The sequence below is a fragment of the Phaethon aethereus genome (assembly GCF_964289735.1).
Source record: "Phaethon aethereus genome assembly, chromosome: 1".
Taxonomy (NCBI): domain Eukaryota; kingdom Metazoa; phylum Chordata; class Aves; order Phaethontiformes; family Phaethontidae; genus Phaethon; species Phaethon aethereus.
Window position 1 is genome coordinate 210,633,396 of NC_138575.1, and position 71,522 is coordinate 210,704,917.

Here is a 71,522-nt window from a genome sequence, read left to right on the forward strand (position 1 = left end):
TTTCTCTATGCTTTCCTGGCTGTTCCATGTCTGCTATTGCCCCCCGGCAATGACGGGTTACTGGGCAATAGGGGCCTTTGATCTGACACATTTTGTCTATTTTTCTGTTCCTGTTAATTACAGAGGAATGATTGGGAACCGATGGGAGTAGGGATGGTGGTGGGCCATGCTGAAAGGAGAAGTCACTGTGCTGAGAGGAGACGACCAGTGGGTTCTCGAAGGATCACGTGAAACTAATCTGGTTTAACACTGTCCCACGTCACGATGAGAGCAACTGTTTCTAAAAGATGTACACACAGTAAATGTTGTTGGTCCAAGGAAAGAGCAGAACTTTTCATAGAAAGCTGGGAGACCTTCAGCGCTGGTGTAGTTAGAAGTGGGGTGTAATCCAGTGGTGTGAAATGTAAGAGTTATAGGCTTGGCTATTCATTGCTCATAACTTTTAATAAGAGCAGCTCCTTGGAAGGAGCAGGGAGAAGGATGTCAGTGTGCGGGAGGACCATCAGCTTTCTGTCACCCTGCAGGGAAGTGTTGTTGGGAAGGTGGGAAGCTGGGAAGGATGGACCCTAATTAAATAGGCACAGAGGTGAGCTGGCCGGGTGCTGGGAGGAAGAGAGTGCTGATTTTGCAGAAGCAGACCAAAACGTTTGGGTTTTTTTTTAATCCGTCAGAAACAAAGGCTGAGAGGGGATAAGATCTGTGTCTATAAATACATCGATGGCAAGAGCCAGTGTGGAGAAATTATCTCAAGAGTAGATGGATGTAAAATGGGCATAAATACATTTAGGCTGGAAAATTGAAGTGTCCGGAGGTGTGAGGTTCTGGAAGAGTTTGTTCTAGGTCTGGTGCTGTCAAAGAAAGAACCTACTTTAAGACAGAAAAATGTGTGAACGTCATTAAATTATGTGGTGCTTACAATAGCACTAACCTAGGCTCAGGGAGTTGAGGTCATACCCCCCACCAAAAAAAAGACACACTTTCATTCACTTTATTGTTCTGTGTGGGTGAGTAAGAAAGTAGCCCAAAAGTGAACCAAAAATAGTCTAATGTCAGGTCTCATAAGCCTGTGTAAGCTAAAATATGTGTCACCATGAGTCATGAAGGTGCATGGAGATGCTGTTACCGTTCTGTAGAAATCAAGAGGCCTTTCAAGGACGTCTCAACTATTTTGAGGAAAGTCAGCCTGGTTCAATCTATTCTGAACATAGGAAAGTGAAAGTTGTACCTTTGCTTGGAAAACACCCTGGGTTTTCCACAGTGCAGCATCTTTTTTTTGTTGACTTGCATAGTGTGGTTGGCTTTGGAAATCTGATCAACAAACATGGCTGTCACAGAGAATCTGTAAAATCAAATTATGTCTTCTATAGTTTGACCCCTCTTAACAATAGTCTCCTCACGCTGTAGTTGTCTTCATTTATGGTTGCCTAGGTGGCTATAAAACTCTGATGTGCCTCTTCCTAAAGGAGTTCTCAAAGTGATTTGCAAAGTCTGTCATGAAAACTCAGCTCTGTTTGTATTGGTTCTAATTTTAGTAACTTTCTGTTGTGTAAAACATAGTGTCTGCCTTCCCTGTTTGTGTCTTCCAGTCCCCCGGAGCACTGCCGTGGTGAAACCAGCCCGGGTCACTCCTCCACTAATCCCACGTGCACAGCTCAGGGAGAAAAATGGGTCTTCGAGGGTCCAAAATGTAAAGCTATAAACCAAGAGCAACAAACCCAACCTTTTAGAGCAGTTAAGATTGTCAGCAACAGGCCCTTCAGCTTCATCATTTGTTCTTACTTTTTCTGGAAAGATTTGGCTTAAAAAAACCCCAACTTAAAGAACATGATTATTTCCTGTGAAATAAATGCAGTGCAAATCCAGAGATGACTGTGGTTAAATAATTTGTATCTTTTCAGAGTCTGACCTTTTCAAATAATTGTTCTCCCACCCTCCATGTAATTATTGGCTTCGTTGCCTGGAATTGGACTATTTGCACTATTAATAATTATTAATTATTTGCACTAATAATTGCACTATTGCTCTGTGCACATTTATGCTGCTCTTGAGGGTTCCTGGGTTCTTCCACTTTTACCTTAAAAGCTAGTGTAAAAAATTTTCCGAGTACTTTTCTAGTCTTATGTCCTGAAAATGAGAAGGCAGAACTATTAAATTTTCATTAGACCTGTAATGAGAGTGGCATAAGTGAAATGAACCTCTGATGAAGGATGCTGTTTTGCAATGAAAAGTTGTAAGAGGTGGCCATGTAGGAACCATGCTCATTTAGAATAGTCACTTTTATTTAAAAAAAAAAACAACAAACCAAAAGCAAAAACAGTCTTCCCTGAATTACAGGGAGGGAGTGGAGGCAAGAAACGAAAGTAAGTGGGGGAAGAGGATTTTCTTCAAAAGAAACTTTGAGGTTTAGTGTTGGGAGAGGGTTAGCCAAGCATGGAGGCTGTCCTCTGTTAAGACTTACTGCTGCTGGTAGGAGTGGTGCGTTGCATTAGCCAAATCACAGGCTGCGGTCTGGAGATGTGGAGTCTGGGAGCATTTGCTTTAAATTTATGCATATTACTTAATTAGTGCTTCAAATTTCACATCTCTTTAAATGGCGGTGTTTTGAAATCTGAAAAAAAATAATATGGTTCGTTAAGCATCCTTGGTTTTTCCTCTCTCCCACACTGGCGAGGGAGCTGTTAATACTCGTTTAGTTCTTTATTTGAACCTTTTTTTCTGGCTAGGGAGATTTGAGCAAGAGAAGATAGTGGTATAATTCTCCCCTGGCTTTGCATAGCTAGGGGAGTTGGTCTGGAGATTCTATTATCAGATTTCCATTTCCAGGGCTGGAGAATAAGAAGGGATCACAAGCATAGTTTGCTTGGTCAGGCTGAATATTGGCTTTTGTCTAAGTGGGTCAGGATAGACTGGGGGAAAAAGGGCTATTTTCCGTAGAAAAGAAATTGGAATTGTCAAGAGGGAGACCTCAGTTAATGAGAAATTGCACATCATCAGCTTTGGATAAACCTGTATGGAAATAATTTATGCTGTTTAATTTCTCTGTTCTTTGCAGGTGTTCCTGTTTGTATGCAGAGGTCCTTCCCATTGTTGTCTCTGCAAGCCAGCCTGGTAGTCTGTGCGCTTTAAGTAGAAACTATAGGGAGCGTAATGCAGATGACTCAAATATCTTGTGAAATTCCATTACAGGGAGGTAGAGATATTCTCTGCAGACATTTTTTTTCTGACTGTTTATCTATCAGTCAGTCCATTGAATGCACTGGGGACAGTGCAGGAAATTTTACGAGGTTCTTGGTGTGCCACCCTGGGCAAACTAGTGTTACTGATAATAGGGGAGGCTATGATCAAAAGGTATTAATTTTAAATGTCTCAACCACTAGTTTCAAATTTTTATTATAGGATGCTTCTTGCATATCAGACATTGGATAACTACCTGTTGGGGCAAAATACCAGTGTAGATTGTAGTTAATATTGCGTGTTTAGGACGCCGAGAAACTATTTCATTCTTGGTATAGACCATATCAGCCATTGCTTTATTCAAATATCTTTATTCTCGCATCTTATTTAAATTGAAAGTAAGATATTTTGAAGCACAGGCTTTTTTCTTTTAGGGCATAGTGCTTGTGACAGTCGGGGACTTAAGTTAGGGAGGGGCTGAACAGAGTATAAGTTGTGGTGTTCAGGGTGGGAGATGGAAGTTGGTGCTCTTAATCTAGAAAGGCGTCTTAAATTTTCTTTCCTGAACGTCCCTGGTTATTGGTTATCCGAATTAGAGTAAGATAAATAAACAGATACAACCTCCTGATTAAACATCTTTTTTTTTTTTTTTTTTTTTTTTTCTTGTTAGTGACCCTCATATTTCTGTCAAGGTAAGCATCTTGTTTTGTTAGACTGGCGATGGATTTCTAATGGATTCTGAGCTCAGCACCCAACCTAGTGAACTTGGTAACAGTGTGGGGCTACCTGCAGTCCCCTTCTTCAGGGGATCAGATGGGAGAAAATAATAATGGAGAGGAATATGAAGTATTCCTGGCTTCACGTGTTGTGAATAGGCTGGAACTGAAGGGGTAAGTCTGCATCACACATGAAGTAAGTTCCTCATGGACTTGCTCCATATTGTGTGATCAGTGTGTGGACCACCCTTTCAGTAGTGGTTTAAGTCTTCCAATGTACACAAATGTTAGGTTAACATGTATGAAAGCCAGGAGAAATCGCATTCTTGTGAATTATGTGGAGCCGTAAGTCTCTATTTATCTCTTCAAGCACGAAGACATTTGGAAGAAAAGTAAAAGGTGACTTTAAAATCGGGTTTTCATCTACTCCGAATGAGCAATAAACTTGTAAACGCAACCAGTATGTCTCAATTGCTGCACTTCAGAATCAAAATGCATAACCGTGTATCTGTTTAAAGTGTATTAAATTTGAACTTAGTTTTGACATGAAACTGGAGAGAATTGCAAAGTCTTTTAGAGTCAATTAATACTTTAAAGGATCAATTAAATTCTTCCTTAGAGGGGAGGAATGATTACAAGGATGACTCCTTACTTAAAATTTCACACAAAAATGAACACTAAATATGACTTGTAGGTTACTTGGGAATTAAGAGTTTGTGCTTCTAAGCAATTCCACACAACCTCAGTAAAATGGTTATGTTGATGATAGCAGTACTAGCTGTCTTAGTGTAAGCCATTCTTAGAGCAGTACAGAGCTGCTTACTCAAAATCATCTTTTATCTTTCTCTGGGCTGTTTATTACTGCATGGGATTTGTTCTGGCTGATACCAACAAGACAATTGAAAGCAAGCATATGTTCTCTCCTCTGTATGAATTGTGCAGTTAAAAACTATTTAATAAGGCTATCTTAACAGCATTGAACCTAATTTAATAGCACGTGCTTGTAAATATGTTTAATATCTCCTGAATTAGCATGTGGTGAAGGGAATATAGTTACATTATTGGCTAAATGTATCTGGAGGGGTTTTGGCCATATGGTTCTAAATCTGTTTTAATGTAATTATCCCTATTAACTGAAAAAATAAAAAATATTCCCTCTGAGTTGATTGACATTCTTCTCAGTAAAGCACCCTCGTTGCTGATTAGAGGTGTGGAAATAGTAATTTGTTCTAGCATTTAGAAATTTGATTAGACCTGTAATGAAATGGAGCGCCTACACGCTGTCTAAATATTCTACCTGACACCAGTTGGATCTCATCCAGCGTGGAAGAACACTTGAAATGTTGCTTTACTACAATATGTTTTGTGTCTTGAAGTCAATTGTGCTGCCTGCATGCAAATACCCACTGGCTGCTCAGTGAAGGCAGAGTGAACCTTGACCCTCCCCGGAAATCAGCATCAGGATTTGATTATTCCGCTGAGCACTCATTGCCTTCCTGCAATAACTGACTTAGAGTTAGAAAATTAAGGCAACTGTTAATATGGAAGCACCCTAACTACTAACTGCTTAAGCTGGGCGTCAGAGTGGCTGCACACATACGTTATACATAGTATGAAGTGTATATGAGGTAGAAGCATGCTGTTAGAGTTCACAAGTTGTCAGTGTTCTGGTGTAGTAGTAAGTTCATAACAACACACTATAAATGAAAATTGGAAGTTGAAGTACCAGATTTCTCCCTGTTATGAGCTGGCTTATTCTGTTCCCTCCAAAGGCTGATTGAAACCCGTTGGGTGCCATGGCAGCTGTTATAGCACCCATGTTTTAAGTCCTCTTTAACTTGGTGCTGCAAGTTTTGCTTAAGTGCACTACTGCTAGAAAACTCTGAATCGGGACTTGTTGTTGGCATCCTGCACTGGAAACTTCCAGTCTCTAGTGGTAGGAAGCACATTAAAACAACACTTCAGGTGCATGGTGTCCATTGGTCAGCAGTTCATTTTGACTGGTTAGCTTCTCCCTCTGAAATACAGAAGATAATCTCTAATGAATCTGAACAAGAATGAGATACAGCCTTTTGTCATCTTCCTTGTGGTTTTTTTAATTGTTTCTCCGCCATATTTAATATTTTTACATTTTGCAGTCTCCACATTTAAACAAATACAGTGGAAGTGTTGAAACAGAAGAACTCCAACTGGTTTATGCTGTCTTAATACTTCAGGAGACTTCAGAAATTTTTTTAATCCTCTGTTCCTTCCAGAAAACCCAAACAAACTGTTCAATTACATTAGTAGTTTAAGTTTTGCATTACTGGGGAAAGATTGGATGAGGCAGTAACATCAGGGATCATGCAGGTAGAACCGGCTTTGAGATAAGTGACTTTTTTTCCCAGCCATTTAAAACTTCTTGTCTCGCTTCAACGCTGGTACTCACAAGTAGTTAGAAGAAAAGGTGTCTTGGTTGAAAAGGTCAGCTGTAGCATAATTAAAGGCTGAAGGAGCCTGCAGCCAGCGTTGTAGTTCTTCAGGGGAGAAGGAGCTTGGTGCTTGTTACACCTGAGCAGAGGACAAGTGGAAAGAGAGCAGTCTGCACCGAGGGAGGCTATGCTGGAGCCGTTTTTCACACATGGCTTATAAAAGGAAAATGGGAATGGAGGTGGAAGGAAGGTCTCCCTCTATGCTCCTGCTCTTTAGGAGACCTACGCAAAAGGTATTAGATAAAGCTGTAGCTACTTGACCTATTTATCCAACGGAAACTTGCAGTACAAGCAAAAGCAGTTTGACTATCCAGCGCTGTTGCTCTTTTGTATGGGACACTCCTTTGGGTTAAGCTGTGCTTCATGAATACTTCCAGGCAGCATCCAGCCATCCAACATGAGTAATTTGTCTTGTTTGAGAAGCTAGGTCTATGGCATTGGTTCTCGTTTCCCAGAAAAGTTGGAATACCTGTTGCATGGTCTAACTTCTGTCCGTACAGAGCTAAGCTGCATGTGAATAAAGGCCATGAATGTGTCTCTTAGGAGCTGGGCTTACTCTGACGCAAAGGTCTTAGTTTGGGTTTGGTGACTTCTTTCAGAAAAAAGGCAAGTAGAGTGGAATGCAATGGAGGGTCTCATTAGGCAATGCGTATTAATCACTCTTCCATAACTATAGAAGAGGTTATTCCGGCAGGGTATAAAATAAGTGGTTTTATTATTTCTGTAGTACTTAGTGGTGATTTTTTGTACAGTCATTAAGGCACTAAAATGTAGCCAAAAGTCCTCTTAGTAAAAGCATAGGCAGTAATCTGAGGAAACAGAGCCTGTTAGCTCTGAGGTTGGAGGTAAATCTGAAGTTCTGCCCATCTGCTGGCCTGGATGGCTGAAGAGAGCAGGAACAGCTAATCTGTCTCTGGACATGTCTCTATTTACATGCAATAAATCTTCTATAACAGTCTTAATTTTTTAAAATTAGCATCTCTTTTAAGCTCTGTCGGGAAAATACATTTGTACCTTAGGTCTTTGCTGCCACCAGCTCAGCCACGTTAAGTCAGTGTGTTTTGGAGATTGTATCTCAGTAGTGACTCACTTTGGTAAGGTGTAGCTTAAGATGCAAAATGTTCTTTAAAAAAAAAAAAGAAGAAGAAAGAGGAAAAAATTGCCTGACTGCAAGTATTGTTACGGTCATTCCAGCAAGTCGGTGGCTTTTGGATGTTCTAGAGAGATGAAGCCTTTTCTCTGTGGGTCTCCTGCCCAAACCTCTCCCAGACTAATCAAACATAAAACAGTTAGCATGTCAACTCCTTGCTTATTGCAAAACAGTCTCAGGCCTCTGCAAACAAGACTCCTTGGAGAAATAATTCACCTTAATTGGTGACTATTTTAGGATTTCCTATCTGGTGAAGAATCAAAAGTATTCACCCACGGTTTTCGATCTGTGGCCCTAGCACCCATAAGATTTTTCTGGACTCCTTGCAAGGAGACTGTGTAAGAAAACTTCTTTCAGTAAGCTCATATGTATGGTGTAGATACCACTTCCTTTGGAAAAATGCTTACAAGTCAACTAATCAAAAAAGGCTTAAACTCCTGGCTTAGACAGCTAGGCGCTTGCTCTTGGAAATTGTACCTTTAGGCTAGAGGTAAAGCGTGTTAGTCAGGGAGATTTTATTTTTTGTCTGGCAGGTTCTTTCTGTTTGAGTCATCAACCAAAGAAAGATGTCAAAAAAAGGTGCTTCTCTTAAAGCAGGAGGACATTGCTCCTTTTGGACATCCGGAGGGACTATCCCTTTCCAGACAGAGCTGTGAGAACAACATCAGCATTCCTTACATTATCTGAACTGTAACAAAGGTGCTCCGTGGTCATCAATTGTACATGAGCATTCGTCTGAGAAACTCGTGCCATGGGGGCTTCTCATTTTTTAAAAAGCTTTTCAATTGATTGACTTTTAAAATTTTAAGAAACATTGACCACAAGTTCTGTTTGCTATAAACTAGAAACCTTATGTCAGCCTCAAGTTCTAATATTTTCATGTCAGCTTGAATTTTAACGTGAATAGCTCAGCTAAAGTTCTTAATTGTGAGGTAGCATAGCCAATGTCTGCTTATATTCTTCCAGGTAGATACCAACAATCTAAACAAACATCGTCTGCCCATCAAGTGAGTAGGGAGGGTACATATTTATATTGTCTTCATGTTTTAACTCTTCAGGGTTTTCTTCCTTAACCTTTTTCAGATCTGAATTGATGTAACTTCTGATGAGGCACATTCAGAAAAGGGGAAAAAATGTTAGCTTCCTAAAAACAGTGTTAGTAAATAATTGAAGTGTAATGTATGCAAGATTATGAAGTAAATGGTATGATACACCTGTGTTGAACAGATAGTGTAGAAATGTGCTAACCCAGGCATTAAGGAGCTCCATAATGTGGGCTGCATTTTTTAGACTGGGTTAGCACAATGCTTGTTTCTACAACAGTCCAGTTTAGTTGAAATGTCTCTTTGTTCGGGTGATGCCAATTCATAGAATCATAGAATAGTTTGAGTTGGAAGGGACCTTTAAAGGCCATCTAGTCCAACCCCCCTGAGTGACCAGGGACATCTTCAACTAGATCAGGTTGCTCAGAGCCCCGTCCAACCTGACCTGGAATGGTTCCAGGGATGGGGCATCTACCACTTCTCTGGGCAACCTGTGCCAGTGGTTCATCACCCTCAATGGGAAAAATTTCTTCCTTAGATCTAGACGAAATCTGCACTCTTTTAGTTTAAAACCCGTACCCCTTGTCCTATCGCAACAGGACCTGACAAACAGTCTGTCCCCATCTTTCTTATAAGCCCCCTTTAAGTACTGGAAGGCTGCAAGAAGGTCTTCCCAGAGCCTTCTCTGCTCCAGGCTGAACAACCCCAACTCTCTCAGCCTGTTCTTAGAGGAGAGGTGTTCTATCCCTCTGATTGTTTTTGTTGCCTCCTCTGGACCCGCTCCAACAGGGGCCGAAAATATATTTCATTTTTAACAGCATTTATGGAATAAATAGTATTCTTGAACCAATCTGCTGCAGATACGTATTATAACAGCATTAGAGCAGGTATAGTGGGTCAGATTGAAACTCAGTGTCCTGTCTCTGATAGTGGCCAAGGGAAGTCCTCTAAGGAGGAGAACACAAAATGGACCAGGTTCGTTGTGACACTGCCTCGGCACTGTCTCCCAGTCTCCAAGTATTTGCAACTTGAAAACTTCTTGAGCTGGAGGTGGTTTCTCCCTATCTAATAACTGTTCTTGCATTTCTCTTCCATGAGCTCGAACAATTCCATTTTAAACACATGCCAACTTCAGGTGTCCACAGCATCTTGCGGCAAGGGTTTCCACAGCTTAGTTGCACATTGTGGAAGAGGTCAAGTAGCTCTGCTTGAGCTTGTCACCTGCTGGTTGGTTCCTAATCCTTTTACTGGAGGTGGTAAAAGCACACTGTGCATGGACTGTGACAGCCAGGAGGCAATCAATTAAAATATCTTGACATGCTTGTGACGGCAAGCTCAGCAGTTCAGAGTAGCTTTCGAAGACTCAAGCTACTGTGTTTCACAATCCTATGTGGAAAAGATGGCAGAACGCTAGCTGGTGGGGGCTCCAGTACTGAGCTGAGCACATTTCCCTCTTTTATCTGGGTGAGAGGATTTGTTTTTCTGAATTTTGGCAAGTTGCTTCCATGACTCTTAAGATAGTTCCTGCACACAGATTTAAAATAACTGCTACGATCATTTTGTACATAAAATGTGTGGGAAAAGCAGTTTGAAAACCCATGCTTCTGCCATCTGTTTGACTTTCCTATGTCTCAGAATAGAATTTGGTTTTATATAGTGCCTGGTAAGTGAAAGGTGCTTGGGAGCATGTTTCTGTAGCAGCGTATTCTGAGACACTCTTTATTTGCTCAGTAGTAGTTTTTATTGAGCTGAAAACACTACAAAGACACAGACTTATCCAGAGGGAGTCTCAGCAGGGACGTGGCGAGTTTATTTCTGGAGCGTGGGGCTTCTGCAATCTTACCTTTTCCTTGAGATGTAGCAAAGAAACCCTTGTGATACGCTCCAGGTAACAAAATGCTCCTGTGCAGCGGGTGCACTGCTTTTCTGCTAAAATTCAAACTTTCCGTTTGAACATCGATGGATGTCACCAGTTTGCTGAACAGGGGAGCAGGCAGAGGACATCACCTCCTGCATTTTAAGAGAACAGCTACAAGAAGCGAGAGCCGTAACCAAGCAGTGATGTTTCATGGTGAAATATTTGGTGGAAAGTAGTGGAAGTGCCTGGGAGGCAGGACTGCATGGTCTGAGATCCCATAACTGCAGGTCAAACAGCTTTTCACATTGGAAAGATCCTCCACTGGTGGCCAGTGCAGCATGGTGCAGCCATGTTGCTTCTGATAGCCTGTCATGCAAGTAGTTGAAGCTGGGAAGGAAACAATTTTAGTGAGCTGGTGCAGAGGTCAGAGCCCAACTTCCTCCCCTGCAACTACGGGGGGATTGAGATGCTAATCAGAGGAGGTTATTGTTATTATTTTTTCCATTAAAGTACAAAGATAGGACTCTATACTTGCTGTGAACAGATCTCTTTATGATGCTATTCAGTCTGAACTGTCTAGCCCAGCAGTGGCTGAATTAACGTTTGTCTGGTTTCTCAAGCAGGTTGTACAGCTGAGCTCCATGCACCTGCCTGACTTAGGAACTGTTAACCAAGGACTTCTTTAAAACTATTATTAGCTAAGGACTTCTTTAAAGCTAGCAGTTCCGCTAGCAATTGTGGTGCAGAGATAACCTTAACAGTCTTACCCTTGGTAAAAATCTAAATCTTCAATGTTTTAAGGCACACTGCGCCTGAATCGTGTCTCTCTCTGCTCTTCGTCATAATGAATGTGATGGCAGTGCCAAAGAGAGGTGAGAGAATGCAGCCTTGATGCCAGTCCCTGGTTACACAATTCTCCCAGTCTGCTTTTATAGTAACCTGCAGTTAAATGCATTTTCCTTCCTATAAAACGTTGGTGAGCATGATCTTTGCTGGAATACTGTAGCACTTGAGGATGTTCCAGCATGAATTGCAATGGAGTCTGTTAAAGGTTTTCTTTAAAATATATTGTTGGAGTATTTTGCTGTATACTGCTCATATTAATTTAATATTTTGAACATTTAGCATATTTGAAATACTTAAATAAAAAATAAGCCACTTTCTTCACAGTGAAGGATGCCATTATGCATTTACAGTATGGATGAATACTATTCAATTTTGCTTGCTTACAAGGCATGTATTTTCAGACAATAATTCTATTAAAAATTCGGTAGAGCATTCTTGAGAGGCAGTTCTGCCAGATACATGACGAATTTACGTAACCCTAGGGGTCTTTTGCTCTTTTTTTTTAATATCCACCAGTTATGCCTCTCCAATTGGCAATATGCCCAATAAATCAAATGCGTGTGTGTTTATGAATTGAAGTATTTAACCATTCAACTACTGTATTGTAAAGAGGCTATGCTATCAGTAGTTAATTTAAGTATTAATTCAGACCTGTCAAAGCAGCTGCTGTTTTATCTGTACTTTCTATCAAATGTTTGTTCTACCTGTTGGCAGTGGTTTGCTGCATGGATCGAATGGAGAAGTCAATAATGGTCTCTCTGTAGGAGGACAGAGACCACATAAGTGACCACAGCTGCTGCCCTTACCCGTGCTGAGCATGCAGCCTCCAAAGCACATGGGACCCTGCTAGCAGAGAGAAACCAGGCTTGGTTAGACGGGCTGTGCTCGGGCAGGACGAGGCAGTCCTCCACATGGGAGGCAGTGGATTAAAGGATATGCCGTGCAGCTTCAGAGATGCTTCATTAGCAAGCAGCATTACTGTCCTGGCTGATGATGAGGCAGATTAACTCAATGCAGTTTTGCCAATTTAGTGGCTAAAGGCTATGTTCCCCAAAAGAGAGAATACTGGTCTGTCTCAGTATGTCAGACTTGGACTAAATCTGAAGGTGGAAGTGGGCCAAGGTACAGATAAAACAAGTCCCAGCTTAAACCGCTGAAGTTTTGCACTGTAACTCTTGCCCTTGATATCTGATGGTGTTGAAACATAGAAAATGCTCTTCTGCCGTGCTCCTAGGATTTTGAGTCATCTTGATGACCACAAGATCTCCTGTCCTGAGCACATTTCTTGGGGAGCGTACAAACTCCAGTGTTACCATTGAATGTGCAGGGAGAGAAGGAGGTGAGGTTCTCCATGGACTGATAAGAGGGAAGCTTTGTTTCTCACTTTTTTTTTCTTTTGCTTCTATTTTTATGAAGGCTGAAGTAGACCAGAAAACCATTTGTTGTCTGCTGGCGGTACACATCTTGGAATCATAGAATCTTTTAGGTTGGAAAAGACCTTTAAGATCAAGTCCAACCATTAACCTCGCACTGCCAAGTTCACCACTAAACCATGTCCCTAAGTACCACATCTACAAGTCTTTTAAATACCTCCAGGGTTGGTGACTCAACCACTTCCCTGGGCAGCCTCTTGGTTGCTTGACAGCTTTTTCAGTGAAGACATTTTTCCTAATATCCGATCTAAACCTCCCCTGGCTCAACTTGAGGCTGTTTCCTTTTGTCCTATCGCTAGTTACTTGGGAAGAGAGACTGACACCCACCTCACTACAACCTCCTTTCAGGTAGTTGTAGAGAGTGATAAGGTCTCCCCTGAGCCTCCTTTCCTCCAGACTGAACAACCCCAGTTCCCTCAGCCGCTCCTCGTAAGACTTGTGCTCTAGACCCTTCACCATCTTCATTGCCATTCTTTGGACGCTCCAGTCTTGTCTAGCTTCAGACCACTAAGTTTGACCTGCTTAGCCGTGGATTCCTCTGAGTCTATGGAGGAAAATGAGGCCTTTGCATGGCACAATTGATCTCATCCCCAGTTAGACATCACTTTTCTTTTGTAACCAGGGTCCAGCTGGCTAACTGTGATTTGAGTGTCTGTGTTTGTTGAGTTTCACCCTCTGTATCTGTTAAGGTTAGGGGCATGGATAAGAACTCGAATACTGAGGTTTGGTCAGGAAGGTGATTCTGCTCCTCTGTTCCACTCTGGGGAGACCCCACCTGCAGTGCTGCATCCAGCTCTGGAGCCCTCAGCACAGGGAAGACATGGACCTGTTGGAGCAGGTCCAGAGGAAGCCACAAAAATGCTCAGAGGCCTGGAACAGCTCTGCTGTGAAGACAGGCTGAGATAGTTGGAGTTGTTCAGCCTGGAGAAGAGAAGGCTCTGGGGAGACCTTATTGCAGCCTGCCAGGACTTAAAGGGGGCCTGCAGGAAAGATGGGGACAGACTTTTTAGCAGGGCCTGTTCCATGATTCTATGATTCTGTGTAATCAGATGGAAGTAAATCTCTAGCAACAAGGAAGTAGCAACAAAGCTGTTTGTCTCTCATACTTTTCATGTGTTAATAATCAATGTTTAGTTTTGACTGTTGGCACCTTTAATTGAGCAAATCTCATGAAGATCTCTCCATCTTTCCAGTCAGGAGCCTCAGCCTTACTTTCCCGTTTAGACATACTCTGTACTTCAGTTAGTTACATCAACATTATACTTGATATATTCAGGTCTACCCTGACAAAATGCAAAACACAATTCAGGCTTCTTAAATAAAGAAGTGTTTTGCAGTGTACCAATTACTCTGATGTTTGATTTGCAGTCCTTGCCTGTCTGCTCCCAGTTGCAGTTGGAGGTTGGTTTTGGTTAATAGAAATTGTCTCCAGGGTAGAGAGAGTGATACAACAGAAGCAGGACTAAAAGAGGATGTAGGTGTAGACTTTCTTTATGAAAAAGGAGGTAGGCTCTTCTGCCATTAACTGCGTGTTCATTTCCGAGTTTTTCTGCTGTAGGATGAGTGTACAGGTTATCTTTCAAAGATGGAGCGACTGCTGTTGGACTTCTGCTGCCTGGCCTTCTGTCTTGGGTTGGGTAGAAATTGCTGCCCTTTGGTTTCTAATTAGTGTGGATTGTGTTCTTAATAGCTGGTGGAGGGATGGGAACTTGGGATAGGCTTCCTTTTATTGTGTGAAATCCAAAAGGGCTGTAACCTGTTAGCAAAGCAAAAGCTCCCCATCAATTGTACTGCACTGGCTCTCTTCCCAGCTCCTTGCACCACTTCATCAACTGTTAGGCACAAAGATGCCAAATTGTTCGTGTTAAAAGTGACTGTTTTAAGTATTTTGAAATGCTGTTCCATAAAAAAGATTTCCTACTGTTTGACTTCCTCTGCTAATTTTCATCTTTATCGCTTAGTTTGCATTTTTGGAGTTGTACAGTCTGTTAAGAGGAAGAAACCATTGCAAAATCACTTGAAATACCCTTAACAAATGACTGTAGGCTAGGACTTTTACATTGTGAACTCTTAACATTTTGACATTTTTCTGAACATCTCTTACTGCTTCTGGAGATACGTCCTGGGTTTAATTATAGGAATGGGTCAGTCATAACAAGGAGTTCCGTTCTGTCAGCAAATAAAGTGTTGTGCATCATTCAGATTATTCCTCTTCACATTTTCTCTTTTGTCTTTCGGCTTTTCTTTCTCTACAGAAACTGTTCTGAAAAACAGGACAGCAAAGTTTATCCTTTTAATGTGTATCCAAATTTTTGAAGTTGCAACACAAACTTAATTTGAGATGAATTGCAGATATATTCTGAAGCCGTAAAGCTCCTGATTTTATTACATTAGATGCCACAAATAGAATTTTTCTTTAAAAAATGATATGTCAGTAAATTTCAAAATTTGACCACTTTGATGAATATACGTTTTTTGTTCTTCTCAATCAGAACCTCCCAGGAGTACTGACATGTGAAGGCAAGTAAACTGTGTCTATTTGGTTGTCCTTTTACTCAGCAAAACTATGTTTTGCTTTAAATATTATATTAATTCTCTAGAATTTATGAAAAGTATTGAAGTTTCCACCTAAAATTAATTGGATGCATCTTCTGCTGCATTTCTACAACTGCTCTTCCCCTGACAAAGTCAGGTGAATAAATTAAAATGCAACTTGGCATACTGTAGAAATAAATAAAATCCCTCTTGTATCCTAAGGAAGGGTTTGAATAATAGTAGAAGCTAAGTGTTCAGATAAGTTTTATTTTTTAATTTTTTTCCTGCTTGCTTCTGTTTTTGGACAGTCCAGTATAATTGTAAAATTGTGTTAGGCATTAATGAAGCCCAGAGCATTTGGCTGTGACCACAGCAAACGGAGGTGGACCCTGCTCGGGGATCCAAGAACCAGAAGTGGAAATGTGTTCAGTAAGCAATAACAGGGGTAGCAGAAGCCAGTTTGTAGGTAGGGTTTTAACCAGCAGTAGCAAATAATACTGCCTGTGCCATGTGAACTGAATCAGAAGGCATTTGTGTGTGTCAGACTGAAAACAAAAAGTGGGCTCTCTAGCATCAAGTCCATGAGATTGAACTGACGTATTTTGAAGAATGGGACTAAATTGATCCCTTTGAGGAGATTCAGCCCCAGACAAGGAGTCCTAAACCCAGTTCTCCACTCCCACCCTCAATGTCCAGACACCCCGTGCAGCCAGCAAAGCCCAGCAGGTAACCTGGCTCACCGGTCACCGGGTTTGAGGGTAACCCAAACTCCACTCCAGGTGCTGTGACCAGTGCCACAGTGCCCAGTACCTGCATTGAGTACTCTTTGGGGTGCTTAAGGGTATCCAGAGCATCCATAGGGACTGGTGGACACTCTACGTACCTATGGGAAGCCCATTCACTTGTGGGGCGGTGGTTGGGTGCCAAGCAGGAGACTCCAGGGAGTCTTAAATGGCGTTCAACTCCTGTATTTAATGACAGTGCCCCTTGCTCTTGCTTTCTACTGGAGAAGGAGTTTAGGCACCTCATAGAAGTGGAGACGTCTCCATGTAGGTGTCCCAGTGACAGGCTTGACTCCCCATTATTGCCGCAGATGATAATGTGTGCTATAAAGAGATAGACCACTGAACTTAATAATAAAGATCCTTAGAAATGCAAAATTGCTTGTTTATATAATATAATTGATTATAATGTAAGAAAAGGTGTAGTAAATAAGAAATACATAACGCATCACCCTCCCCCCAAAAAAAACTTCCTGCTTGCTTAGGAAGAAGAGATTCTTCCTCAGAAGCTAATTTTGGGGTGCCCTTAGGATTTATATTTGATCTAGTGCAGCTTATTATCCTGTTTTCTTTATCTCTGAGTCCCTTTGTGGGTGTTTCCCAGACGCTTGCAGCGGTCTAGGAGTTCACAGGGATGTGAGCAGCAGCATTGCCATGGCTCGCAAAATTCCCTCTTGAGGTGCAAAATGTTTCTTCCCCGTGATTTTTTTTCTCCCCAGTTGCAACATGGCCACCTTGATGTTAAGTTCAGGATGAACTAGCTTTTATGTGCCACGTGCATGAGAAGCTCCCATACAACCACATCAGTGCGACCACTTGCTTCTTGCCTGTGCTTTCTGCGTTCACGGGTATTCAAAAGTACTTCCCAAACCAGCTGTTCCATCAACCCCGCCAGCTAGTGGCTTCGTTCTCAAATAAAACAGCTTTCTTTTACAGCTTACTAAAAATAGTCATTTCTATAAAGCCTGAGGACGCGGTGACTCATGTGATAGCGAAGAGGAAGAAAGGTTATTTCTTTTGCTTTAGGCTTTGGGAGGAAAGCCACCATGCTGCCTCAGCACCAGCCGGGCTCGTGCTTGCTCCTGCGTGGGCTTCGTGGCCACGTTGCCAGCTGAGTGCCTCTGGCATCGCTTCCTTCGCCACAGCAGCCCAGCAGCTATTTGAGATGCAGGTGCCATGTCCTGGTGCCCAGAGCCTCTTGGCTCCGGAGGGAAGGTGTGTAGTCACTGCCACGACTGAAAATAAACCCGTGCGACGGCGTGTCGCAGCTTTTGGCTCTGAGGGATTGGGCAGACCTCGCTCAAGGATGAAGGTGTTTCTTGCAAATTACAGATGTGCAAAATGGGAAATGGTTCCACTTCATCACTGTTAAAATCCCTGATATTTAGCTCCTGACACCATTCCAGGTGCAGCTTAAGGAGAAAAAGCAAGTCACAGATAAAGCTTGCTCAGGCCTGTTTGTTCATGAATTCCTGCAGCAGCTCTGCTTTGGTCTGCAGAGGTCTCGTTCCGCTGTCTGACGCCGCAGCATGCTACTGCAAAACGTACTTCTAAGCTCTGCCTTGCAGTGGCCCCTCTCTCAGTCACCTGCCCAGGCTCCATTTTCTCTGCTTATCTTTGAAGCTCTTCATCATCTTTCTTTTTCTGAAGAAGCACCCCCAAAAAAGGCTCTAGTTTTAATGTAAGTGGAATTGGCTGCAAACCTTTTAAGATAACTTATTCATACTCTGGCAATGCATTTCTGGAGGAACGTGAAGCAGAAAATGGCTGGTATACATGCATATAGCATTTGGTTGCTGAGCAACCTGTTTCTTGCTTCATCCACTTAGCATAAGAATCCAGCTTCAAATAAGTTATTAGGGACCTTGGCTGACTTAGCGATAGCTAACGTAACCTGCAAAGACTAGTTAGACAGGAAAACAAACCCGCTTTCTTGGGAAACAAGCAGCTTTACAAGAACTTTCACCGTAAAGGACCATATATCTGCAGTTTTGCTTTGTAATTCCCATACATAGTTTTTCATATTTGGGTGCTTGGGTAGACCTTAAATCACTGCTCTAGCTAAAGCGTGCCCAGAAGCAGTGGTTCTTATCTGCAATATGACAAAGCCAGCGTTATCTTTCTTAATGCTTGTAAACTTCCCATGTTTTTATTAATAGCATCCCGAGAACTTGTGCAACTAGATGATGCTTGCTCCTTTTCTTCTGACAAGCTTGTTTTAACCAGTTTTAATAAAATAAAAGCTTTGGCATGAAGGCAGAGTAATCTTCCATGTTGGTGGAAGGGAAGAGTATATACTTCTAATACAGAAAAAAACAGCTCCCTGAAAACGTGCCGTGATTAGACTCACCAGCTTTAATTATTATATTTGAGGTTTTGGTTTTTTGTTCTTGCTTTGGTTGTCTGTTTTTTCCACACTTGTGCTTTTTGGAACTCCCAACACCCAAAAGGAGCTGGATTTTTGTCTTTCCTGTAGTATATTTAACACACCTTGGTTTTTGTGTCTGACTATAGCCTTGGCTTTCTGTTGTCGTTCACAGGAATTAATTGGAGATACTTGCCTACGCTCTTCCACCCAAGTACCATTTCCTCCTTTCCTTCTCAGCAGCAGCTTATCTGCAGGGTCAAAGGAGTAATATCAGTCACGTTGAGTGGGGAAACACAGGAACAGAGCCCACATCCCGCTAGAATCATATGCATTTTTGTGCCCTCGTTTGGCCCTGAGGACCAGCTTTGCAGAGCCTGAAGAAGCAGGGTAGAGGTCAGAGAGCAAGATGGAGAAGGCAGTGGTTCAGGTCTGGTTTAGACCTGTGCTCCAGCGAGAGCTGACAGTTTGCAGCTATCCGAGTTGTCTTGCTCATGCAAGCTGCTTCCTCCAGATTATTCAGTATGAGTCTGTCATCTGCTGGAGGGTAGGAGGGCTCTGCAGAGGGATCTGGACAGGCTGGATCGATGGGCAGAGGCCAACTGTATGAGGTTTAATAAGGCCAAGTGCAGGGTCCTGCACTTTGGCCACAACAACCCCATGCAACGCTACAGGCTTGGGGAGGAGTGGCTGGAGAGCTGCCCGGCGGAAAGGGACCTGGGGGTGCTGGTTGACAGCCGGTTGAACATGAGCCGGCAGTGTGCCCAGGTGGCCAAGAAGTCCAACAGCATCCTGGCCTGTATCAGCAATAGTGTGGCCAGCAGGAGTAGGGAAGTGATCGTGCCCCTGTACTCGGCACTGGTGAGGCCGCACCTCGAATCCTGTGTTCAGTTTTGGGCGCCTCACTACAAGAAGGATGTTGAGGTGCTGGAGCGTGTCCAGAGGAGGGCAACGAAGCTGGTGAGGGGTCTGGAGCACAAGTCTTATGAGGAGCGGCTGAGGGAACTGGGGTTGTTTAGTCTGGAGAAGAGGAGGCTGAGAGGAGACCTTATCGCTCTCTACAACTCCCTGAAAGGGGCTTGTGGTGACGAGGGTGTTGGTCTCTTCTCCCAAGTAACTAGTGATAGGACAAGAGGAAATGGCCTCAAGTTGCACCAGAGGAGGTTTAGATTGGATATTAGGAAGAATTTCTTTACTGAGGGAGTGGTCAAGCATTGGAACAAGGCTGCCCAGGGAGGTGGTGGAGTCGCCATCTCTGGAAGTGTTCAAAAAACGTGTGGATTTGGCGCTTCAGGACATGGTTTAGGGGACATGGTGGCGCTGGATTAATGGTGGGACTTGATGATCTTGAAAGTCCTTTCCAACCTAATGATTCTGTGATTCTGTGAAATGAAGGTTTTAAACTAATATCCAGATAAACTTCATAAAACAAGTAAAAATGCAACCTTAATAGTAATCTTGGAAAGCATTTATTTTTTTAATGTTGCCAGAAATGACTGGCTCCTAGCAAAATTGCGTATTTAAAGCTAGAAGACATCTTCCTATGCCTTGTGTAGCTGTGCGAGGAAGGGGTTGCATGTGCAGATACCCGGTCTCTCTACACCCTTTCTTCTTACTTTAGACTGTACATTTGATTCAGAAGAAGTATTTTATCGGATTTTGGGCCTGCGACAGCAGGCAGCGGTTGCAGTAAGTTGTCTCCTGGATGCTGGGCTTCACACAGTAGATCCAGCTTATTTCTGCATCTTTTAGCAGCTAATTATTCCAAAGTCACAAAGCTAATTGTACAGCGAGAGTTTGCTTTGGAACATCTTTCATGAATAATCACTGCTGATTTTTGCATGTTTTTTCATAATTTAATTTAGAAAGGACAGGATGTTTTTAAGGAACAGGACAATAGTTGTGCAGCTCCAGTGGCTTCATTTTCCTGTGTGGAAATCGGTGGCACGCTCCTTCTGGGACCGGCGCTGCTGTTCGTGCACATGGCGGTTAAGCTTAAGCCCCCCTGATAGAAGTGTTTAAGGGTCATTTGTTATGGAGAACCTCAGACTTTATGTTAGGGGCACAAAATATTTAGTATGCAAATCCAATACAGCTGTTGATGAATAACTTAAGAGTCACCAACGCTGCGGTGCAGTTAGGGTCTTGAGAAAGTGTACAGCCATAGTTTCCAGATAGGTGGAGTATAACCATAAAGAGGAAAAGAAGAAAAGACAAGAAGCAACGGCTTTAAATTACAGAATCACAGAATCATTAAGGTTGGAAAAGACCTTTAAGATCAAGTCCAACCATCAACCCAACACCACCAAGCCCACTAAACCATGTCCCGAAGTGACACGTCTACGTGTTTTTTGAACACTTCCACTGATGGTGACTCCACCACCCCCCTGGGCAGCCTGTTCCAATGCTTGACCACTCTCTCAGTGAAGACATTTTTCCTAATATCTAGTCCAAACCTCCCCTGGTGCTACTTGAGGCCATTTCCTCTCGTCCTATCACTAAATTCCTGCAAGGGAAATTAAGGTTAGACATGAGGAAAACTTATTAATAAAACTAAAGGTCTGAAGAACTAAATGACCTGGAGAGATGGAGGAACCTCCAGAAGGGTCTTTGAGAGGAGGTTTGACCAATGTTGGTCAGGAATGGCATAGACAGTGCTGGTCCTGCCCCTGGTGAACCAGAGGAGCAGGCAGCCTCTCCTAGGTCCCCTTCACCCCTCTGGCTGTCAGCAGCCACGCTGTGAAAGCCTCCACAGTTTATCTTAGTTCAGTTTCTTATCCCCAATAAATCAAAAAAGTCCTCTGGCTCTTGTTACTCTATCAGCCTGTCCTGTACTAAATATATCATCCTCAAAGGGCGTTTCATGACTTCTAGCTGGGGTTTGTTGACCAAGGCTTGTACTGCGTGTGGTGTTCTCCTGCGGGCTCAGCAGCTGAGCAAGGCGGCCGTTTCATCGGGTTTCTAGAACAAGTCTTTAATTGGGTCTTGCTGGCTTGCGTGGACTGTGCTGTTCGTGCCAATATTTGGCACACAAAGTGCTTACACTGTTCTCAACACTGAGGATCCCACTAGATGCTGATATTGAAGAAAACAGCGTCTTGCTTATAATTTCCTGAGCATGGCTTTTTTTCTCTCCGCTTTCCGAACTTCCATTCAATCCAGTGAATGGCTAATTTTAGCATTGTGCCAGATGTTTTATTGCTGTTGTCTGTGTATCTTCAAGCTGGTTTATAAACCAATCGGGATTACATTTTTTGTTTTTTTCTGTCATATCCCTTGCCAAAATTCGTGCCGTTCATTCATGCAAAGTGCAGGGCGTGCAAAGCTGATCTAGCCAACGTGGTGTGATGGCTTCACCTCCTCAGTGGGCTGTAAAACACCCAGATGACCGTGAAAAAAGAACTTAATCCAGGCCTTGAAGATCTCATGTTGTGAGATAAAGTGAATTAATATGATATTCCTGATGCTGACTGAATTATGTGTCTGTTTTGCAGGAAAAAAGAGTACAAGTCTCCCCGCCACTGACAAGAGGACCAAGTGCCTTTATACCAGAGAACGAAGTAAGTTTGTGGTTAGCTGGGCCAGGCGGGTGGTAGCTTTTAAAATGGAAATACTGAAGGATGGTTTTATGATCCTGCTTGTCCCATGGTACCTGGATGAGCTCCTTTGCTAGCAAAAGTGATGGTTTCTCCAGAGCAGGCTCCAGTGGGTAAGAACCGCCCTGCCCTTTCACACAAGTGGTGCCGTTTGACATCTTTTCGGTCACCAGCACTCCTGGAGACAACCATGAGTGCCAGCTCTGCTCTTCTCGTGGGGGGTGATCACTTACTTATTACTCTTAATGCCAGGCCTAAGGGGAGGTATTTCCAGTATTGCAGCGGTATGTTTATATAGCACTCAGAGCAGTGTCTAACCTTCAGTTTGAGAGAACCTGAAAATATGACTAACTCCTTAGACTGTAACTCTGGTTTTTGAGAAGATTTATCGTTGAAAGGTACGGTTTGACGTCAAACTCAAGATTTCTACCCACAATTTAATGTTCAACTTAAGCCTTTATTTGCACCTTGCTGCAGTAAGTAGAAACTTTGCTATGGTGGTGTTCTCCTGTGATCTTAATCTTCACAGAATATTAGTTACTGATCAATTAAATATTTGTGATGGCCGGCTATAAAACCAGGACCCTTTTTTTTGTTTTGTCTTAAATAGTTGCTAAAGGCAGATAATTCACATGCAAGAGGGGCCAAAAAGGCATTTGGAAAGAGGAGATAGCTGCTGTTCTCTGAGTCTCTCTCCATTTATACACCAGGGAGGTTTGAATCTAAAAACAAACAGAGACAATGTAAACGCTGGCAACAAGAAAACGTAATGAAGCAAAAAGGAAGAGAATTCAAAAAGAATTTTAGACTTTAGACTTGAGAAGAGGGAAGCAGAATGAGTTCCAGCCAGCCAAGCTTGAGAAGACGACTTCCCCTTTCATATGAAATAGGAGAAGAAACTGAGATGCCAAACTTCATAATGACTTCATTTTTCTCATAAAGTCAGTAAGTGTATAAAAAGTAGAAAAATAAATGTAATTAAAATGATAACATTTTGGGAGAATAGTTAAAGAATTTATTTCACAGCCGATGCACTTGGTAAAGGTGCTAGCCAAGGGTGCAGGAGGAGTTGCTGAGTAGCTCTCAGAAAGGAGTAACTCCAGCGGTTACCCAGCAGAAGGGAACCTCCACCTGTATGGGTAAAACAGCTATTCAGTATCATGAACAGATGTTAAATATTGTTTGTTAAGCAAACGGCTATGTTTTCCCCCTGTTCCTGGGCATGAAATAATACAGTGGATAGGAAGGATGTAGTTAGAGATTAGTAACATACTGCATGTCTCACAAATCTTGATAATAACACTGCTTGTGTCAAAGCCTGCTTTATTGTCATAATGGAAGGAATATGGACAGAGCAATAACACCTTAATTGTAAAGATTCCTGTTAAAGTGCCGTAAGGCTTTACAAGCAGAATAAAAAAACATGTTTGTGGATCTGTGGATGGTAATAAATCAGGAGGAAGTACGTATATAGTATGAAGAGGATAGTGATATAGGTGGAGATAAATCTCAGAAGCAATAATGTGGCATATTGCTATGCCTAACACAGCAGCAGTGCAGTCCTACAGGATTATATTTCAATTTTGTCAGCAAAATTTCTTCTCCATAACTTGTACTGTTACAAGGAAAATGCCTGACAAGCTGGAGAAAATTAGAAACCTTACCAGAGACAGGAAAAGTATGATTACCCCAAGAAAGTACTAAATGAGACAAAGATCTCTTAAATACATGGGAGATACACTTGAATAACGAGGACTCCTTGGAGTAGAGTGAGGGACCCGCCTAGTGGATGAGGGAAAGGCTGTGGGTGTTGTCTACCTGGACTTTAGTAAAGCGTTTGACAGCGTCTCCCACAGCATTCTCCTGGAGAAACTGGCGGCTTGTGGCTTGGACGGGTTTACTCTTCGCTGGGTGAGGAACTGGCTGGATGGCCAAGCCCAGAGAGTTGTGGTGAATGGAGTTAAATCCAGCTGGCAGACGGTCACAAGTGGTGTTCCCCAGGGCTCGGTTCTGGGGCCAGTCTTGTTCAATATCTTTATTGATGATCTGGATGAGGGGATCGAGTGCTCCTTCAGTAAGTTTGCAGATGACACCAAGTTGGGTGGGAGTGTTGATCTGCTGCAGGATAGGAGGGCTCTGCAGCGGGATCTGGACAGGCTGGATCGATGGGCCAAGGTCAACTGTATGAGGCCAAGTGCCGGGTCCTGCACTTGGGTCACAACAACCCCATGCAACGCTACAGGCTTGGGGAGGAGTGGCTGGAGAGATGTCAGCGGAAAAGGACCTGGGGGTGCTGGTTGACAGCCGGCTGAACATGAGCCGGCAGTGTGCCCAGGTGGCCAAGAAGGCCAACAGTGTCCCTGCCTGTATCAGCACTAGTGTGGCCAGCAGGAGTAGGGGAGTGATTGTGCCCCTGTACTCAGCACTGGTGAGGCCACTCCTTGAATACTGTGTTCAGTTTTGGGCCCCTCACTAGAAGAAGAACATTGAGGTGTTGAGTGTGTGCAGAGAAGGGCAACGAAGCTGGTGAGGAGTCTGGAGCACAGGTCTTATGAGGACCAGTTGAGGGAACTGGGGTTGTTCAGTCTGGAGAAGAGGAGGCTGAGGGGAGACCTTATCGCTCTCTACAACTACCTGAAAGGGGGTTGTGGCGACGAGGGTGTTTGGTCTCTTCTCCCAAGTAACTAGTGATAGGACAAGAGGAAATGGCCTCAAGTTGCGCCAGTGGAGGTTTAGATTGGGTATTAGGAAAAATTTCTTCACCGAGAGGGTGGTCAAGCATTGGAACAGGCTGCCCAGGGAAGTGGTGGAGTCGCCATCTCTGGAAGTGTTCAAAAAACATGTGGATGTGGCGCTTCAGGACATGGTTTAGGAGACATGGTAGCGCTGGATTAATGGTTGGACTTGATGATCTTGAAGGTCCTTTCCAACCTTAGTGATTCTGTGATTCTGTGATATACCGTAATAAGTGAGATAAAATGATCTCTAATGTGTGAATAAACTTCTGATGGTAAAAACATTCTTAAGGAAAACTGAGGAGACATCCTTTTGGGTACAAAACACAGAAAAGCAGTCACAGTGAAGAGCTACACATGTAAAAATGATGGAGCTACCTAACTGTTTAGCTGCTTCTTACCTTTCTTTCTGGGCCCACAAATTAAAACAGGGAAGTACAGTGGTGAGAAGTGAAAATGTAGTATGTTGTTCATGTTTCTTTGTACATAACTTCTATGTAAGATTTGATGGAAAAATGTTTGAGACACGGTCCATTTATCAGCCCATCATAAAGAAGGCAGGCATCTTTTATATAGACTATTTCAGCAAAAGCATTGTGTCTTCTTGGCTTCAGGCACTTTCTGTCTTCATGTACAGTAAATCAGCTAAAATGTTTTCTCATTTCATGGTGTTTGCAATAGTAAACTGGCTGGTTTAATACTGTGCAGTTTCAGAATAAATACTGGGTATTCTAGTCTTGTGCTTGTAACGTCAGTGGTGAACATGTTGAGAATGGCTGTTCTTGGTGATAAACACTGAGTAATAGCACTAATCCTGTGTCAGGGCTTGCACTGCAAGAGCTACTGACTCTTTTGCTGTTTCATTTCATCTTGTGCCCAAGGTTTGGATTGGTTGGAATAATTAAAGAACAGCTTTTGTTTAAAGAAAGCATTAAATTCCTATTCTAAATAATACTTGAATGCTATGGACAAATTAGCATTTGATCTCCTCTTCAATTATACAAGCACAGAAGGGGTAGATTGCCAGGCTGTTTCTATAATTTGGTTACATAACCCAGTTCCTCTCCATTAATTTTGAAATTGGTTTTAGGGCTGAATGCTCAGGTGATGTGTGTCTATACAGGCTGGCTTCCATAAAGACTTTACTTTCCATTTAGTTCTTGCTTACTTCCAGCTCTCTGTACAGATTTGACTAAGCATCTGTGAGTTTAGCCATTTTGGAAAGATTTACAGAAAAACGTTTTTGTTTTTTTAGAAACATGTTAAGATAACAGAGGTACAGTGAAAAGTGCTCTTCAGTTCTCAGTGTACAAGTAGTATCTGTATGTGTATTCACACGCATGCAAGCATGTATATTTACAAATATACATCTGGATCTCTAGCTTTGCCTTTAAGTTTGTACACAAGCAAACCTTTCATTCTGCCATATGTTTCTCTCCAGGGCTAAAGCTGGAGAAAATCTCTTTATCTCTCAATTAATTTTTTCCACTTTATTTTTAAGGTTATGCAAGCAAATGGTTTGGATGAACGTACTAATCTTCTTGTGGAAGAATACTCTACATCTGGTCGCCTGGACAACATCACGCAGGTCATGAGCATCCATACTCAGTACCTGGAGTCTTTCCTCCGCAGCCAGTTCTATATGTTGCGCATGGATGGGCCCCTTCCTTTGCCCTATAGGCACTACATTGCTATAATGGTATGTAACAACAGACTAAGGTATTTTCTCCTGCAACCTTGAGTTCTGAGTTTGTTTTTTTTTAAAAAAAAGGAAGACCTTAGAAAAGGGAGACTAGTGTAATATTTTGGCAGGGGGTGAATTTTTGTAGTTGATTTTTATCAGAATAAAGCATGCCTAGCCAGAAGATTTTCAGTGAGAGGGGAGAATTGACAATGCACATGTTTCCCTGTTTCCCACGGTGATACACTTCTCACATGCCCACGAGAGTGAGGTTTTACAAAGAGCTGTTAAAATTGTGTAACCTTATTTCTGGATATTTAACGGTCGGTAGGGTGAGATGCAGTGGACTGCAGTCACAGTAAATTCCAGGTGGACACTAGGAAAACAATTTTTACCATGGGGGTGTTGAGGCATTGCAACAGGAGCCAAGAGAGGTTTTGTGATCCCCAAAGGTCTTGCCTGGACAAGGCTCTGAGCAACCTGATCTAAGTCAGCCCTACTGTGAGCAGGGTGTTGGACCAAATCTCCTCTAAAGATCTCTTCCAACCTAAATTAGATTATGTGATTCAGAATAAAGTACTCAAACGTATTTTTATTGGAGAATTCTCCATGTTGTATAGAAATGCGTTGCAATATAAACCACGGCCCTTTGGAATGAAATTGTATTTTTGTTTTGTGTTAGTAGCCTGTCTTCCACCTGCAGCAAAATCAGATTACATGCTAATGTGCTGCCCTTTTCCCTCTGTGTTTAATTATTGCAGGCTGCTGCCAGACATCAGTGTTCCTACCTAATAAACATGCACGTTGATGAGTTTTTGAAGACTGGCGGGATTGCAGAATGGTTGAACGGTTTGGAATACATTCCCCAAAGACTGAAAAATCTGAACGAAATAAACAAACTCCTTGCACACCGGCCCTGGCTGATCACGAAAGAGCACATTCAGGTACCTGTTAAGTCGTGCCCTGTAATACCAGTAAATGTCCAGTAATAAGAACTGCCAGGAACTGCGCAATTGTCTGGTTAGGCTTCATTACCTTGAGTTAAAAAATTCAGGGAAGTACTAGCGCGTTGAATAAGCCAATAAATTCTTCTGTGTGACAAAGCCAACAAGATTTACTTTTTAGAAATAGCATTGGCTAAAATAACCCCAAAAGAAAAGAGGTAATATATTAGGTGTCTCTTTTTTTATCCAGTGAGAGTTTGTGTGCAAGAGGAATATGCTATTACTGGAAGAAAGGAATTGGTCCCTTTTTAAAATACACAGTGTTTTATGGAAAAGCTAGGGGCCAAAAGATATTTTGTATTTACACTTTTTTTATTCTCATTTCAGAAACTTGTCAAGACTGGGGAAAATAATTGGTCTCTTCCTGAACTGGTGCATGCTGTTGTCCTGTTGGCACATTATCATGCCTTGGCAAGTTTTGTATTTGGTAGTGGCATTAATCCAGAGAGAGATCCGGATACATCTAATGGAGTCAGACTTATAGCAGTCAACAACTTCTGTGTCTGTGATCTTGCCAATGACAACAACATAGAAAACGCATCCCTCACAAGTAGCAACTTTGGGGTTAGTGTCGCAAGAAGATTCTTTTGCTTGCCTCTGTTTTGCATTAGAAAACTTTCTTCCATTCTTTCCTGTTTAAATTTCAGGGTAGTTTGAAAGTTTTTGTCTGCTTTACTGGAGCGTTTGAGTCTGGTAACTCTTACGTTAGATCTAGCAGTTTGCAGTGTAATCTGTTGAAAGCCACACTGTAATGGCAGATGGTAGTCAGAGCAATGTGATTTTGATAGTTAATCTCACAACCCCTTGGGCAAGACTAAAACTTTGCTTTCAGCTGAAAGCTTAAAGTCCCAGTTTCTTCAGATAGTGCGTTGCTGACCGGAGCATTGTGTCATCCATGTTCCTAACATGCGAGTGAAAAAAGAAATGGGAAAAAAAACCCAGAAGTCATAATAATAACAATAATTTTGACTTCAAGGCCTACAATCACAAAACAGGTCAATTCTGAAACACTTCCGTGTAGATGGGAGGAAATGTCTGAAATAAAATTATTTAATTCTTCACACTGGTGTTCCAGTCTTGAATCAACCGACAGAGAACTTTGATGACTAGTTAATTAACTTAAATGTGGAAATTCTTTTCTGAAAGTGGCTCTATAATGCTTTGAAGACATGTCATTGAATTAGTGCTGACTGATGAATTAGCCTCATCGCCTTTGATGGAAGATCAGGATTATGAGCAGAGTCACTAGATATATTTTTTTAAATTAGCAGTACAATGTGAATATGTGAACAAGTTCAATTGCCGTATTTTAAAATTCTGGGCTGTAAAACATGCTAGCTCAAATCACCGGCGTGTCTTATTCCCTGTTTGTAGTGGACAAAGGGTTGCTGCTGACTCTGTGCTGCTCGTTAAGCAGTGAGTAGCATACTAGAAAACGATTATAGCTATGGTCAGAACAGAATCAAAAGGAAAAGATGGAAAAGAAAAAACAATTTATCTTATGAAAAATCTGAATAATAAGTACAGATCACAGAACCCAAAACTTTGATATATTTTTAGTAAAAAGAGGCCTGTTTTCCTCACAAAAGCAAGAAAAAAGGTCAACATAACGGTTATTTTGATGACGTGTAATAAAAAGAAAAAAACCCCACTGATTTGCCGTCTCAGGTTGTGTTCATGCATTGCAGTGTTGCACTGTATCTCTTCAGAAACATATTTGCATTACTAGTAGACAGTAAATAGTTACCTTAATATTAAATTTAGTTCAAAGTTGCCTTAATATTAGTATTAAAATATTAATATTCAAACACTAGCTCTTCCACTGTTAATCCCACTGCAGTAGATTACCATGATAGGTTAGCGTAACACTTCCCAGCTCCCTTCTTCTCACTGTCTGAAAGCTGCTTGTCTACACTGTATGTGACAAAATGCATTCTGGCGTGAGTTTTGCTGTTTGCTGCTGCTGCTGTCTGTTTTTGAGAACGTTTGTTGTCAAGCATGAAATCTGAAGATGACACACGTTGTCTATCTTCTAATTTTGCAGAATGTCATGGTGTTTTTGCAGATTGCAGATTCTTTAAGTGAGCTGGAGGCCTTAATGGAAAGGATGAAGAGGCTACAAGAAGATAAAGAGGATGAAGAAGCCTCTCAGGAAGAAATGGCAACTCGCTTTGAAAAGGAGAAGAAAGAGAGTCTGCTAGTAATTAGTGGAGGTATTTGTGCTTTTCCAGTTCCCTTTTGTTTGTGCTTTGTAAGAACTAAACACTTGAGGCCAGTTCAGTGACTACAACTTTTTCTGTCCATTTCTTTATTCTGACTCTTGCTCTAGTAGGAGTGTAGTAAGGGTGGTCCTGTCACTTGCTTCATCTGCTTAAGATTACTTGATTGGCAAATAACACCATCCTTTTTGCTACTTGAAATTTAGCTTTTGTATATTTAAAAAAAGCCTGTAGGCTTCTTTTAAAAGTTGGGTGTAAATTTCTATTGCTTTATATGTTCTATAGCTTCAGATTACTTAATACATGTAAATATTCAGTAATAATTCACAGATTTAGGCTCTACAGTGCTTAGAACTTCAATGACACTCATAAGCAGCCTTCAGATACGACATTTAGTTCAGGGAGTAGATCGGGTTAAGACTCAACTTCTTTACCATTTACTGCCTACCTGGAAAGGACATTTCTAACTTACCATTCTGAGTGATCATACTACTGTGCTGGGATAGAGATTCCTAGGATGGTTTTTTTTTCTTAAATAATGTTCACAATTCTCAGCTGAAAGCTTCTTTTCCAGTATTCTTCCTATGCTCTGGAGGCCTTCATTTCTAACAAACCATACAATGAAATCTGTTTCCTATAGACGGGAAGGTGGGTTTTTTTCCAAAGAAAGTGTTTGGAGAAAGAATACTATTAAGAAAATCAGAATTTCCAAACACTTCTTCATAGTAGAGGCTACTTGAAGATAATAGCTTGTGTCATTTTAAGAAGTGACCCATAAAATGCTTTACAATTTAATGACACTGTTATTTGTGAATTTAGATCTCCGTAGTTTCAGACCAAATGTGTCCAAAGGTATCTAAATTTTTGTGCACTGAACCAGAAAGGGAGAAAGAATGTATTGTTCATCTGCAGAGATTTTTTTTTTGTGGCTCTCTAGGAACATGCAAAATCTCTGAAAGAAGATATATCCAGCAACGTCATTGTTGGATTTTAAGAAATGGACATTGTCCATTCTTGCTGTATTTTTCTTTGGTCAGGCAGTATCAACAGTGCAGATAAACTGACACCCATTGCAGTTTCATTGTCAAATCAGGACTTCCATGACTCTCTGCAACTTCAAACATACAAGGAAGAGGTGTTGTTTGGGACAGAAGGAGGGTTTTGATGTGGTTGCTGATAGTTTTGTTGACTTTCTTCCCTCTTTGCCTTTTGCTGGTTTGAGTTGAGGAGTCTGTATATATTGGGCCTTTACCCTTTCATGAAATTCAGTCCTTGTCAGGGGAGAAGACATCATTCTTCACTGAGTTTTTGCTGTAGCAGATGCTGTGCAAGCTTCTTCCTACGCAGTTATGTTTTGATTGTTTAATGGGGCAAAGAGGAGATAAAGCACTTCTGCAATTCTTAGATTAACTGACTTTTCAAGGTGCTAACAGTGGACATATGGCAACTGTTCTGTCAATGCATATGGAACAAGCCAGGGCTATAACATCAGGGTCAAATGCAGTCAGCTATGCAGTAGTCAACTTCAGCAGAGGTAGTTACACAATCAAGCCACCTGTTTATTCGCGAGGGAAAGATTGATTCCTGACAGAGAACCTGTGCTTGCTTAGTGACACATTTTGGAGCTCTTTGAAGATGCTTAGTTACTAGAGCTTCTGGCAGAATTTCAGCCTGATGTACTGCTGTAGAGCTCTTTGCTTTCATATAATCTTCAACTGATATTTACAAGTGGAGTGTTGCATTGCTTTCTGGTTGCTCATACTCCAGGTTATAGAACAGAGCTGGTGCAATTCCTGGCACCATACCTGCTCAGCATAGCAATCCTGTTGCCAAGGATACATTTTTCTGTTTCTTAGCCTAGTACAATGACTTTACTAACAGGATTCATCTTCCTGATTTAAGATAGCTAGCCTGCCCTAGAAGTCAACAGAGGTAAAAGCACACCTCCAGACAGAAGTTTAGTCCATCTTTTCCCATCTGTAGAAGTACGTTGAATGTCTGGTCTAGGCTGACATTTAGTTGGCTCAATGAAAGGGATGGATCCCATGCAAGCAGATTGGGATTGAAATGTTTCTTTCCTTTGTACCACTCTCTTCCTTTGCACAAATTCTAAAATCGTTCTCTAGTCCAGTAGTAGAGTGGTAGTTGGAAGTTGATGCTAACTCATGTGCTTGCCTAAAGCAAAGCATTTTGCCGTTTTATTCACAGCATTTGATGATGAAATAGTTTCTACAGATGTCTCCCGCTATATTGAAGATCCTGGATTTGGGTACAAAGACTTTGCAAGGCGAGGAGAAGACCATCTGCCAACATTCAGAGCTCAGGTACCACCTCTTTAAAGTACATTCACTCAAAGGATGTTTGTATATCTCATTGCAGGGCAAACAGCGTAAAGCAGTTGCAGTGGGGCATGCTTGTTGCATGCTTGTTGCATGCTCCTTTTCTTGTCCTGGTCCATTAAATAACTCGCAAGCTTCCGTAAATCTATCTGAGATGAGTCTTTTACTATTTGTACATCTCAGATGAGGGAATACTTAGCTTTCAGTCTTATTCCAGATATAGCCAGAATTAATGTTTGAAAACTGTAAAGCATATCACTAAACCTGGAATAAAAGTGAAAGGTAGAAAAGAATTTCTTTTCCATCCCTCCAGATGTTGTAGAAAAAATCCACTGGAAGGACCTTTTATTTCTGTCATTTTATCAAGTATTCTCTGCCCAGGGGTTATCAGTACATAAAGGTATATATGCCTATGAAAGCAATTTGCTGAGTATCGTTCTCATATATGCACCAAATCCCTGGACTTTCAATGTCGGAAAAGACAAGGAGTTCTTAAATATGATTAGTGAAGTTTTTGGCTATATTTGAATATATTTTTTTAGTGCTGCTGAAAGAACAGCATGTACATTTTACCTGTATATTGTCTTACATATTGGCATCTTTTTCCATGACCAGACTCATGAAATTCTTCATTATATATATAACAGGAGGGACATTCTAGGTGGTTCTGTTCCAGCTTATAGAGTAGATTAATCAGCAGTCTAGTAATAAATTGCAAGCAATAGAAGAAATCTTAAACAAATTTAAAGAACTTCAATTAAAAAAACAGTGTGTGTAGCAAACTTCATGGTCAGAAGATGTATCCAAGATTGTAAAATAGAGAATCCATGATCACTCTCAGGAAATGTATTTAGCTATATAGCAATCTCTGCTGATCTGGATAATTTACTCTGCAGTCTTTATATGAGCCTAAAGTCAGTAGGCACTGCCAAAAAGAGTAAGGCAGAGTCAGTGCCTGTAAATCAGACGTTCTGCTTAACTACTTTAGGAGCAGCAGGCTCCCATGGAAAGAAGCTCTACAGAAGTTGAAATTGGAACTAAAACATCTCTGCTCTTAAATAAACAGGACAGCTTCTGGCCTACATTCAGAGGAGTCACCTTGATAATTTAACTTCTTAGTATGTCCCGCTCTTAAGCAGTTAGATGTATATACCCACAGCTCCCCAAATGCTTTGCTATTAATGCTATTTAAATTGCAGTAGCATCCCAAAACCCTGCAATAAATCCAATCCTTAGTCTGATAAAACAAGACTGCCTTTATCTCTGTGGGTTTAAATTTAGTAATAGAAAAAGGTATTCCATACAGAGAAGAATGTCTTTAAACTTTTTTTTTTCCCTTTTTCATTGTTAGTATGGATTAACTGCTGTTAGTAGTAAACAGCGCTTTCCCCCTCCTGGGGCTTCTGGTTTTTGGAGGCTTTTGTGATGCCTCAGGTGTCCTGGACACCTTTGCACGGCTGGTAGGTACAATGTATTTCTCAGAAGCCTTACAGTCTTTTGGACTGGCATCTGGAGGCCAAATGTGATGTTGTGGCATGTTTTAGATGTCACTGAATGCCACTGTTAGGCTGCTACGTACTCTTCCCCACTAGCCTAATCAGGGGGCCAGGTCAGTAGACGTGCTCTAAAGTGCCTGGGTGAGGACCCTTGCCCAGCAGTACCTTTTGAAAACAGCCAGACACAGGAAGGACGTGGAGATGATGCCCTCGATTATAAAGATGGCATCAGTGATTGAATGATTGAACAGTTGCCAAGGATGTGGGCAAACTAACGTGTTCTGTATGACAGCAGCGTGGAGAGCTGTTGCATGCTGCTCTGAAGCAGTATTGTTCTCCACTGCTGATGCCATGCCACCACTCTGCAAAGGTTTCCCATTCCTGATATGAGCAGGCAAGGCAATCCTTGCAATCCAGGTGCTTGTCTAAGACCAAAGCAGCCTAGATTTTATTAGTTTGTTCTAAAGTTTATTGTTAGTTTTATTGTTTTGTTGACGGTTCAGCACTTTACCCAATGTTTGTACATCCTGGCTGGAAGTAAATACTCCATCTCTGCTCAGAGCTAAGCATCAAAGCCTCCAAGAGGAACAAGTTTTTAAATTTACAGGCCCATCCTACACAGCATGGCAGTGGTCAGAGAGGCACAGCAGGTGGTGGAAAATGGCCTCAGCACTTCAAGGAGAAGCTTGGGGTTTTTTCACCCCTAGGCTAATGATAGCCAGGTGAAGGTGGGGTGCTGTGATACGATACTTATTGCCAGGAAACCTTGGGGAATGGAGCAAGTGATACGGAAGAAGGATTCAAAGTGCATTTTTTTTTGAAGATAATAAAGTTATAACTAGCGGACGACAAAAGCTATTGAGCTATAGAGAGGATCAGATAGGGACTTTGCTCTGCTTGTACATTTATATATTTCCTTCTCTTCCTGCAGGACTACACTTGGGAAAATCATGGCTTTTCCCTTGTAAACAGGCTTTATTCCGATATTGGGCATCTACTCGATGAGAAGTTTCGGATGGTATATAACCTCACGTATAACACTATGGCAACACATGAAGATGTTGATACAACTACGCTAAGAAGAGCTTTATTTAACTATGTCCACTGTATGTATGGAATCAGGTATGGACGAAAATTCCCTGGTCAGGAGTGCATTTTAAACAAAATGAAAAATGAACCATGTGAAAAGCATGATTTTAGACTCCAGGTGTTAAAGCGGAGATGGTACCTCAATCTAGAAGTTAGAGTGGTTTTGCTCTCCTATCAGTATAACTTTTGCTTCCAGTGGAGAAAATTATTATGAATCAGGATGGAAATTATTACAGAAATGTCTTCTCTGAAGCCATCCTGTATCCTTTGTTCAGAAAAGACAGCATCCTAGTACTAAACCTTTCAGATCCTCTGTTATCAGTTGGCTTTCTAGCATGTATAATAAATGCTTCGGTTCCCAAATTTAAGACCATAATGCTGCAAAAGACCACGCTTTTAAAAACTTACATCCAACAGAGTGATTGCCTGTGTTAATTTAGGTATGATGACTATGATTATGGAGAAGTTAATCAGTTACTTGAACGCAGCCTGAAGGTTTACATAAAGACAGTGACCTGCTACCCAGAGAGAACTACCAAGCGCATGTATGATAGTTACTGGCGTCAGTTCAAGCACTCGGAGAAGGTACGTATTTCAAAGCCAAACTGGCTTCACAGAACCTCTGTGCTATTAAATGAAAATACAGCGACACCTCAAAATGGCAGTGTCTGTCGAGAGAACTGTTTTTAACAAGAGAAAAACAAATAAGATTAATTCATTGAGTGTTAGATACCAGTTTTGCCAAAATACTTCTTCATGTTGTGGAAATACTGATTCTTTTTATAGTTATATTATATATAGTTATAGTATATTATTTTGAGTAACTTCTCCATAAAATTGAACTGGTAACTGTAAAAGAAAAGTGGATAAACATGGGAATGCAGAAGTGGTCAACCATGCCAATATTTGGGAATGGGATCAAAAAAGACTTTAACTCATATATATATATATATATATGTAATCTTCATGGTGGTTTTCATCAATGAAAATAGCAGCGTGTCTTCAAATATCCAAGTAAATGCTTCCTGACAAGGGTTCAGTGCTTGTGTGCTTGCTAGCCTGTCTGGCATGTAAACTATTCCTTATTCTGTGCTCCTATGCAGTGGTCAAAGGTGGTAGTAAAGAAAACAAAATATAATTCATGAAGAATTAATACCATTAGGATACAAAAATGGTTTTATTGGGACTTCTCAGATGGAAGATTGCTTAAAGCAGCAGTTGAGGCTAGTTCCTTGCAGTCCTAGGATGCTGTCTCGTATTGGCACACTACACAGCTGTCTCAAGAGGAACTGGAGTCCTGCAGCAGGGTACAGGGAGAAAGGACATAGTTTCTTGCAGCGATACTTTACTAAAGGTTAGAAATTTTAGCCTAAATGAAGAAACAGTGTTGCATTCAGAGGGGAACTAAATGGCTGATTTAATTTTTAACAGGTTCATGTCAATCTACTTCTAATGGAAGCTCGTATGCAAGCTGAACTTCTGTATGCTCTTCGTGCCATAACTCGTCACTTAACCTGAAGCATTCGCTGGGCAGGAGTAAAGGAGTTTTTACCGAGTATGTAAAGACCTTTCAAAATAGATACACACCAGAAGCTGTTTGTGATGTAGCATCAGGTTATTCAATTCTCTAGTGTCAAAGTTTAGCCGTGCTTCTTGACGGCTGTAATGTGCAATGACGTGTTTTATTTTCTTGATGCTTAACATTACTAATGATAACAAAAGTAACACTGAGGAGCACTACTCTGCATTGTTTCCAGCTGGATTTCTGCACGATGGTCAGGATCCTGAAACTGTTTTTATTATATCCAATCCTAGCGCTTTGTTCGTTAAGCACCGGAGTGAAGTGCTTAGAGAATTCTTTTTCCAAGCAATCATTTCTCAGATTAGTGGAGTCCAGCAGAAGATTGGTTCTGCCTGTCCTGAGAACGTACCACCATGTCGTGACTCGTGACAGAGACGCACGGGCTGCGTTGCATTGAATTGCCCACTGGATTCTTCTCTGTCTCCTGGAGACTGCTTGCCAGTCACTGTCTTACTACAGCAATTGAAGGTGATGCGAGATGTGGATGCAAACATTGAGCACCCTTTAATGTGAAATTAATCATGATAAATCCTACAGCATGCTACTGAAGTGCGAAATTCATCTGCTTTGTCATGCCCCTTCCCAAGAGAAGAGGCCTCACAGTTTGCCATTTCAGCCACACTTACTGTGTTTCAATCACGCATAATCTTGTTTTACTGACAGTCACCCTCAGTCATCCTTACAGTATCCATGCTCATCACATGTTGCAATTTGTTTAGTTGGCACCTATAAAGTTAATACACAGGCTGACCAAAAATAGGGTTGTGGGTTTTTTTGCACTCTCTTCCTTCGCAATGTTTTAACTAAGGAAAGTAAAGGAAGGCTAGCATATCTGTTCTTTCATATTGGATGTATAGAAATTTATTTCCCATAACTTTTTCATAGCATGAAATTTTAATATTCAAAGTTTTAAAAGTTTCTATGCATTAGTGTGAGTGAACAAAAGAAAAGTGCAATATTTAAAAAGAAAGCAAGCTTTTTTCCCTATCATGCCACTGCTAAAGTGTCCTTCTTACATAGCCATAAAGAAATTTTAAAACCAAATTTCTTTATTGTCTAAGGCCTAGCAGTTTTCTTTTAGCTTTTACGGCTTAAGACAACCTGATACTGAGATGCCAAAGCATCCCCAAAACAAAGCATTCTTGGACAACCGGTGATATTGGGGAAGGGGAGAAATAAGCTGCCAAAAATGTCACAGTTTTGTGCTGTTTTCTGTTGCTTTTGACTAATTTTTAAGAGCACAAAATGTTGATATTTATAGCTTTATTTTGTATTGCATTGATGAACCAGTGAAGTGCCTAAAGAGATGCTTAAACTTACCCAGTAGGATGCAAGATGTCACTGCTTCAACTTTTGTCTGTTGGTTTGGACTTTTCACATTTCTTTGAGGAGGGTGACCTTTATTTCTGTTGCATACATTTAAAACGAACTGGATAGGTTTATTTTTAATGTTCCATCGGATTGTAGAAGTTAATACAAGAATTCTTTCCATTGGTGATTGCAGAATAGTTTTAAAAAATGCTGTCAGTCATATTTTAACACTTTTCAGCAACAAAATCATGGACCAGTACCCTACTCAAGTTAGTTTTCTCTTTTCTTCCCTTTTCCTGATACCTTGCTGTGACTTCGCATGTTGGTTTTTTCGCTTTATCTGTCTGTTCCAGATTGGAAAGCTAATGATTGTACACTTTCCTGCACTTTCAGACTTCAGACTCTGCATGTGAAAATCCTTTGAGGAAGAAATCAGTAATTTTTTTTTTTTTAATGTAGCGTTGGCTATTTAGAAAACTACCGGATAGACCGGAGATATCGGACTCTCTTCTAGAGAGCGCATGGGGTAAAACATCAGATTTATTTATCTTGTATAGCTAACTGCAGAGATTTCTCAGAAGTGTTGAGATGCTCATATGTGTGAACTTCGATTAACTTTCTAAGTTATGATCCTTTTTGCTCCCTCTTGTGACTGTAGTGGCCATACCTAATGGCTTTTGCGCATAAAACAGTTCTGCTGAGAGAAGTTTTCATGCAATACTTTTGCTTTTTTCAAGCGATGGGAACTGTACAGCACTACTTTAAATTCCTTTGCTTTGAAAAGTCAAGTAGTTCTCAAGAAGCACAGTTGAGCTCTGGAAAGGAGGTGAAACTAGACTTGAGTAACTAATATGACCGCTTAGTTTCCCTTCAAGCAATGCAAAGACTCTTAGAGCAGTTTTACATTTGGAAACATGAGTGCCTTTACTTCTTTCCTTGTGAAATACACTTGCCAGCTCAAATGCCTTCTGAGCGAAGTACATGAGCAGATTTGACATAGAGAAACCATAAATGGATTGCTTCATAAAAACCTGTAGTAAACCAGTGATTTCTTTCCTTTTTTTTTTAAGTGCCATATCAAGTCACATATGGCCTGCAAGACATTCCACCGTAGGAAATGTCATTGTCCAAGTAGTTTGCTATCCTTTTTTTTTTAAATATTAAATGCAAACTTGAAACTTCTGGAAGTGTTCCATGTGGCATTTTTTCCAAAGTATTGCATTTATCATGTAACAATTTATAGCCTAGTTTTTATACTCAAATTTATGATTTTTAATAGATGTTTGTTCAGAATAGGTGTTCAAAGTCAGATAACTCTACCATATGCTTTATGCACGCTTTAAGCTCACACTGTGCCAAATTTTAAATGCGCAAGTGTTCTTGGATTTTTTGCATTTTTAAAGCACTCATGAATGTGAATCTTCACACTCTGATCAATGATATTATTCTTAAGAGTACCGCAATCATTGGAAGTGTAGATGCTTTCCTTCTGTGTTTCCTTTACTGGCATCGATATTTACCAGCATTAATGTTAGTCCGCAAAATCCCAGCCATGACCAACACAAGAACAAAGTGTACAGTCTCCTGTCTACTGAAGAGAAAGCGTGTTGGGTACAAATTAACCAGCTAGCACAGGAAATGCCTTAAGTAGGAAACAGAGTTTTTGAGCATGAAACGGCTTCTTATCATTGCAGAATCGCTTCAAAAAGCGTGTTGCAATAGGGTACATTCTCGCTGAAATCGCTCCTTTTTTTTTGTATTGAAGAGAAGTGAAAAAGGTGCCGACTGGAGAAAGTAACTGCATTTCCCAGAACACTCTGCCTGCAGTCGAACATCACAAGAGTGCCATCAGACAGGAACAGAAACCGTTTTAAACTAGGGTACAATTTGTGCAGACAGCTACTAAAGCTGGTGTTGTGGTATCCTATGAGAATTTTCGTGAGCTGTAGATGGATCTACTTCATCAAGACTGAACTGAAATACACACACACTGTCCTAAAGCCTTCATTAAAATGAAAAGGATGTACTTTCAACTTTAGGAGTTAAAGAATTGCCACTATCGGCTCTTCCTATGTGTTAAAATAACTTCAAGGAGAGGAAAATCAGTGATTGTAAACAATTATAAAGGTAGGTCTCTATAAATTTAGAACAGAACAAAAAGGAAATCATTTCCTTTCTCTGTTATTTGAGTGCAGGTGGTCAAAGTACCAGATTCTTCAAAAGTATTTTTGTTCATACTGGTGCTGGTAGATGTTTTCATGGGATTTGGAAAAAGCAGCTAGTTGCCTAAATTTCAGTGGGAATTTAAGCACCTGGGCATTTAGCAAAATCCTACAAGGTGCCCACTTGCATTTTTGAGTCAGGTTTTTAAAGATACTTAGTCACCTAAATTCAATATAAAAAACCCAGTTTCCATAGAGATTAAAGGAATAATGTGTAGCAGATCCATGTGATCTGCAGTGATTGTTAATTAAATGCGTTGTTTTGGTGACTTAATATAGGCTTAGAGAAATCTTTCCAAAAGCAGTTAAACTGTAAGCTGCTGCTCTTGGAGAACAGGTTCTTGACGTTTCTCATACATGTGTGTTTTCCATGAACATAGGCATGCATTTCAAGTTCATGTTCCAGAGTTTGGACTCCCTTTTAGAAGAGCTGGATTTACTTGCAGGAAGGATTTATTGGCATTAGCAAGTGCATAGCTTGTGCCCAGACTTAAAAGTTTTGGCCAGAAAGGAATACTCCAAATCTTCTTGATTGCAAGTGATGTTCTTTCAGTTACTTTACTTGGAGGTTTGGATCCTTCTCCTATAAATAAGGGATGATGTTGCACAAAATGGGGGGAGAGGGAAGTGGATTGATTGTAAATTAACTTTCCCAGAGCTGATCTGAATATAAAGCTGTTAGAATTGGTTTGCCATTAGCGATCATTCCAAGAGCTGGACAAAAAAAATGCCAGTTTTCACCATCTGAACTTCAGATTTACTCTCCCTCATGTTCCCCAGCATTATTTCTGAGGAGATGAATCCACTAGCTTTTCCACGTTTGGGAATTGTAAATGAAAAATCTTATCTCCAAATGAAAATGAATTTAGCATTTCATATCTACTGCATAGATTACAGGTGTGGGAGATGGAGAGAGCACAGTAGTGTGAGGAAACTTTAGGAGCATCTTGATCAGTGTTAATTTATCCCTTAGAGCACATTTCTTGGCATGTGGTCATGCTGCTGCTCCCCCAGCACACATCAGGTCTCTCTTGGAGACATTGAATCCTGCTGCTGCTCACCAGGGACAACAAATTGTCATTTTCCAACCTGCCACCACTGCCCTGCATCAAGTGCTTCCTATCTTCCCAACTCAACCCCGAGCAGTCATCCAGGGACAACCTCCTAGCCTTAACCTTGCAAAACAATGCTAGGTTCTTATATCACTGTTTGCTATTGAGTTCAAGGGTCTTTCAGAAACGCTTAATTGCTGTATTAGGTTATTTCTGGACAGGAAAATTACAAATCTGGTTTGAAAGGATGACACTCAGTACTTGCTTATGACATTTAGGTAGCACTTGCCAGTAGCGTGTCATATCCCATCTCTGGAGTTACAGTAATAATCCAGTGGATCCACTAAGGAAATGCGTTTTTTGGCAAAACTCCCTGTGCTTGAGCTGTTCAGCCATGCAGGTTTCTTTGAGGGACCTCCTGGGGGGGGTTGAGGTCATCTTGTTTCAGGCAGGCTCACAGGGCCGTTGGCTTGGCAGCTCCTCAGGTGCCTCGCAGACAGACAGATGCAGCCGGCCCCTGGATTAAGCAGGTTCGGGTTTTTTGCTTATCTGTGGGATAAATCCAAATGCACACCGTGGAGTGGCAGCTGGAGACGTAGGCACGGCTGGGTGTTCCTACAGGTACCGCCTATCATCGGGGCTTGTGGAAAATAGAAATCTGAATTCTGCGCTTGTTCCAAACAGTAGTTAGAGAAGGTATTCAAGATACCAATTCATATACTAATATACTTGTGGGGAGCAAGTCATGCTGTCAGCATCAGAAGGTACAGACTCAACCAGCACAGGGGGAGTTGACACGCTGGTCAGCCGAAGCTTCACCGATGTGTCCGAGAAGTCCTTGTGTATTGCGTAGGGGAGATGGTGGGAGATGCCTCCTTCCAAGGTATCCAGAGGGCTTTGCAGGACAAGAGCTGGGACCCTTTCCGTACTCCGTGTATGGAGCAGGGAAAGGGAACCGTTCGCTTCTGCCCAAGTAAAACGTGCCACTGCTGAATTACATTTTCTCGCCCCCATCAGCCCTTTGCAGGGAGTTTTCAGACAAAATGAGTGAATCGCCAAGCATTATGTCTCCAGCTGAGGGGTCTGGGGGGCAGCAACAGCAGCGGGTCCAAACACGCACCATCCAAAACCGTGTCTCATTCCCCACTTCACGCTCGTGTCCTGCTGCCAGACCCAAACCGCTTCCCTGCAGCCTGGCTGCCACGTGCCGGGTGGCTGCGGGAGCACCCTGCGCGGGGCAGTGGGAGATGCGGCCACTTATAGGGGGGGGGGAAAAAAAATAATTAGGCTACAGCCCTTGGACTCTGCGAGGCAACGCAGTCAGAAACCTTTTCATGACTGTGACTGGAACTGGATATAAACTGTAGCTTAAAAAATAGGAGTTCTGTAAACTTGAAATATCTTTGTTTTACCCTTTTCTCCTTTTGCTGGAAAGCCACATGATGAATGTATATGCTTTATCTTTCTATCTGACATAACTGAAAATCAGACTGCCAACTCCTTGTTTTGTATTAGCCTTTTTTTAAAAAAAAAAAAGTTTGTGAGCAATATATGTAGCATGCTGTGAACGTCTGTTTTGATCTTTATAGTTACTCTTTAATCCATCAGTATTAACACCAGTTCTTTTTTGTGTTCCCCTTGGTACTTCGTATGCAGTGTAAGCAGAAGCTGTGATCGGCTTTGCAGTCCTGTGCCGTGTTACTGTAACTCCTTGATTTTTTAGGGAGCACCTGACTGTGGGCCACCCTGGGGCAGGCAGCGTGCCCATACACGACTGCCACTTTTCGGTCTCTTGTACTATGTATAGTTTTACGTAGAATAAGCTTTTTAACAGAATATTGATGCGGTTTATGAGTCACGCAGGCTGCAAGTGTCTGATGTGTGAGAGTCTTTGTATTTATAGTTGTTGGGGTTTGGTTTTTTGTTTTGTTGTGTTTTTTTTAATTCAGAAAGTAGCAACCTTGATAAACATAGCCACTTTAAACTGCTCTTGCTACACAGACCCTGCTGTAGATAAAATACCACTGTAGACGGGGGCAGGCGTACCGGCAGCGTGGGGACACCTCTCAGCCGTGGGTGAGCTCAGCCCCTCTCTGCGAAAAGCACAGTCCAAGCTGCGCGGCCGCCCTGCCTCTGGTCACATTTGGACCCAAGTGCCGGGAAGGCCAGGGTCTGGCGTGTGTTTCAGCCCCCTGCGCCCGTAAGCCTGCCGCTGGCTGCTGCCCACGGCCCACTCGCCGGTGCACAGGGGAAAACGTGAGCCATGCTGGCGCGGGAGGGACGGACGGACCAGCCGCCGGACCGAAAACACAGGCACGGTATTTCTGCAGCCGAAAAGCTTCCAAGCCTCTCTGGAGTGCAAAAATTGGCCCTTGATTTGCTGACCGCAGAGCCCGGCATGGCGGGGGTAAGAATCTGTGTTGGCTCCCCGTTGGGGGCTGTGGGTCTGAGCCCCCTTGCCCGCAGGCTGGGGTGGCAGGCAGGGCAGGCAGGGCTGCACACAGGGGGCTGGCGTTCCCTTGCATCTCCCACTTCCCACCCTCGGGATGGGGTGAACTGTGCCCAGCCCCAGCCCGGCAGCTGCCGGCTTCTTGCCTCCTCCTGCCACGGCCGCGCAGGCGTTTTGGGAGGGAGGATTGAGGACAAAGCTCCGGTCCCACCGCTCCCTCCCACCGTGGGGAAGCGGGGAGGCTCTGTGGGTCCCACGGTCCCCGCGGCATTCCGCGGGCGGGTGGCACATCACCCGTCCTGCCTCCTGGGCCACCACCTGCCCTGGAGAGATGCTGCAGGCTCCGTGCTTTCACAGGAGGTTTGCCTGCAAGGTGAGGCAGCTGCTAGGAGCTCACTGTGGGTTTCCACAGCAGGTTTCATCATTTTTTTTTTTCTGTTGTTGCTGGTTGGGGTTTTTTTGTTGGCTTTTTTTTTTTTTCAGAGGACAGACTGACCTAGTGAGATGGATTTTTTTGTGTGTGTGACTTTTGTTAGTTTTTAAGTTACCCGACTTGAATTTATCTGAGCAGATGCAGAAGGAACTTTTTTTTTGGGGGGAGTTAAGAGACAAAAACACATTTTTAAACAAAGGAATCATGTATTAACATTTTAACAGCAATTCATAAATCTGCACTTTTTATGAGGTTTTGAAAAAATCTATTTATAGGTACGGAACAATGGGGTTTGTTTAAAACTGTATCGCATTTATACTTGCTGAAATTACTTTCATTGTTATCAGTAGGAATTTCATTGGTTAAATAAAATGGATAAAACCTGTCTCCTGTGTGATGCGTCCTTTGCCACGTGCTGGGGAACACGTCTCTACAGCAGAGCGTCCTGTTTTGGGACGAGATCCAGTCCTGGAAGTGTCCTTCCCCTCTGGGCCCTTGTCCTGTTTTTTTATCTATGTAGTATTTAATATATAGATTATTTAATCTACAGATAGAGAGATATCGGTAATAATGGTATTTAATCTGTATGAACATAGGTCCTGAAAAATGCATAGCGCTCACCAAAGGGCACGTCTTTTAAACAGGCAGTTGTCAGTGATGAGGGATGGGGCGATGGGCATCACGACGTTCGCTCTTGATAATGGAGCTGGTCACCTTCCCCTTAGAGACTTGTTTTGTGAAAGACGCCGGCAGTGGGATGCACCAGGAGCTGCTCCCTCCCTCTTCCAGGGAGCCCCGAGCGAGCCCAGGTGGGTGAGACCCATAAAGCCACGAAGCAGACACGAAGGGGAGGGGTAATGTGTGCCGAGGGCGCTGGATCCTGGCCGTGCCAAGCTTACCCAGCAGCCGAATCGCCCCGAGCCCCCGCCGTCCTGCCATCGGCCCGTCCAGCCCCCGGGGAAGGGAGGCGTAGCGCTGCAGGATCGCCAAGGGGTTTGTCCTGAGAGAGATGCGTGGCTCCCCTCCAAAAGGACAAAACGAGTTCACACAAGCCGCGGTCCTGAGGTTGTTTTGGGTGTATCTTACCCTCCAGATGCTGGGTGCTTGGCTGGCCTGTCCTCACCTTGGCCTACAATGGAAATAACTCCCCAAAAACCCCTAACAGCCCATTTCCAGTTCTGCTAGAGGTAACACATGCCCCACGGAGGGCTGTGACCAAGGGCTGTCCCAGCGTGGCCATTAGCTGCTGGCATCTTTGGCCAGTTCAGCTTCATCCTGCCCTGAAAGAAACCCTTATCACAATAAAAAAAAAGTAGATCTGTAGATACATAAAGTGCTTATTTATTTGCTTTCAGTGGGAGTTCAAAATACTGAAAATAAGTATCATCCTGGGTCCAGACAGAGCTTCCCATCCCTTTACGGGCACTGCAGCCGCCACCCCCGGGCGCCAGCGCAGCTCCAGGCTGGCGGGAGGGCGGCCGTGTCGCCAGCACTGACCTGAAAAAGATAAACCTGCAATAGACCCCAAAGCCAAGGGCTGCTGCAGGGTTCCTGCTTTACTTCCTAAAGGTCCCGCAGAACGGGAGAGCAGCAGGGCAGGACGGTGCCCTCCTCAAGCAAGCCCAGCCCTGATTTTGGTCCCTGCACCTGCACCCAGAGCATGGCCTGAGGGCTCAGACGGGGCGACCCAGCACAGCCAGGGGACAGCCCCACTCCCCAGGGACCCTGGGCTTGCCCTGTGCCTCGTCCTCGCCTCTCCGGCTGGTTCACCCTGAGAAAAGCAAAAGCCGAGGCGTTTGCACATCTTGGCGATGCCCCAGACCTTCGCCTTGACCGTCCTCCCCAGGCCACTACGGCTCTGCTGCCATCCAACTGCATGCCCACTGCCTCCCGCTGCCGGGCCCGCTCGCCCCGAAACCCAGCCCGTGGCCAGAGAAGCCCAGACACCCACCCAAGGGCGGCGGCATGCCGGGGGCTGTGTCACCGGCTCGTGTGCCCGCGCCTGGTGTCCGCTGGACAGTCTCCCTGCGCTCCATGGGTGACCCCCGTGGGATGCTCTGTGGTATTTGGGAAAGAATCGTGCCCAGGGCAAGGGTGGGCAGCCCTGCATGGGTGACATGTCCCTGGGGAGACCCAGCTGGGATGACCCCGAGCCCCCCAGCCTCACGGAGCACGGGGAGACACGCTGGTGCCCACCGTGACCGGCATCAGCTGGGAGCACAGCCAGCCCAGCCTTCCGGACGGAGCCGAAAAGCCACGGGCCGCAGCGGCGTGGCAGGCCGCGGCGGTGTGCCACCGCAAGCGGGGACCGGGTACCCCCTCGTGGCCCAAAGCAGCCCACAGAAACCCGCAGGGCTGGATTTCAGCTTGCACCGGGGTCTCCTTGGCCTCTTCCCAGCACCACCTCACGCTCCTCGCGCCACGGCACCGGGAGGAAATGGTGACCAGCCCCGGGCCCCGTACAGGGCCGCTAGTGGATCCTCTCTATTTACAGGCATTTACAGGAATCGCTGCTGCTGAAGTGCGCCCACCAGCACGGGACTTGACTTCAACGCTACCCGCTAAATTAGCCCAAAGCACAGGCCACGTGGCAGCACGCGAACTCCCCCAGTAACTTTTAATTTGATGATGACGGAACAATCTGGTGGGACACCTGCACGGCAGAGCAGAGGCTCTACAAATCCCAGAGAGAATTACGGTTGTTATAAATAACATCGCTCATCACGCTAATGAGCTTTTGTAAATATCATTGGTTTTTTGTAAGCGTTTCAATGTGTAAAAGAAGATAATCACTGGGTTTGTATTCCCTGCTAAACTGAAACCTACCCTCTGCCTCCTCTGCATGCGCTTTTTGTCCTCGGGCTGTCTTCAGGCCCCTGGGGCAAAACTTGAACATCTCTGACCTGGTGTTTAGAGGATCAACGCCTCCAGGGAATAAAATGTTGCCAAAAACTGGATAGAGAAAATGCAACAAAACCTGTGGTTCCAGACAAAACCAAGGTGTTCTGGCAGTCATGACCTGCAACATTCAGTGTTGCCCAGGGAGGAGCTGCCCGGCTGTTTGCTGCTGCAGCACGCGACCCCACAGCAGGGGGGTTAGCTTCGGCCCGGACCACCTCCCCCAGGTAGTCCTCATGGTCCGGTGCCTCTGGCGATGCACCGAAAGCCCCAGGAGGAGAAAAGCTGGGCTGGGGAGATGACGCTGCCTGAATACAGACCTTTGATTTGTCTTGCTCAATTACGCAGCTAATCTCTCTTGGCTTCCTCTGCAACTGGTGGAGAGATGGAGAGACTCCACCAGAGGGTGACATCTGCCCTGAATCATCTCCTGGGGGCGTCTCACCCGCCTCCACGCTCCACGTCAGGGCAAACATGGCTGGGTAGCAGCGTTCCGCTCACAGAAGATTAAACGCCAGCGCACGGCTGCGATACAGCACAGTCATACTGAGAAGTACAGCTGAAAACATTTTTTATCAGATTTAAGCTAACCACTAGGTTTTTTCTTTCAGTTTTCACGCTGAAAAAGAAAAACAAAGCAAGAAAAATGCAATTTTTGCCGAAAACAGGAACAAAAGAAGCTCAGCTGGAAGCATCCTTACCAGCTGTAGCTAGTAGACCTGAGTGCAAATCACCACCACCGCAGAGGTCCAGAACCTCAGTGCTGTGTCCCTGGGAGCCCCAGCAGTGTCGGCAGCGCACGTTGTGGGAATGTGCTTGGTGCTGAGCACCTGCATCTGCTCACAGCTGGGAACGGGTGATGGAGAAAGAATGAGACTTTAAATATGCTCCTCAGAGAAATAAAGGACAGGTACCAGTTTCCCAGATACATCCCACTCCACCAAACCTCCCTCTGATTGGGCTTGGGAGGATCATAAACACCTGGAATCACAGAATAGTTTGGGTTGGAAGGGACCTTTAAAGGTCATCTAGTTCAACCCTCCTGCAATGAGCAGGGACATCTTCAACTAGATCAGGTTGCTCAGGTCCAATCTGACCTTGAATGTTTCAAGGATGATCTGTGGCATTACAGAATCGGGGGATGGACAAAACTATCTTCCATTGCTGGAGCCCTAGTCCTTGATGACACCTGGCATCTGAGTTGTCACCCTTTCTCCTTAACTGTCTGCTGGTGGGATGATGATCCTCAGAGATCATTGACACCTCTCTGACACCAGAACATTAACTGTTACTATTCAAACCTCTTCTGCAGCCACTGGGCTCCGTGGTCTCACAGATCCTTGAGAAGGCAGCCCCCTTGCTCCACGTGAAATAACTCATCTCAGTTTTGCAGAATGTGACGTTTTTTCCAAGTGCAGGCTATCACCGACAGTGCAAAGGTGTCCAGTTACATCCCACGGATGCCTGAGGGTGAAGGGTGCACTCAGCCACCTCACAAATACGCGTGTTTTCCATGAACTCAAAAAAGTGTGGGCCAAGTTCTTTGGGGAACGAGATCACTCCACACAGGTCAGGTCAACTCGTAGGGTTTGAGACACACACGGTGGTTAATCCCGTCTGTTGCCACAGTACCACACACAAATCCCCACAACCACCCGAATGTGGCTGCGAGCGCTGGGGGTTGTTCCCAGCAGCACTCAGGAGGCATCAGCCCCTGGTACGATTCACGTGGAAGGACTTAGTAGTGACCCAAGAGCCTTCCAAGGGGCTGTGAGAAAGACCATCCCACCTGTACAATTATCTAGGTGACCCACGTCAATGCACATCTCAAAGGTCTCCATGGGTGGGACAGCCCCATCAGCCACCAACCCCTACTAAGCTTCATTGGCCTCAGCTTTAGGCATCCAGCTGAGGTTCCCAGGTGAAAGCCCAGTGAGATATTTATATTGAATGGAGGGAGACCAGTGCCCATAGAGAAGAGATTTTAAATGCCCACATTTAGCAATGTCTCCCGAAGTCTACCCTATGTCCCTCTGGAGCTGCTCCACTCATTTCAGTAGCTTGTTGGTGTCAGGACCAAGCAGAGACCAATTCTCAGCCATTACTGTTCACTATTTAGCTACAGGCCACTTGGTTTCATGGAATTATAGAATAGTTTGGGTTGGAAGGGACCTTTCAAGGTCATCTAGTCCAACCCTCCTGCAATGAGCAGGGACATCTTCAACTAGATCAGGTTGCTCAGAGCCCCGTCCAACCTGACCTGGAATGGTTCCAGGGATGGGGCATCTACCACTTCGCTGGGCAGCCTGTGCCAGTGCTTCACCACTCTCATGATAAAAAATTTCTTCCTTAAAGCTAGTCTGAAATATCCCATCCATCTGCTGCTCTTCTCCCACCAGTGAGGCGCTCCCATGGTTCCTGCCCTGCCCACTAGCATTGTCCTGCCTGCACGCTGCAGCTCCTGGCTTTGGTCCATAACCCACCTTCTACCAGCAGACACTGGGAGGTTCAGCAAAACCACAATACCACAGCAATAAACACACAGTGACATCTGCTCCAAATGTCTGTTTTCCACCATGTAAACTCAGTTTAAAACATCAAGTTATTAATAAAAATGATACTGCAGAGGAATTTGAAGCCCCTTCTTCAGCTTTGCAGGCGACTTTGCTGCTGCTGGCTCAGTAGAAAATGGCTTCTATCCCCCAGGAAAATGGTCACAATTTCAGTATTTTTGGAATGGAAATTTTCTTTTTTCACCCTTACAAATGGGAGAAAATGAGACATAAGCTAAGATGAGCCATGGCTGTAGGGGCACTCCTCTGAGATGGAGAGCGCCACGTTCACGTGCCAGGCCTGGATTTAGGCAGGAGCAGGTGCTGAGTGTCCATGACCAAACCTCTAATCCAGACTCTGGGCTGCTCTTGGATGATTCTGGTCCTTGACCCCAAAACTCTTTTCCACTAAAAATGGCAAATTGCCATGAAAAAAAAAAACAACCTGTTTGATAAATCACCCCATTCTGACAGGATATCAAATCTTGGAGATTTTCCAACCAGCTGTAACACTAACACCGCTGGAAAGCCTGTAGGTCTTTCTGCTTGGCTGGAAACACCAGTTCTGTGGATGGCAGATGTTACCCAGTGTGAGATCCATTCCCAAACTGAAGTAAATCCAGCAGCCTGGGAGACTGTGCAGCGAAGAGAAGTCATCCTGTGCCGAACCCACGGGATCGCAACCTCACTAACATGCACACCCCGGACACGCCTTGCGCTCCTTGCTCCCAGGCAATCCTTCCTGGCCAAACGAGTTTTACACTGGTATTTATTTTCCAATACCTCCATTGGTATTTATTTAAAGTTACACTGGTATTTATTTTCCAATACTTCCATTTTCTGGCGCTGACTACGCTGGAGGTATAACGCACAAACAAGCAGGGCTCCGTTCCCTGCCGAAGGGGAGCAGCTCCCCGGCCGGAGGGAGGTACCGAGCCGGTGATGGAACTCCACGCAGAGGTGAGCGGCTCCGAAACCTGCAGTGGCAGCAGAGGTGATACCCAGAGGACCTGAGCCCAGGGCTGTAACCATGGGGCCGTGCTGCTGGGGGTGCTGAGCCCCTCTTCCGCTATCGCACCCAGCGCCAGGGTGGACGCGCAGAGACAAGGATCATCTCGAGGTGCACAGGGACCCCTGAGTCAAAGCGTTGGGTGATCTGGACGAGGCAGGGACATCTGCCACTAGATCAGGGTGCTCAAAGCCCCGTCCGACCTGACCTCGACCAGTTCCAATGGTGGAGCACCCACAACTCGTCCGGGCAACCTGTTCCAGTGTCTCACCAGTTCCTGCGGACCTGAGAGGAAGGCACACTCGGCTGGAGGGGTTCACCTGCCGAAGCGCGGCACCTGCTTTTTGCACGTTTTGCAGCTCCTGATTTACTCATCCCAGGATCTCCATACTGTCAGTGGAGGAAAACAGCCACATGTACGGAGCGCTTGTTTTCCTTCTGAAGAAGATGTGATAAAACCGGTCACGGGAACGGCACCACGCAGGAGGGAGTTTCTCGCCGCCCGGTGCAAAGAATCGTCCTGCTGTGATGTGATTTTTCTGTATCCCAACCGGCCATCGTGCTGCACCCCAGGTGTAACTGCATCTGAGAAGAATAAAACATCCCATCTCCCTCTCTTCTGAGAGCTAAATTCACACATAGAGCTAAATCCACCACCTGCAACCCCCCAGCTTTTACCTACATATTCTTAGTAGCTTAATGAATTGACTCTTTTAAAAAAGTGCTTTGAAAGAGGAAAGGTGTTTGAAAAGCACAAAAGGGCCATTAATATCAGATGTCAAGCCATAACAAAGAACAACTGTGCTGCTGGTGCTTTCTTGATTAGTCAGGGTGCCCCGGGGTTGCATTATCTCATTTGCAACTGTGACAGAAACGTGATACCAGCCCCGCTTTGGAAAAGTAACTTTTATTTTATTTTGTTGAAGCCATACGTTTCCAAGGATAGAGTAAAGCTCAGAAGCCGTGAGTCATGCCCAGATAAGAATAATCTCAAACAATAGTTAGTCTGCAGCAGGATGTCGCTTGTTCTGTAATAATTGCTCAGCATTCAAGGCAGATTTCCCATCGCCTGCTCAGACACGCAGCACAGAAGAGAAATGCCCCGTGCCATGGCGGTTCTTAGGGTTTGAAATCTGAGCATGTCAAGACCATTTTAATAATACTGCCCCGCATTTGCCAAAGCCTACAGTGCTGCGGCCCCCCAGACTTAGCGGACTGCCCACCCGCGGTCGGACGACGCGGCGGCAGCAGGGAGACCTGCGGCCTGACCTGAGCTGGGCTGGGCAGCGATGCTGGTGGAGACGTGGCAACGCGCCTCCCGAGGTGCCTCAGCTTCGCGGCCTCTCAGCAGAGGAGCTCCCGCGTCGCTGCGGCCGCGGGCTGCGCTGGAGACGCTGGTGGAGCCGGGATGTGGGGGGGCTGCTGGGGTAAGGTGTGGGGAAGCTGCTCTGGGTGCAGGACCCCCGAGAAGCGCATCACCGGCCGCCGCGCAGCGCCGCACAGCTGGGACGGGTCAGAGATCAGGCCGTGCAGAAGGCACAAGACGGGCAGCTGTGGGGGGCAGCTGCCTCCTCCCCGATGCTTGGGCTGCGCTTGGGAGCTGCTGCCACCACACGTGCCGTCAGAGGCTGCTGGGGACCCTGGGTCCACCAGGCTGGTCACCGCACCCCGGCAGCTCCTGGGACCTGAGCTGGCTGCTCACCTGCCTTGCCGGCTGCCACGTAGCCTGTGAGGAATGCTGGGGTTGGGACAGGGTCCTGTGAAGGAGGGAGAAAGCAGCTCCACATCTGGTTCTGCAGTGGGGAAAGCATGTTTGAGTAGGAGAAGATGCAAAGTTTGGTTTGGAGAGCATCTGTGGGCTGCTGGCTGCCTGCTGGGAGCAGTGGCCTGGACCTTGCCCATGGCACCCAAAATTCCCATACCAAACAGCTCCAAGGCAAAGAAGGGATTTGTAAAACTGCTGACTGTACCCAAATAGACTCATGTTGGCACACAAAAGCTGCCTTTGCTTTTGAACAAAGCCAGCGCTGCTTGCCGGGTGGCCTCTCGTTCTCCACAAACCAGCTGTGGCCCACGAAGGGGGACATGAGGAGTCGTCCTCTGTCCTGCTCAGCCCACCACCTCCCCTCTTCATCCCCACTGTTGCCATCCCCAGCGACATCCCATCAGCATCGCTGCCGAAGGGGGTGCCGTGGGGCCGGGGTGTGCTGGTCTGAGCTGTGCAGGCACAGCTGGTTGCATCAAACGCAGTCCCTGAGCTAAGAAAACAACCCTCTGTTGCCGCCATGAACCAGCCAAATCTCCTTTACCCTCCCGAATCCACCCCCCCGCCCCCAGCTCAGCCCCGCCGCGGGCAGTGTGAGGCAGCAAAGCTGCTGCATTGAGTAACTGGGCTTTCTTCAGCCCAGGACCAGCCACCAGCCACACAGCACCAGCTTGCAGAGCCCTGGGACTCTTCACGATGCCTCTGGGAGTCCAGACAGAGCAAACGCAGCCGAGACCGAGAGCCTCCCTCCTGCAGGCAGCTGCACCAAGACACACAAAGACGCTGGCTGAGCCGAGCCTTGTGGAGGGGCAGCACCCCTGTGCCCTCCTCCAGCAGCAGCGGGTGTCCCCGTGCCCCTCGTCCGGCTGCAAACCCCTGATGTGCACCCTGGCTCCGGTGTCCCCGATGCCGGGGTCCTGGCTCACGCCGGCGGGGAGAAGGGGTGAAGAAGAGTGAGCAGGGAGGATGAGTGGCGCAGAAGAGGGGTGGGGTCCCCCTCCCACATAAACGTGCCTGGCAGTGCATGGGCTCACCAGGTGGGTATTTACACAGCGAAACAAACGCTGTGCCTCAGTCTCCCTTCCACCTCTCCTCCCACCTGACAGTCTGTAGTCCCCACGGGAGAAAGGGGCAATGCAACCACTTTTTCCCTCCTCCAGGTTTCTGAAATTGGGTGAGGAATGGAAGTGCCCAGCAAAAGCCTTTGCTGCTGGGGCTCATGTTGAGCTTGGCCGTGCTGGTCCTTGCAGCTGCAACAGCCATGTGGACCTGCCGTGAGCACTGCCAGGGCCTCCACGTGTAAGCAACTCACCACAAGTGTTCTATTCCCTCCACCTTTCCCCTCCCATTGGCAGGACTGACTTTCTTGACGTCCCCCCGTCCAGCTTCACCCCCAGCACAGCACCGAGGACGAACCTGCCCTGCCTGGGGCTGGCTCCTGCCCCGCTCTGACCCTACCACTGGGTAGGGGCTATGAAATCACCGAATCAACCCATGCAAAAGCAGCAAAATGCCCCCGTGCTCCCCACGCACCTCCTTTCCCACACCCTCTCTCCATAAGAACGTCCCTGCGCTGATGTAGGGTGGTGGGAAGGGCAGAGCTGCTCTTCCTTTGCCTCAGAGGGAAACCCAGGAGGATCATATTCCCCCTCCGAGTTGTGATTTCAAAAGAAGCCCCAGGACAGCTGTGGTGTTACCCATCCCCAGCCTGGCCATGGTCTCACAGAGACCTCAGGCAGTAAATACCACTGCGTGCCTGGGGAGCTGTCAGCTCGCAGGAGGGGCCGGGCAGCTGGTTCACAGCCAAAGGCGTGACTCCCAGGCGCTGCTGGGCTTCGGAGCAGGCATGGGGGCTTCAGGGCTGAGACCTTCAAGGGCTTAGACCGTCATGGAATGCCATGTCTTGAAGCTTCAGGGCTTAGACCTTCAGTGGTCACCAGAGAGCAAGGAAGGGCTGGGGGAAGATGACCTTGGTATGGCTAAGGGAAAATGTTTTCCCATCAGGAGGAAGAACGGGCAGCAGGTCTTTCCTCACAGCAAGATCCATCTGGTTTCAGCTGCCTGGAAAGGCCTGAGGACTATGAGATACACCCTGTCACACCCCCTCCACCCATGGGACCCTGGTGCAATGAGCAGTGCAACCAACAGCAGGACCTCACTCCCCACCATTTCCCAGCCCCAAATCCTTGCACCCTCACCTCCTCCTTCCTTCTCCACGTCCCAGAAAACCCTCCGTAACTAAAATCCTGCCCCAACCACCACCTCCCCCCCCAGTAGAGATGGGCTTCTGTGGAGCTCTCTGCCAGTATTATCTTTGCCAGAAAGAAATAACCCCATACCACATTTAGCACTCAGAGGAAGCATCCTGACATCTGCAAATCACAGCAACTTTGTGGCCTGCACCAATAAAACCCGAACACTTTACAGCAGACAGAACTTGAGCTGCAATGATGGTGTCCCCCAGCAACGTTACCTCGGCCTTCCCTGTTACTCCCCAGTTGGTTCATTATTATTAATGTCACTACAATAAATACCAGAACAAAATTGACAGTGTTTGGCCACGTATCTTAAAGCATTGCCCCACTCCTCCTTCAATCCGTGTCTTTGCAGCCTTGGTTTCCAGCCCTATCAGTCATCAGAGGAGCCTTTAGGGACAAACCGTTTGACTATGTGACCAGCCAAGTAATAAAAGCCATGCAGAAGTGCAGCTGTGGCATCGATGACCAGCGAGAAGGTGCCCCCAATCCCAGTGGCCATGTCTTTGAGGACGGAGGGAATGGCACAGATGGAGTGGTAAGGGAAAGCAGCGAGGTGAAGGACAAACCCCACAGGGATGCGCAGGATCCTGTAGGTGAGGGACGCCACATCTTGAACAATTTGCAGGAAACCCAAGAAGATGTTGATGATGACCCTCCCCACATCATAGGGGATGCTGATGAGCACCATGGTGATGGCTTTAAGGTAGGACACCACCCCATTCCACAGGCTGTAGACTCCATCCAGAACTGTACCACCAACTCGCTTGATAACAAGCCACAGAAAATAAAAAACAAATTTCACCAGCTCCACAATCACGTAGATGAGCAGTTCCAGAAGTTTGATGAAAGGGGTAGCAATGATGCCAGCCACTTTTCTCACCAAGCCGCTGTCTTTGGCCTCCTGGTTGTCACTTGTTCCTACTTGCTCTCCAGAGCGGATCTGACTGACAGCTTGCAGTATTGCTTCTGTTTTCTCCTGGCTTTGGCTGCCTTCCCCACAGTTGCCCTTGAACAACTGAACCCCTCGTAGAAGCTGCTTCTCCAGCTCTCCCACCATAAGGTCCGCCAAACTGTTTTCATCATTCGTTTTCTTCACTAGTCCCAGGGACCATCCCTCCGGAGCATCACAGCAGGCTGCCAGCCAGAGGGTCTCTGGCACTGACACCTTGCCTTTAACGCGGACGCTGGAAGGAATCGCGCCTGCAAGGAGATACAGATGGTCCTTCTTGGAGCAGTGAGGGACCAGAGCTTGCTCCACCACCCTCCCAATGTCCCTGTACCACCTTTTGCTCAGAGACGGGCTCAGAGGGACGGCGTTCGTGAGCGTGTAAGTGGCCATCTGGAAATCCTTCTCATTGAGCAGGCTGGGATTGAGCAGCCCTCTCTCGTAACCAGAGCCCACGTAGTCTGAGGTCAGGGCTTGATTTGCACCAAGGTTGGCCACAGTGCCAACGATATCGGCTTCATGCACCATCTCATGCAGGTCATTTTCTGGATCGTCTATCTGAAACAGTATAGAGGAGTGTTACTGGATGCAATTTGCCTTTCTAGAAAGCAACATGTAAAATGGGCCTTGAAGTATATTTTCCATTACATCTGCTACTACACACTGTGCCTCAGAGCCCATGCTCCCTTCTTATTTTCCTTGCAGTGCTTCAGAGGAATGTATGCTCTACTTAGCTGCCCTGCAAAACACAGCGGTTTAGGCTGCAAGGGATGTTTGCAGCTCTCCAGTCTGGTCCACAGCACAACACAGCCTCCAGAATCTCACCAACCACCTTGCACCAGGTCTCTAACTTGTGCTTTTTTTTCTAGAAGAGATTTTTAAGACCAACAGATGGCTTGATTTAGGGCCATGTTCTCACCTCTTACAGTGGGGGGTGCCTCCAGTTCATCCAAGCACCTACCATGGCACCTTAATTCAGTCCCTCTGAACTATCAAATCCAAGCCATGAAGAAGAAAAACCCCATGGTATCTAAGACGCCTAGAGAAGGCATTTACCTCTTGCCACTGACTGTGTAAGAAGCCAGAATGAAGCCAGGCACCATGGCAGGTGACCTGAACTTCCCTGCCTTGAACACAGACACAGCAGTGAGCTCCTAGAGCTCTCTCAGGGCTTGTCATTAGTAGTCTGAACTTCATGTCATTAATAGTCTGAACCTCATCCTTAATGACCGCGCAGCTCCTGGCGTAACATGGATGAGGACGCCATCACCGCAGGTCCTCAATGGAATCTGTGCTACCTGCTCGTGCCTGCCATTCCTGTGCCACAGAGCTGGAGGTGGCAATTGCTGCCGTGCGAATTCGTCCCGGAGTCACGCACAGAGCCATGCACGGGGAGGTGACAAGCAGTGGGAGCAGGAGCACTAAACGCCAGAGCGTGCTCAGGTCTTTCTCCTGCGGCCACAGCTCCGTCTGCTCCTCAGTCACTCCTACTGACACTGCCCGCAGCTGCTCTGGGGGGGGGTGTGCCAGATTGTCATTTTCTTTCCCAAATTAGAGGGTGAGCATGTTGGTGGAAGCGCGGGGGTGGCAGACGGTCTCTGGCAGTCGCTGCCTCCTGTAGGCTCTGTTTCAGAGGCTGTGGCCCTCAGCTCCCAGCACTGTGCTGGCCCAATTAAACCTGTTGTCGTTGCTCCTGGCCTATAGACTATTTACTGCACTATATAATACATACCTTGGAGACACCTATGGCAGACAGTTCATAGTCTACCTTGAATCACTCCCCAGTCAACCTTCCTCATCCCTTGGCCATCCTGCAATGCACTTGGACAGATGTCCTACCATGTCCTTGCACCCTTACCCAGAGTTTCCATCCTCTTCGCGCTGCATCACCTCCTCACAGCTCTGCACCAGCCTGCGCTGAGAGCCATGGTGACAAGGCCAGCGCCAGCACGTCTCAGCAGCTATCCACCAGCCTCACCATAGGAACTGAGCTCTGGCTGGCCTCCTGCATCGGCCAAGCCATAGCGGCCCGGGCTCAGGGCTCCGTCTGCACCAGGGCTGGCCACAGTGCCAACGCTGGCCATTGCAGAGCGCTGCATTACCCCCACCTCCTGCTGAGGAGGTTTCTTGCACTTTGTTTCGAAGCATTTGATGCTTACTGCTTCAGGACTGGAAGGATCACAGTCCTATGTGCTGATGCACCAGTCGTAGCTTTTTTGAAGTACAGCGCTGTACTGGGTCTGGCTGAGATAATCGTCCCCACAGCAGCCCTCACAGCGCTGTGCTTTGCACTGGTAGCTAGGACGCTGTGGGTAACACAACAGTGCTTTGGCTACTGCTGAGCAGTGCTGGCACAGCGTCAGGGCTGTCTCCCAGCGGGGTTGGGGTGGGCAAGCTCCTGGGAGGGGACACAGCCAGGACAGCTGACCCAGACTGGCCAAAGGGATATTCCGTACCATATGATGTCAGCTCAGCAATAAAAGCTAAAAGAAAGGAGAAGGAGTGGGGACATTCATTAATTATGATGTTTGTCTTCCGGAGCAACCACTACGCATACTGAAGCCCTGCTTCCCGGGAAGTGGGTGAACATCGCCTGCTGACAGGGAGCAGAGAATAAATCTTTTGTTTTCCTTTGCTACCACACACGGCCTTTGCTTTTGCTTTTGCTTTATTAAACTGCCTTTGTCTTGACCCACGAGTTTTTTTCCATCTTCTTTTCTCCCCCTGTCCTGCTGAGGAGGGGAGTGAGAGAGCGGCTTGGTGGGCACCTGGCGTCCAGCCAAGGTCAACCCACCACAGCCCTTTTTGGTGCCCAATATGGGGGATGAGGAATTTGAGATAAGGATAGTAACTGAGAGAAGTAACAGGCAAAACATGGACTGAACAATGTTAGAGAGCAGAGTGATTGTGGGGATTTCAGTTCTTGCAATTGTGGTGAAGGGACAAGGGGTGGATTTTGTGTAAATTGTCCATGTTTCTTCAACGTTGTGATGATGCTATTTTGATTTTGGTATGGAATTCTTTCTTGTTGATATGAATGAAGTTTGTGAAGATTGTGGAATGAATGTGGATGTTAATGATAATTCTTAAATATGTGATTAAGAGAGGCGAGGGGTGGAATGTATTGGGTTTGTGTGGCAAGGTTTTGATTGGGGCCAGGGCCAATGCAGCCAGCTCCAAGATGGACCCGCCACTGGCCATGTGCAAGCCCATCAGTGACAGTGGTAGAACCTCTGGGGTAAGAGAGTTAGGAAACTGTGGAAAATGTGGGAGCCTTGGTGACAGAGGAGGCAGAGAAGGCAGAGCTACTGAATGCTTTTTTCACTTCAGTCTTTACTGCTAAGGCTACTCCTCAGGAATCCCAGACCCTGGAGATAAGTGAAAAAGCCTGGAGGGAGGAAGACTCTCCACTGGTTGATGAGGTTTTGGTTAGAGATTATTTGGCCGAACTGAACACTCACAAATCCATGGGCCCTGGTGGGATGCACCCGCAAACGCTGAGGGAGCTGGCTGATGTTGCAACACCTCTCTCCATCATTTTTGAAAAATCATGGAGAATGGGAGAGGTGCCTGAGGACTGGAGGAAAGCCAGTGTCACCCCAGTCTTCAAAAAGGGCGAGAAGGAAGATCCAGGACTGGTCAGCCTCACCTCCATCCCTGGAAAGGTGATGGAACAGCTCCTTCTGGAGGCCATCTCTAGACACATGGATGAAAAGAAAGTTATCAGGAGTAGTCAGCATGGATTCACCAAGGGGAGATCACGCTTAACCAATCTGATAGCCTTCTATGACGTAGTGACTAGCTGGGGAGATGGAGGGAGAGCAGTGGATGTGGTTTACCTTGACTTCAGTAAGGCTTTTGACACTGTCTCCCATAACATCCTCATAGAGAAGCTCAGAAGTATGGGCTGGATGAGTGGACCGTGAGATGTATCAAGAACTGGCTAAGCAACAGAGCTCAAAGCGTTGTGGTCAGCGGCGCAGAGTCCAGTCGGAGGCCTGTAGCTAGTGGTGTTCCCCAGGGATCAGTACTGGGTCCAGTTTTGTTCAACATCTTCAACAATGACCTAGATGAAGGGTTGGAATGTACCCTCAGCAAGTTTGCTGATGATACAAAACTGGGAGGAATGGCTGATACACCAGGAGGCTGTGCTGCCATTCAATGGGAGCCAGACAGACTGGAGAGGTGGGCGGAGGGAGCAGGCACAGGCACAAGGCTGTACCTGGGAACTGCCCTCCATGCTATGGCCCTTGCAGAGCCACTCACACCCTCTCGCTCCCATGGCAGTGCTGTCGTACCACAAGGACACATAGACCCAAGACGGATCAGCTCTGCCTCCTGGCAGAGATTCCCAGCCCACATGAAGCAGATGATATACACCTAATTTTCTCTCCTTATAAGCTGATGCATGCAAACCTTGAGGTGCCTATCAAGAAAATATGTCTCTGGTTACCTGTTCAGCTGCAGGCTTTTGCACATACCATTGGGATTGTTTAGGTGCAATTAAAAAAGAACATGATAAAAATGCGGCCGTGTGCTGTTCATGTGTAAGTCTCTGACATCACTGAGTTATGCTCATAATAACTCATAATATGGTTTGCAATAACTCATGCGTAACCGAGGTTTTCCTGCCTCCTCCAGCTCAGCCCCAAAGGCAAGCTGTCTCCAGCACTGCATCTAATCTGCATTGCAAGCTACCTTTCCTCACTGCTTCAGAAAGCTTTTGGTTTGTGTCACTGCCAAAGCATATCTGCATTCATGGAGTCAGTCATGAAGCCACCTGTCCAAATCACCTGGAACAGCTGAGGGCAAGATCCAAGCAAACAGGTAAACAGAATCATTAAGGTTGGAAAAGACCTTTAAGATCATCAAATCCAACCATCAACCCAACACCACCAAGCCCACTAAACCATGTCCCGAAATGCCATGTCTAAATGTTTTTTGAACACTTCCAGTGATGGTGACTCCACCACCTCCGTGGGCAGCCTGTTCCAATACTTGACCACTCTCTCAGAAAAGAAATTTTTCCTAATGTCCAATCTAAACCTCCCCTGGTGCAACTTGAGGCTGTTTCCTCTCGTTCTGTTGCTAGTTACTTGGGAGAAGAGACCAACACCCACCTCACCACAACCCCCTTTCAGGGAGTTGTAGAGAGCGATTAGGTCTCCCCTCAGTCTCCTCTTCTCCAGACTAAACAATCCCAGATATTTCATCTACCCTTAGTACAGGTCCCAGGGAGGAGGCACAGTGCATCGTAGGCCAAGGTTTCTGTTGTAGGATGTTCACATGAGTGGCTGTAGAAGTACCTGTTTCTCTTGACTGTCTACCAAGAGAGATGGCAAGAGCAGCTCAGAGGGAGCTATAGCTGGGTGATGCAAATCCCACCTTGCTCATTTGGCTGGTGGTAGTCATCAACCAACTGAAAACACAAGGTGATTTATCCAGCCCCTCATATGTTAGGACAGAAAAAGCAACTCCAGAGTTTTCCATCTCTCACTAAGTTATAAAAAGAGCCAAAACCATAGGTTTTCAGACAACCAAAATGAGATGAGGTGAAAGCCACCTAAATGACTTGCTCTCAACCCCTAGGAAACCTCTGGCAGAGCAGGTTTTCAGACCCAAGCCTGGGGGAGTCCCATCAGTACCCTGCTCATCAGCCTCCCCTGCCTGCTCTCTAATTTTTCACTAATTGCTGAATTAATTGGCTGTTTCCAGCTGCCAGTTGGCAGTGGGTGGCACCGACATTCCTCGCACTTCTCACCCAGTTACTGCCTCTGTGCTACATTTGGCATTTGTTTCTCAGGCAGACATTCCTGAGGAGGTAGGCACGCAGGGAGTGAGACGGTTCCCTCACTGCTTACATCATTACAAAAAAAAAAAAAAAAAGCATGTGACCACCCTGAGGCCCTCACCAGAGTGCCGAGTGTTTTTATAGCCATTCCTTTCTGCTTGCTGTGTTTCTGCATCTCCATGTGCATGCACATAGGCATAAGCACATGCCGTTGTGCAGCTGAGCCTGCTCATATCTGGCTATCCCTGTCTCAGTGAGGAAATTACCCAGAAAAGAAGCAATATGACCCCATGGGGCTATGCTGCAGAGCAGGTGTTACTAAGGGTTACCTTCAGCAGCCCTAACCATCTGACCTTGCCTTGATAGGAATACATATAATGAATATGAAATCTCTTCCCCACTTTCTCCTCCTAGATTCGGTGTGGCTGTGTCTGAGAGGAGTGTATGTGCTTATTTCTTGAGTTACAGGAATTTTTTGTAGTCATGCTTTCTTTCCCTTACAGATTTGTCTGCCAATTTGTTTTTTTCCACCTGCATTTCAGCAACGGGTGAAGGGGACCCATGAGTGTAACCTAAGAATGAACCCACAGTAACCCATGGGGAAGCTCTGGGGAAGCCAGAGCAACTGAAGGTAGCACCTGGCCAACTATTTCTGAGGTTGCAGTAGGTTGTGGTGGCAGGAGACACAAGGTTTGGGGCTCTGGAGTGCTGGCAGGGACAGTGACGAGAAGAGGGTGATGAGGGATGGAGTAAGGAGGGCAGGGGAGCCAGCTGGAGCGAGGTGCTGGAGAACCAAAGCGAGTCAGACCACACGGAGCAGGAGGAGACATGGGGGCTGGAAGTGACTAATGGTGTCAGTGGCCAAGACAAATGGGAAAGGATCTCATCTCTGCCGCTTTGCCTTGCTGCCTCCATGGCACTGCCCAAAGACCCTCGCGCCCTAGGTCCTCCGTGCTTTAAGAGTTCATCACCCTTCCTCAACGCCATAATGGCAGAGTCTGCGAAAAGCCTCCCTCTGTTTTAAAAGGGCAAGCAGAACCTCCCACCGCTGTCTGTGAAGTGGAAGGAGAGCAGATCAAAAGGCCCTTGGGAACTCCTGCAACTCAAAAGCCAGCCCAGAGAGCAAGGAGACAGTCCAAGGTAAAGACAGGGACGGAGGATCTCCTGTCTTCACTGCCCGCGACCTCGTGGCCTTAGTATCTCATCACCCCACACAAGGAAAATGAGCACAGCCGCCATCCTCCTGGGACAAGGGTGAGCTTTGCCTCTGGCAGCGCACAGCACCCAGCACCCAGCACCCGAGGGCCCCGCTCCCAGCACACTGCTCTGGTACCGCAGCGTTCCTGCCCTGACGAAGTGTCTTTGCATGCTGCCAGTCTCTGCTGAGCTCAGGAAATGGGGGTAGCTTGATGTTTGCTACAAAAATCCCCACGATCACTGCTGAAAAACACGGCCAAAGAGAGGTAAAGGGTACATGTTCTCTCAGGGCACCAGAAATTTTTTAAGGACTTCATTTAAATTTAACAGCCTGAAGGACTTGCTTAAACATGCCAAGTGTCAAGGGAGACAAAAACCACTGAGACTCTGGGGAAATTCATTCTATCCTGCACACTTCTGACCCAGCTGGAGCCTGCACGCTCCAGGACACGGCAACTCATTTCCCTACCAGAGTTTGCCACACAGGGACCAACAAAAAGCTGCAGCGTCAACTTGGTGAACCACAAATGGATGTTTTATCGCTGCGCAGCGAAGCTAAAGAGCTCTTATCAACACTGCGATCATGCCGGCGACAGAACAAACTTCCACTTGACGCGGCGATGTTCAACCCTCCTGCCCACCGGCACTGCGCCCTGCCCGCGGCAGCCGGCTGGCCCGGGCAGGCGCATCGGCTGGTGTCAGCGATGACTTTCCTCTCCCCTCCCGGCTTTCATTAAAAGCCTCGTGTGACAAGGAACTATTCGTCTGCTCAGTTCCAAGCACAAAAGTAAGTTCTGCTTGTGTTAAATTAATACTGAAGGAAGTTCAACAAGCAGAGCTCCTGCCTCCTTTGCAAAATCTATCCCCAGCTTCACCCTGGAGGTAATGTTCTCCAGGAGCATTTGCTTTACAGCAAAGGAAAAGCTGACTTACCTGCGGTTCGACCAGCCAGTTCTCCTCCTCATTTTGGGCTGGCTTTGTATACTTAAAAGCTGAGTAAAGAGGGATTTTGTCCTTAGTACTGTAGAGGGTTGCAAAGCGCGGCTCTTTGTTGTACTGCTGACAGATTTTCACATGGAACGGCTCCGTAAATCCTTCGGGTGGGACTTGTCCGGGGAAGAACACGTTACACTCGGCAAAACCAGTTTCATCCCCTCCAACAACTCTGCTCTGGGAAAAGCCTGGGAAAACTGAGATGCAAAGCAAAAATACAATTGACGTCTTCATGGTCCACTCCCTGGAGCTGAGGGAAGCCCCGTCTGCCTCCGCTGGGTACGGCAGAGGACCTGTGCTCTGAGCCCATGCAGCAGCCAAGCCAGAAAGCGTCTGGAATTCGGGTGTAGCGTGCGAGGGAAATGAAATACGAAACCGCAGCCGATCCCTTCGGGGAGCCAGCGCTGTCTGCAGGCTGCACGTTGTGAAACGCAACGCGCGCTGACACACGCTGCGGACGCCAACTGCCCGCAGGAGATACTGCCAAGCAACCTGAAATTACCAGGGCTCGGTGGGAAGAGGAGGAGGGCAGCCTACGGCGGCGCGGGGCTGGAGCTGAGCAGCACCGGCTGTCCAGGCTGGGGCTCCGCGTCGGCGGGGGTGTGGTGTGCTGCATTGCAGCAGAGTCCCCGGCAGGAATTTTGGCTGACGCAGCCAGAAGTCTTCTGGGGCTGCCAGGGGGATGCTGCAAAGTCAGATTCACCGCCCCAGAGAAGGTGTCAGCTGCCCCCTCCTGCCATGAGCCTGCCCGAGGGAGAGGGGGAGGAAGAAGGTGGCAGGATATTGGCACTGCTCTGAACTCACTTTGCCCCTTTTTGGGGTATCTGTCACCACTGTTGCTGCCAGCCATGTGCTGCTAAGGTGCCTGGGAAAGGCATTATGCTCCCATCTCTCTGGGAGCTGTAATGGGCATCCGAAACCCTCCCACGGAGCAGTATCACCTCACTTTGGCTGACCATCCCTCAGCAGAGATTAACAAGAGGCAGAAGGATGAAGAACTTTGGATCACATACCCGTAATCCACACTCACCTCTGAATATTTTGACCCAACTTACAGAACTAGCAAAAAAAAAAAAAATCTGCCTAAAGGGAATGAAACCACTCCTCTGAGTTTGCGATCAGCAGAGCTACTGCTGGGTAAAAGGCTGTACTCCTTCAGTGACTGGGAAAACTAATGTTTTCAGAATAGTGGGGATGGGAAGGAGAGTCTGGAGCAGTTCCTCAGAGTCAAGAAAATGTGCATTTTCCTACCCAATAAGTTAGATATGATCAGCTGTGTTGCCAACTTAAAAATCCTGGGTGCCAGTAAGGCACAGGTCCCTTTTGTAATGTGATTTCCAAGCTAAAATCCCCAAGTGCTACTGCCCCATAAGTGCTTTGCAGATGAGGTAGGAGTGTCTATATTGCAGATGATGACATGGGACAGCGGGTGGTTAAAGTGTCTGCCCAAGGTCAGAGAAGGATCCTTTAAAAGTGCTAAAAAAAGACTGGACTCTAAGACTATCATTCCTCTACGCATGGATGACTTCTAGAAGCATCAAGGCAAGGAAATACATCAGCGCCTCTCGATGTGGTGTTATCAGCTGGGGGAAACAGAGGTGGGCTGGACAGGCTGGGGAACAACAGGAAATGTAGTAAGTGGGTTTGGTTTGCGTCCAGGCAGATGCCTGGTCACCCAACCCTGACAGAAAGAGTTAGTCATGTTCAGGAAAGATGATAGAAATGAAAGCACAGACATAGCCTGACCTGAAGGGAGCAGCTCCAAAAGACAGGCTAGAAATTTAATTTTCCTGGATGTAAAAAGGCTCCTGGGACATCAAAAACTGAAACCAAACCTTAGCTATTAGATGTTTTTCTGATCCCAGGCTTGCAATTACATGGGCAGCAGAAGAAAATATTTTCACAAGCATGATAAGCCCTGCTCCCCAGGCAAACCTAGGCCAGACGATGCCTTTAAAAATCCCACTCCAAGACTGACATGCACTACCCCAGGATAGGCACGGTCCCAACCCAAAGAAAAGGCAGTATGAGATGTCTCAAGATGGGCATAACAGTGACCAGCACGCTGGGCAGATCAATGACTTCCACCAGGAAACATCCTGCCTCTGTCCTGGACCTGCACATCAACCTCCTGCCTCAAAGCAGCACCTCTGTCTCATCGGATGCACAGCCCCACGCTGTCTTCTGAGCCTCAAGGGCTTCCTATTTGCTTTTTTGAAAGCAGTTCTTTCCTTCCAGGCTGTGAGGCTGGGGTCTGCCTGCCTAGTTAGCTCTGTATTTACCAGCAAATGGATAACCTTTGACTCAGCCTGGAGAGCAAGCGTCTCGGGCTCTCATCTCCCATGAAGAGCATCAGCAGGAAAGCTAGCATGGAGTTCCATTCCTCTACTCCCAACCCCATTTTCTCTCCAAGCAAAGTCCCTCTCCAGTTTCTATCTAATTTAAGATAGCTGTTGCAACCCTTGAACGTGGCGCTGTATATTTTTTTCTGTTCTTGCTAACATCGCTATTACTAAAGAGACTAGTGCTATCATCATGGTGTGGCACTCACTGTGCTGTGAAGATAAAGGCCAAAGGACTGCCCTGCCCCAGGGGATCACACTTTCAGCCAAGGGATCACAGACAGATGGAGGAGTCAAACAGAGTGAGATGGAGTTGGTCAGAGGCTTTGACAACTCACTGCTCCAGTAGCTTGTCTGTAGGCAGTCATAGGGAGCAATGCCTATAGGGACTGACGCCAAAGGGAGTATGAAGACTGGATCCAAACCAGCCCTAAGGCTGTTGATGTAAGCAGAAGGGCTCTGGCAAAATACACATTAGGTTGGAAGTGGGCAGCATGAGCTGGCAGCAGCAGCGTGGCCTCGCAGGAGCTGGGGCTGCCTCCTCCAAACCCACCGAGGGTGACAGTGCAGCGAGCCCAGCGGTGCCAGCAGTGCAGGCAAGCACCTGATGTTTGACGTGATGGAGGAGAGGAAGCCCAGGGAAGATGCAAAGAGGCAGGTGATGTGGGCAAAGGGGCGTGTGAGAAAAGTGATCTCAGTCACAGGCAGAGGTGTGTGGGAGGAGAGGAGAGGCTGTAGGTGACTGACTGTATGGACACAGAGTTTGCAAGGCATACCAGAGGTAAAATGTTGGGGAAAAGAAATTAAAGACAGGGAGATTGGAGAGAGGGGACAGCAAGAAAAGAGGTAAGGATACAAAAAATGGTGTTGACCAGGAGGAAAAGGAGGATATTGGGCAAAAATTAGAGTTGAGGGCAATCTGCATTCCTTAAAAACCGTGACACTAAGGACAGCTTAAGAAGGAATATTAATGGAAAAAGGTGTGGAGAAACCCAGGAGGAGGATTGGGATGGGTCAAGTGAGGAGATGAGAGCAAGCTGAGGAAAGCTGTCTCCTCTGTGATAAGAAAATGAGGAGAAAACATTAGGAGGAAGAAGAGGAAAGGAGAATGAAAGGAGGTTTTCATCCATCTTCATTGACCTGTCATGGACGACCAGTCCTCCCCTTTTCCAGGGGTCTCAAGCACCAAGACCAATGTCTTAAAGAAAATAATACCCCCCTGCAAAACAAACCTGAAGAGCATGCCAGCATCCAAACCCTTTAGCCACGAAGAAGCTGCCGGGCTTGTTTGCCTGCTTTCCCACACTGTGCCTCCAGCCCTGACTCTCTGTTGACACTGGATTTGCTACAAATAGCAAATCTTTCTCTTCACATGCCTGGCCCCTCTAGTCTAGTCTTTCAAAACATTCTTGATTCCAAATATTTTTCGAGGCCGGATCGCCTGTCTCCTACCACGACCTTTGTGTGGGACCCTGGTGCTGTATGTGACTGTCCCATTCTTCTGAGAAGGAAAGGAAGAAGACAGGGGAAGCAGGGCAAGCAGTCCCACTGGAGAGACACCATCTGATTCAGTGGAGATACCAAAGATTGGTCTTGGAGCTCGGCAGTGCTAGCACACATGTCATGGCATGTCAGAGAGCACATCTGCCTCCTCACTGTCTCATGGGGAAACAGCCTCTTTTTAAAATAAGCTTAAAAACTTGGTCTGGGAAAGGAGCCCAGTGTTGAGCTAGGGAGAAAAGCAGGAATGAAACAATTTTCCTGTTAAAACTAAGAAATTCCAAGGCTTGGGGGCAGAAGGACAATAAACTCTCCAGGGAAGAGCTTAGCAACGTGCTGTTGGGATTTTGATTCCCACCTTAAACCAGGTCTTGATGCCAGTCTCTGCTGCCTACTTGTTAGGTGTTCACATAGATGTCTTCACGCCTTCCCCACAGTGCCCCTTGTGCTGGAGAGGAATGGCCCACCACCAATGGTGGGCTTTGTTGCTCACCTTCTGCTGCAGTGCTCACAAACAAGAGCGGGCCAGCGAGAGGCCACGAACTGCCTCAAACTGTCGGGGATGCTGATCGGGCTCCTCTGCTTCCTCACGAGCCTTTCCTCCTGGCCGCACTCGCAGTCTCCAACAGCAGCCAGTGGATGCCTCAAAGTGGTGTCACAGCTGAAATCAAAAGAGAAAAAGACGGGGAGGTTTAAAACATAAGATTGTAGAGGAGGTTGTCTGTGGTACACAGTCAGAAGAAGGTGGTGATGACTGGGAGCAGTGAAGCACCCAAACATACTGTTCTCTGGGAGATAGATAACACCGTTAGGCACTGGTTCTGGGTTTGTACAGAAACAGGGACCTTGTAAACCATGACGTACAAATGCTTTGCATAAATACTGAATAAATTAATAAAATCCAGAGGCTACACCGTTTGACATTTATCACAGCCTTCAGACTCAAGAGACCTCTGTTAATCTTCAGGCTCTTAGAAACAAGCACAACGATGATCCCGTGCTTGTCAGCAGAAGCAGAATAGCTTTAGACCAGCAGTACAAGGCAACGTTTTTAATAGCGCAAATGATTAACTATCGAAACGAGTTATTTAGAGATGTGCTGAAAGCTCCAACACTTTCATTCTTTAAATCAAGAGATGTTTTTTAACACAGTAACAACTACAACAAAAGAATGATGCTTCAAACGTAACAGCCTTTGTTTTACAGATCATCAGCCGGTCAGAGCCACAACAGTTCTTTCAAAGCTTAAATCTGTTTTGGACAGGAAAGTTACCCACTTGCATGCTTTTCTTTCAGGTATTATTACTGACTTTTTATTATTTGTTATATTTTATTTTTTCAAAAGTGTGGTGGAATTCAGTCAGTGCTGAGAGCTCACCGTGCTAGGTGCTGCCTGAAAACAAGGGGTGAGACAGCTCCTGAGAGTCTGCATTGACAGAAGACTGATGAGTGGGAACAAAATTAGAGGTACAGACTTGTTAGGCTTGCATCATGCCAGAAGGAATGAGAAAGCTGTCATCCTTGAGAAAGCTAAACCTGCTGGCAGGATCCAGAAGCTTTAATCAAGAGGCAAGATAGCAGCCGCACCCAGGACTGCCTGTCTCCAGTAACACCACCGTGTTTTGGAACCAAGGAGTGGGAGGAGGAGTGAGATGTTCTGTATTAAGCGTTTGGCCAGACCTGATAGGTGGAGGTGAGGCTCCAGCTGCTCCCCGGCTCCAACACCCTCTGTGCCGCTCGGATCGGCAGTGGAGACGCCCACATGGAGGCCAGTCATCCCAACCGCCAAAGCAGAGAAGCAGGCACCTCAAGGGTGTGACTTCCATCATCCTACATGGCCAGGCAAGGACGAGATGGCATCCTCCACACGTGCCTCTGTCTCTGCACCGGCTGTAAAGTGAGCCCAGAATGTCCAAAGCTGGTCAGACAAACCTTGGGCAGGACCTAAGGTACTCCTGCCACCACAGGGATTTAGCCTGTGAAAAATTGAGTTGTGTTGGCTGCACGAAGGAAGAGCGAGCAGGTCTTTCTCCATGCTTCTTCAGGCCTTGGCCTTGCTACTGAAATACCTATTGCAACTGCTGCTAGGCATAAATGTAATCATATTTTCCACATATGTTGCTTCTTGGCCAGTACTGCCCGGGGAAAGATTCAGACGTGAAACACACAGTCACCAGTCCCAGGATCCCGTCACTGCCGTGAGTACAGGGCACAGCTTCTGCCCTTAGAGTTCACAGAACAGCACTGGTGTACGACAGCCAGGACAAAGTACTTCCTCTAAAAAACAAAAGCAGCTGTGCTTTTGACACCTTGGTGGAAGTAAGCACTGGCCTTCAATTAGTGATTTAAATAAACGGGTGGCTGGTAGGGACTGCAGGTTAAATTACAAGTGCAAAACCCAAAGCCTCTGGAGAGAAGACCTGGGACCCTCCTGATTTCAAAAACAGCTCAGAAGAAGAGAAGAGGCAGACTTTGCAGTGTCTCTGCTTGGATCTGCTGCGTAACTGTCTGACTTTACTTTCTTGGGAGATGGTATTAACTTGTCTGTGGCTTGTCATATATATCTTGTCATATACCGGGCTGAGGAGCAGCCGGTCCCCAAACACATGGTTCTTCAGGTGATATTCAGGGTGCACTCCTGCTTCAGTGCTGTAGTGTCTCATGTCTAGATCTCCTTCCCCACAGTAAAACTCAAGAGCTCAGGGTAGGCGTTCCAGCTCCTCAGAGGATGCAGAACAGAAATCATAGAAGCCAGCACGTTACACAGGCTGACGTCTGCACTTCGCGCATGTTTCACTGCAGTGTGCCTTAAGTCCAGCTCTGAGAGGTATTTAATGATGCAAGAAGTCACAGCTTTTCCCCAAGAACCCACCCCACCCCTCTTTGTACATTTGTTCCTACAATGTAGGGAAGAGAAAGCCCTGAATATGGCAGCAAACCAGAGCAGAAGAGACGCCGCAGCTGTACAGTGCGCTGAATCCAAGTGAATCATAGAATTGTAGAATGGTTTGGGTTGGAAGGGACCTTAAATATCATTGAGTTCCAACCCCCCTGCCATGGGCAGGGACACCTTCCTCTAGACCAGGTTGCTCAGAGCCGCATCCGGCCTTACCTGGAATGTTTCCAGGGATGGGGCATCTTCCATCTCTCTGGGCAACCTGTGCCAGTGCCTCACCACTGTCACTGTGAAAAATTTCTTCCTTAGATCTAGTCTAAATCTGCCCTCGTTTAGTTTAAAACCATCAACCCTTGTTCTATCACTACAGGCACTGCTAAGAAGTCTGTCCCCATCTTTCTCATAAGCCCCCTTTAAGTACTGGAAGGCTGCAATAAGGCTGCAAATAGTCACCTATTCACAAAGTCAGAAGGTGAAACATCTTCTGCCCTTTAGTTCTGTAGTGGAAGTGCCAGAGCAAGAGACTTGTGGTCCAGCCTGGACCACGTCGCTTACAGTCCTTCTGAGCAGCAGCCCGTGCACCTACAACATGGTGCTCTCGATTATCTCCTCTGTGCAGCACTCCCATGAACCAGAACCCCCTGGAGACCACCCCAGACCTCTACCCTTCCCCCAGCACAAGGCAGTGCACAACCACTCCACAAGTTTCTAACTGAACATCCTTAGACCTGATGCAGAGCGCTCTGAAGTCTACCTAGCACTAACTGTAGAGCTCATAGCTGGTAAAGACTGCAGGAGTTGGAGTCGTTGGAGTAGGCAGGCTCCAACACAATGAAAACTTGTGGGAGTTTTCGTTGGAAAACTCCAATGGAAAAGGGGGGAGAGATGCGAACAGTGCAGAAAGCACATTCATCACACACCAAACATTCCTGTGCAAGCCCTACCTCCACGGGCACCAGCTCCATCGGTGCTTCCCTCTGCAGCCGCTCATCCAACTGCTGTGTCGTGATGGGACTCCCCACCAGTGGGACACAGCACCTTGCACAGTGTCGTGGTTTCGCCCCAGCTGGCAACTAAGCCCTACGCAGTCGCTTGCTCACTCGCCCACCATGGGACAGGGGAGAGAATCCAAAGAGTAAAAGTGAGAAAACCCATGGTTTAAGATAAAGACAGCTTAATAGGTAAAGCAAAAGCCGCACACGCAAGCAAAGGAAAACAAGGAATCCATTCCCCACTCCACATGGGCAGGCAGGGGTTCAGCCATCTCCAGGGAAGCAGGGCTCCATCACGCATAAAGGTTTCTTGGGAAGACAGATGCCATAACTCTGAACGTCCCTCCACGCCTTCCTTCTTCTTTGTCCCAGGTTTATATAGCATGCATGACATCGTATGGTGTGGAATATCCCTTTGGCCAGCCTGGGTCAGCTGTCCTGGCTGTGTCCCCTCCCAGCTCCCCGTGCACCCCCAGCCTTCTTGCTAGCAGACCAGCACGAGAAGCTGGACTGTCCTTGACTGCTCAGCAACAACTGAAAACATCAGTACATTAGCAACATTTTCTCATCCCAAATCCAAAACACAGCCTCACACTGGCTTCTGTGAAGAAAGTTAACTCTAGCCCAGTTGAAACCAGGACACACAGGACCAGGACTCCTCCCCCGACTCCTGCTTAAGACTTTAACTGCAAGAACGGCAAGACAAAGTTACTAAGGGCACGCTAAGGTAGTACTGGATAGGCGCAGTGAGGTCAAGGTGCTTCATGTGCGTGTTTTTGCAGGGACAGACGTGAGATATGGC

The 71,522-nt window shown here is 45.8% G+C and overlaps 2 protein-coding genes across 3 annotated transcripts; one reads left to right on the plus strand and one right to left on the minus strand.

Annotated features, from left to right (window-relative positions):
* Positions 1–21,888: 21,888 nt before the first annotated feature.
* On the plus strand, positions 21,889–36,050 carry SESN3 (sestrin 3; the record flags this gene model as incomplete). 2 transcript variants are annotated; one of them, XM_082002910.1, is made up of 9 exons in its annotated part: positions 21,889–21,933; positions 26,206–26,403; positions 27,147–27,329; positions 27,717–27,953; positions 29,455–29,629; positions 31,817–31,932; positions 34,375–34,565; positions 34,973–35,117; positions 35,964–36,050. In XM_082002910.1, the coding sequence occupies 8 exons, from the start codon at positions 26,209–26,211 to the stop codon at positions 36,048–36,050; spliced, it is 1,329 nt and encodes a 442-aa protein (XP_081859036.1). The 2 variants fall into 2 exon arrangements, with proteins under 2 accessions (XP_081859036.1, XP_081859035.1); XM_082002909.1 differs by lacking the exons at positions 21,889–21,933; positions 27,147–27,329 and having other exon boundaries at positions 26,296–26,403.
* An 18,383-nt stretch (positions 36,051–54,433) lies between these two features.
* ENDOD1 (endonuclease domain containing 1) lies at positions 54,434–63,274 on the minus strand (the record flags this gene model as incomplete). Its single annotated transcript, XM_082014226.1, has 2 exons — positions 62,931–63,274; positions 54,434–55,567 (listed from the first exon to the last, which is right to left on the minus strand). Exons 1-2 carry the CDS (start codon positions 63,222–63,224, stop codon positions 54,434–54,436), a joined length of 1,428 nt encoding a protein of 475 aa, XP_081870352.1. The 5' UTR covers positions 63,225–63,274.
* Positions 63,275–71,522: the final 8,248 nt, after the last annotated feature.